This window comes from Lacerta agilis, chromosome 2, assembly GCF_009819535.1.
Source record: "Lacerta agilis isolate rLacAgi1 chromosome 2, rLacAgi1.pri, whole genome shotgun sequence".
NCBI lineage: Eukaryota > Metazoa > Chordata > Lepidosauria > Squamata > Lacertidae > Lacerta > Lacerta agilis.
The window spans coordinates 102,041,790-102,107,456 of NC_046313.1; the positions used below are offsets into that span (position 1 = coordinate 102,041,790).

Genomic DNA, 65,667 nt, shown 5'->3' on the forward strand with positions numbered 1-65,667 from the left:
GAGTCTTCCAAGCCGCTGGCCCACAGGAGGCTGCCTTATATGCCGTTTAGCTCAGGATGGCTATAACATTACGCTGACTTGGCCGTAAACGGCGCGCCAAGATTCCGGCCTCCAGCTCCACAGAACACGTGCCCGCAACCCGGCTCCGGGTTCCAATCCCCCGGCGCATGCGTAGAAATGGAAGCTGTCCGTTCAGCTCCTCCCTTGACCTGCTTGCCTGGGCGCATGTGCGCTGCGATCCCTTTTCCTCCTCCTCCTCCTCTCCCTCCTCACCCCCCCCCCTTTTAGGAAGCTGCCTGGGCGCTTCCTTCTCTCTACCTGATTTCCTCCCGCTCTGCCCTCCCCTCTCCTTCCCTTGCGCTCGCGCCACCAGGCTCGTGCGCGCGCACGCGAGCAAGCTCCGGCCAGGCAAGTAAGCAAGCAGGCGGGCGGGCAGGGAGGCAGGCAGGCAGGCGAGGAGGGAGGGAGGGAGGGAGGGAGGCGAGCAGGCAGGCGGGCAGGCAACCGAGCAGGAGCAACGATCCAGCCGGCGCCGCCGCAGCAGCCAAGATGGAGTCGCGGCTGGCGCGGCTGGCGCTGCAGGGAGCGAGCGGGCGCGCCTAGGGCTCCCTCCCTGCCTGCCTGCCGCAGCCTCGCGAGCCCTTCCTGCCGCCCCATGGCCTGGCCTCTCGCCGGCGCCCCCTCGGGTCTACCCTCGGCGGGGCTCCCGGGGCCACTCCGCCTCGGCCAGTGAGGGAGGAGGTGCTGCTGGTGCGCGCGCGCCGGTGCGCCCCTCTCCTCCTCTTCCACCACCACCACCACCTCCTCTTCGTCGCCGTCCCCGCGTGTCGCCTCCGCCGCCGGGGCCCCGCGCTCTGAGCCTCCCGGCCGCAGGATGCTGCCGTCGCAGGAGGCCTCGAAGCTGTACCATGACAACTACATGCGGAACTCGCGGGCCATCGGCGTGCTGTGGGCCATCTTCACCATCTGCTTCGCCATCATCAACGTGGTGGTTTTCATCCAGCCCTACTGGATCGGCGACAGCGTCAGCACGCCCAAGCCGGGCTACTTCGGCCTTTTCCACTACTGCGTGGGCAACGAGGGCAACAACCGCGAGCTCACCTGCCACGGCTCCTTCGCCGACTTCCGCAGCATCCCCTCGCGCGCCTTCAAGGCGGCCTCCTTCTTCGTGCTGCTCTCCATGGTGCTGATCTTGGGCTGCATCACCTGCTTCTCGCTCTTCTTCTTCTGCAACACGGCCACGGTCTACAAGATCTGCGCCTGGATGCAGCTGCTGGCAGGTAAGGGAAGCGGGGCCTCGGGGACCCCCCTCCCCTCCCCACCGCACCCCCCCATACACAACTCTCTCTGCCCCCGCTGCATCCCCCTCCCCAAAGGACCTTCCTCGCCCCACACACAAGCCAACCCAAATTCCAAAGGAGGGAGGGGAAAGTGTCCAGATGGGGAAGTGTGGGGTGCTTGCCCCCCAACTAGGATGGAACTTAGCCACATACAGTGGGCGGAATTGGGATAACCAGAAGTTTGTGTTACCGGGTTGTTTTGCTAAATGGGGAAGAACCTGGTTTTAAGTGGGCATGGGGCTGCATGGGAGGAAGACACACAGCGAGTTAGGCTATTTTGGAACATTTAGTTGTTTCAGCCTTGTGCCATAAAGGGATACCCATTTTTCCGGGGCAGGGGGAGGCCAACAGAACCAGGCTTCAAAGCTCCTTTACACTGGGATCAACATAACAGATGCCTCTCTGAAGGTTTGATGAGACCCACATTAAGCCAATGTGGTGACCTCCAGACATTTTGGGACCCCCATCTAGCCCCAGTCAGCATGGCCATTGGGTCTGGCATGAGTGAGAGTTGTAGTCCAACAACACATGCAGGGTGCCATATTGGAATGGAAACTCTAGGGCCTAGAAAGACTTCCTAGCCTACATAGGCCCCAGAGTGCCCTGGTAAGTACTGGAACACAAGTGTTTCACTAAGCTTGTGGAATGTCTCTTGCTCTTGTGAGGTTGTGTGTGTGTATACACACCACAGTATGTATAGTAATCTGCCTGTTGGTGCTTCTCAACAAAGTGTGATATGTGAATTTTGATGTAATTTCCTCTGGCGTTAGGCTGAAATAAAGGACAATGCTCTGACATGCCTTTCCCTTTTCTCAGCTTTCAGATAAATTACTGGGAGCTCTTTTAAAGCTTAAACAGGAAATTCCTTCATCTTTAATTTTAAACGTATCCAAAGATGTATTGATTTAAAATGAGCTCAGGGACTAAATCCTCACCACAGGGATCTGGAGAAATAATCCTGAGGATTGGTCAAGCATCTTGCTGCCTCTGTGGCTCTGTCCAGGGTGCTGAAGGCACCACGGGAGGAACTGACTGCACGGTGCAAAATGTTGTTTGTTTGGTTGCAATAGCCAGGAAGGCAAGGAGACCATGATAATAACCAAAAGGCATGAGCCCAGATTTCTGCAGTCTAGGTCAGATAATGCAGACCTGGAGACAGGTGTAAATGAACATGTAAGGGCTGATTGAGTAGGATCTGAAAGTCACTATCCTGAATTAAGGGGGGGATCTCGGCAGGTGTATAACAACAAGGGGTCAAGAAGGGTGGACATCTCTTTTACAAATAGGTGAAAGAAGGCTGTCCCCTCCATTGTAAAAGCATTTTAAAGTTTAAGCTCTGGACTAAGTTGCAGGGGCCAGCCTAAGGATGGAAGACCTGAATTTTAAATGAGCCAAGATGCCTAGCTCATCACTGAAGGAAGAGGTGATGATTGAATGTCTGATTAGCAGGAAGGAGGTCTGTCTAAAAAAGTGCAACTAGGCCTGGTTGGGTCAGTAATAAGGGTTTTTGTGTGTGTTAAGGATGGGAGTGGGGGGCAAAGGTGGTCAGGGTGCCTCTTCCTTGTAATGGACCACATTTTAAATGATGGGGGTTGGGATATGCTGTAGCCTCCCCAACACAGCACAGAGAACCCATCAAAGTTTCATTTGCACTGCAGTTCTGCCATGCTATGAAGGAGGTGTGGGTCGGCAGAGAAGCAAAGGTGGTTATGGGTCAATCAGGTGGGCTACTAGAGATCCACAGAGGTCTATACAACCCACCCTCTGCTCTGCTTCAGTCTTTTCCAACCCAATGCCGCCCCCCCCAGTGCTGCTGGACTTCAACTCCCATCATCCATGACCACTTGCCTTTCTGGCTGGGGCTGATGGGAGGTGTAGTGCACAACATCAGGAGGGCACCAGGTTGGAGAAGACTCCTCAATTTTTACACAAGCGGGGAAGCAATTGACCAGCTGTCTTTCCCTCTGCACTAGATATGGGGTGTGTGTGTGGACGGGACGTTTGAAGGTATGGCATTATTATGTTTAGATGTTTTTAATGTATCTATCTTGATATTTTATTTAATGAGCTGGTAGTTCATGAATATTCTTATAAATATAAATAAATAAAAGCATCTAAGGGTATTGATGGAACAAATCCACCACTTCCATGGACAGCAAAGACTCTAGAACAATGTCCCTCCCTGTTTCCTCCCTTGGCTGCTGTTTTGTATAGCTTAGATATGGGGAAGCTCTGTGGCCCTCCAGATGTTTTCGGACTACAACTCCCATCAAGCCTGACCACTGGCTGTGCTGTCTGGGGTTAACAGGTGATTGGAAGTCAGCAGCATCTGGAGGGCTGTCCACATTCTCCATCCCTGGTGTAGCAGAAAGCCCACACTGCAGTTCCTGCAAACCCTTCTTAAGGCAATATCACCATTGTCCTGCACTGCTGGGGGTTGGACTAGATGACCCTTGGGGGTACCTTCCAACTCTGCTATTCTGTGATCATGCAATGAGACTGGAGGCCCTGAGAAGAGAGGTGACCCCAGGTTGGTACTCTCAACATGGCAAACCTAGATGCCTTGTCCTTGGTGGGCAGGAATGGGTTACAGCACGGCCAGGTTTCCAGATGAGGGCATTCCACTCCCAAGCAGCACTTGGCATAGCAGATAGTATGTAATCCTTCCCCACCTCCATGGATCCTTGCCAGATTCCTTCAGTAGATTCTACCCACAAACCAACAGCATCATTCCCTAGCCATTGTCGTGGAGAGTCAAGAATAAGGCACTGTAGTGCAGTGTTTTTCAACCTTTTTTGGGCAAAGGCACACTTGTTTCATGAAAAAAATCACGAGGCACACCACCATTAGAAAATGTTAAAAAAATTAACTCTGTGCCTATATTGACTATATATAAAGTAATTTTCCCACGGCACACCAGGCAACATCTCGCGGCACACTAGTGTGCCGCGGAACAGTGGTTGAAAAACACTGCTGTAGTGGAAACTGCTGCCAAAGAATCAGCAGAGCACAGAAGGAGCACAAGAGGCTGGAGCTTGGGAATGAGCCACTGAGAAGGTGTATGGATGGTGTGGCAGGAGTGGAATTTTCAGCAGATAAAAGCTGTTTTCAGCCCATTAACTGTCTTGTTCTAACTAATTAATGGATTAATGAGCCAGCGGCGGTTCATAAAACAGTTTTTACAACGGAGGCTTTATTTATCAAAGGTAGCATTTTATCTTGGCTAAGTAACACAGCCTATTTATTTATTTAAAGGTGGCAGTTGTGTTTCTCTTGAGCGCGTTACCTGACCCGAGTGCGCCTTAATCTGAACTGGGAAATGCTCGAGCCCAGATTGTTTGCAATAATGCCAGAGGCTCCAAACAACCGTTTCCACAAAGCCCTGTTCTGTTTACAATGAATTAGTCAACTAAACAGGGCTGATTCAATTGATTTATCAGTTCATCGTCTAGCTAAATCAGGAAGCAAGAACAGCCCAAGCATGTTGGTGGTTGAAAATTTGTGTAGCCCATTCAAGCAGATGCATAAATGGAGAAACGTCGGGGGCAGGGGTAACCTGGCTGTGGAAATGACCCCACGAAGCACAAACACCAGCGCACATTAGGTTAAGGAATGGGACAGATCTAGTTGGTGGACAGCAGGGACAAAATGTTGATCCTTTTCACATTCTGCACCAATTATATGCATTCCAATATAAGGCTGCCCGGGTGTCATAAGTAATATATGTGGGTGAAGCTGCAAGAATAACTGGTTTGTTTGTCAAAAAATAAAGTTTTCCCCAAAATAAAGTTAGCGATTCCCCACACACACACAACCGCCCCCTTGCCTCTGGTTACCCAGGGGGGAAATGGACAGATGGGGTTGAAGACTTCGCCTGCCCGACCGCTTGCTTTATTCCAAAATCAGACCTTCAAGAAACGTGGCTCATCAGAGAGTTGCGTTTATTTTTATTCCATTGTCAGAATTTGAGAAACTACAAAAACTGGAATGATTCCTCCCACCCACCCCATCCGACAAATAATAGGAGGAGAGGTATACAGGAAACTGCCCATTTACACATGTTCAATATGCGCACAACTTGTAAATGTTCATCACACCAGGCCCGGAAATGAATTTTAAAAATCACCAAAACATCCCTAGAAGAGCACAGAAAAGTCTGAAAAGGCACGGAAACAGCACCTAGCAATCCCATAAGCCTTTGCCATTGCAATCCCAAGAGCCTTTGCACTGACCGTTGAGGCCTGTGGCGTATTGGAGTTTGAGGAAGGAGGTTGTGCGAGAGAGTTGGGTGTCAGGTAAGTGCTGGTGGTTTTTTAAAGGTTTTCCAGAGGTTTAAAGGGTGTTTGCAGGATTTCCCAATGATACGCGATTCCACGTATGCACCTGGTGCCTTGGAACGTAAGCCCTGCATAAATGGGTAGCTGCCTGTATTAGTAGGGACGTGGGTGGCACTGTGGTCTAAACCACAGAGCCTAGGGCTTGCCGATCAGAAGGTCGGCGGTTCGAATCCCCGCGACGGCGTGAGCTCCTGTTGCTCGGTCCCAGCTCCTGCCAACCTAGCAGTTCAAAAGCACGCCAGTGCAAGTAGATAAATAGGTATCAGTGCAGCGGGAAGGTAAACGGCGCTTCTGTGCGCTGCTCTGGTTTTGCCAGAAGCGGCTTAGTCATGCTGGCCACATGACCTGGAAAAACCGTCTGCGGACAAACGCCGGCTCCCTCAGCCTGTAAAGCGAGATGAGCGCCGCAACCCCAGAGTCGTTCGCGACTGGACTTAATGATCAGGCCTGTATTAGTAAATGAGAATTAGCAGACAAATAATGGAACCAGTTTGGAGGCTGCAACTGAGGAACAACTAGCTAATCAGCTTACAGAGAAAACTCCAACTCTGCCGTTCCTCTCATAGCTAGTACCTTTCCTAGGTGTTTCCTAGATGTACCTTTTCTGAATGTTCCAGGTGTATCATGAGGCCTAGAAACTTCCCCCTGTTCAAAGGAAGTAAACTAGGAACCGTGGAAGGTGATGATCCCTGCCAATTGCATTTGCGCTATAGAGGGAAAGAAAGAGGGAATGGCTTGAGTCCAGTCAAGCTGGACTCTGCTCTGCCAGATTATTTATTTATTATATTTGCTATAGTTATACTCCCCTTGTCGTCCAACATTGGCTCCCAAAGCAGCTTACATTTAAAATCCCGTCACAAGATGCAATTTAAGGAAACATTTTCCTGCGTTCATAGTGAGGGAAGAGGAAGGGCGAGGTTTGCAGCTCACTGTTCTGGCTTTGTGTTCTTCTCTGTTCCATTGTTGTGTTGTTCTTGCCACAGCCACCCCTGGCTAGTTCCTTCCTGCGTTGCATTGTAACTAAATCCAACTGCTGAACCTTCACAACACAAAAGCTCTACAGTCCGTTTATTGAGAGAGGCAGAGAGATGGTCAGCTCTGTTTTATTCTCCACAATGAAAGGACTTCTACCATATAGCTCAGCATTAGTTGGGGCCTGAGGAAACTGAGGGTGTCGACTGCATGAGAGATGCTGGGGGCAGAGGGATTGTCTTAGATCAGGAGTAGGCAACCTAAGGCCCGTGGGCTGGATGCGGCCCAATCGCCTTCTCAGTCCGGCCCGCGGATAGTCCAGGAATCAGCATGTTTTTTACATGAGTATAATGTATCCTTTTATTTAAAATGCATCTCTGGGTTATTTGTGGGGCCTGCCTGGAGTTTTTACATGAGTGGAATGTGTGCTTTTACTTAAAATGCATCTCTGAGTTATTTATGGGGCATAGGAATTCGTTCATATTTCCCCCCCAAAAAATATAGTCTGGCCCACCACATGCTCTGATGGACGGTGGACCGGCCCATGGCTGAAAAAGGTTGCTGACCCCTGTCTTAGATGTTAAGTCTCCTTTTCTCACCTGCTCCCCGACTTCCCAGTCACTAGTGGCTGCTGGGCCCTGCAGTGTCCCAGCCTAGTGAGAAAGGCTGGATGTTGGAAAAGTCAAGACAGACAAAAGAAAGCACTTCTTCATGGGCAGAATCATAGAATTGTGGAGTTGGAAGGAACCACGAGGGTCATTTAGTCCAACTCCCTGCAATGCAGGAATCTTTTTTGTCCAACATGGGGCTCAAACCCACGACCCTGAGATCAAGAGTCTCATGCTCTACTGACTGAGCTATCACGCAGTGCATAGTTGAAGTATGGAATCTGCTCCCTGAAGATGTAGTGATGGCCACCAACTTGGATGGCTTAAAAAAAAAACACAGAGGACAAGGCTATCGGTGATTAGTAGCCACCTTGGCTAGCTATGTCCTTCCCCCGTTGCCAGAGGAGATATGATAGCCATCTTCAAATATCTAAAGGGCTATTGAACGGAAGGTGGAGCAAGCTTGTGTTCACCTGCTCTGGAGGGTAGGACCCGAACCAATGGATTCAAATTGAAGGCAGGAGATTCTGACTAAACACCAGGAAGGCCTTTCTGATGCTAAAAGCTGTTTGGCGGTGGAACGGACTCCCTCAGAAGGTGGTGGACTCTCCTTCATTTTTTAAACAGAGGTTGGATGGCCATCTGTCATGGATGCTTCAGTTGAGATTCCTGCCTTGCAGGGGGCTGAACTAGATGACGTTTGGGGTCCCATCCAATTCCACAATTCTGCGATTCCCCCAACAAAACAAACGGGCACCACTCCCTAGGAGAGATCTAGGCACTGTGAATATGGAGAGCGCAAAGAGTTGGAGTATTTAGGTCAGGCATAGGCAAACCCGGCCCTCCAGATGTTTTGGGACTACAGTTCCCATCATCCCTGACCACTGGTCCTGTTAGCTAGGGATCATGGGAGCTGTAGTCCCAAAACATCTGGAGGGCCGAGTTTGCCTATGCCTGATTTAGGTTAAAGCGAGGTTTGTCTTTCTCCCCTTCCTTTCCTAGGATAGGCAAGAGGGTTTGTGTTGTAAACAATGCCTGTCCTTAGATGGAAAAGAGAAATAAAGGAGTATGCTTCAGCTAGAAGCGGTTTCAAGAGAGTTCAAGGCCATTTCACACTGGAGCCGAAGAACGGGCACCCCAGGGTTGAGTGCAGTCTCAACCCGAGAAGACAACGTCTCTGTTTGGAAACACTTTAAGTCTTTGGTATCTAATTAGTGGCTAACAAATCAGTGAAGGCTCTAATTAGGGCTTCCCAGAAAACTCCAGCTTAAGAGGCACTGCCTCCCCCCCCCCAAGGAAGTGGGATCTAATTAGGAGAAAAAAGATGCTCCTGTTATTCCAAACAGAAAAAGACCAGCCATCTGCCCTCCTGGAAACCCCAGTAACTCAGAACCAGAGAGTGTGGGTTTCCCCTTTCTTCTTCTTCTTCTTCTTCTTCTTCTTCTTCTTCTTCTTCTTCTTCTCTAAATTCTCCCTATTCTAAAACCAGCCACTGTGACGTGTTCCAGGAAGAAGGAACAATAACCATAATAATCAGGTGGGTGGATGACTGTGCTCCAAGCTCACCCCAAATTTTTGAGTCCATTAGGGCAAGTGGGGCAATAAGCTCAGTCTGCCCCTGACTAGCCCTCCTTACAGATGACCAGCTTTGTGGGTGGCATGGACTTCCAACCTCCTCCTTGGTCTTGCCTTTGTAGAACTCAGCAAGGATGGAAATGGACTCAAAAGCAGGATTAGTTGAGAGCCAGTGTAGTGTAGTGGTTAAGAGTGGTAGAGTCGTAATCTGGTGAACCGGGTTCGTGTCCCCGCTCCTCCACATGCAGCTGCTGGGTGACCTTGGGCTAGTCACACTTCTCTGAAGTCTCTCAGCCCCACTCACCTCACAGAGTGTTTGTTGTGGGGGAAAACAAAATAATAATAATAATAATAATAATAATAATCCTTCCAGTAGCACCTTGGAGACTGGCTGGGTTTGTTCTTGGTATGAACTTTCGTGTGCATGCACACTTCTTCAGCTCATGCCAAGAACAAGCTTGGTTGGTCTCTGGGGTGCTACTGGAAGGAACTTTTTAAAAAAGCAGGATTAGTTGGCTCTGTTTGCCACTGGCTGTGGCTCCCCCTACTGTTGGCCTCCCAGCCTTCCGCCCTGCCAGCCCCAGGAGGAACCAGCCTCTGCTGCCTGAGTCTCCCCAGAGTAATCAGACGGGGAACCCAAGGCGAGAGTCTTCAAGAAGGCTGTGCACGCTTGAATGTTCCTTCCCCCCCTCCCAGCCTCTTCCTCCGCAGATGGTGCTTGTCATCTTTAATTGTGAGCTATTTGGGACAAATGCATCGACGTAGCAGGTGTTGGCAGAGGAAGCAGCCAGAGGAGCTGAAGGAGGAGCTGGGTGTAAACCGCAGGCAAATGCACACCGTCATGCACCTTGGCAGGGGAAAATGTGGCCGATGCATTTATCTCTAGATAGCTGGCAAGCTACTTAGGCGCTGGGGCTCCAGCTTGCTCAGAGCCAGTGCAGTGTATTGGTTAGAGTGTTGGACTAGGACGTGGGAGACCAGGGTTCAAATCCCCGCTCGGCCATGAAGCTCGCTGGGTGACCTGTTACTGCTCATTAGCTCTCTAGGTGACCTTGGGCCTGTCACTGCCTCTCAGCCTTACCTACCTCACAAGGTTGTTGTCCTCACTATATTTAAGGGTCTGGTGACTTCTGTTTCAGTGTATCTGAAGAAGTGTGCATGCACACGAAAGCTCATACCAAGAACAAACACAGTTGGTCTCTAAGGTGCTACTGGAAAGAATTTTTTTATTAAGGTTGTTGTAGGGGTTGAATGAGGAGGGAGAGAACCATGTATGGCACCTTGAGCTCCTTGGAAGAAAAGGGGGTATATAAATGCAATAAATATACAACACCCCTGTCATTTGGGAAGCCTTTTGCCTCCCCCTCCTCCTCCCCCTCCTCTTCTTCTGCGATCACTCGTAGCCGAGTAAGATTGTCTTCCATGAACACGGTCTTAACAGTCAGTCTGTAAGTGACTATGCAGGCCAATTCTGGATCCACACGACCTTCCACAGTGGGGACATACCGGTAGGTTTCCAGGCAGGAGTTGATCACGGTGAGGGTTTGCCAAGCGTGCCTTCCTCTTAGCACATTTCTCCCTTTCGTCCTAAGTCTGAGCGTCTTCAAAGTCCATAACACCTTTGGTAAAGGTTGTTCTCCAGTTGGAGTGCGCACAGGCCAGTGTTTCCCAGTTGTCGGTGTTTATACTACATTTTTTTAAGATTTGCCTTAAGAGAGTCTTTGAACCTCTTTTGTTGTCCACCGGTATTTCGCTTTCCATTCTTGAGTTGGGAATAGAGTACAGTGGTATCTCGACTTATGACATGAATGCGTTCCGAAGGCGCCCTCGTGGGTCGAAATTTTCGTAACTCGAAGGGCGCTATCTTTGGAGGGGGGGGGAAATTTCGTACGTTGAGAAAACCGCATTAAAAACCTCGTAGGTCGAGGTATCGTGCTGCCGCTTCCCCTCCGTAGGTCGAAAAATTCGGAAGCAGCGGCCATTTTTTTTCTCCCGGAAGTCATTTGCAAGTCGAAAACGACGTACGTCAAGGAGCTCGTAAGTCGAGGTCCCACTGTAGTTGCTTTGGAAGACGATAATCAGGCATCTGAACAACATGACCAGATGTTGAAGAACCATTGCTTCAACACTGGTGATCTTTGCTTCTTCCAGTACACTGATATTAGTTCGCCTGCCTTCCCAAGTGATGTGTAACATTTTCCGGAGACACTGTTGATGGAATCTTTCGAGGAGCTGGAGATGGTGTTTATAAGTAGTCCATGTTTCACAAACGTAGAGTAAAGTTGGTAGTACGATAGCCTTGTAAACAAGCATTTTGGTTCCCCTTCAAATGTCCCAGTTCTCAAACACTCTTCACTTCAGCCGGGAGAAAGCTACACTTGCAGAGCTCAGGTGATGCTGGATGTTGGCCCTTGTGGAAAGGTAACTGCCCAGGTAGGAAAAGTGATCAACACTTTCCAGTCGAAACAAAATAGAAAATTCTTTCCAGTAGCACCTTAGAGACAAACTGAGTTTGTTCTTGGTATGAGCTTTCGTGTGCATGCACACTTCTTCAGAACCAGTGTTCTTTCTTCTTTCCAGTGTTACACCATTAAGTTGGACTTGTGGTGCCGCAGAGGGGTTGTTTTGTGCTTGTTGGTGCAGCACTTTGGTTTTTTTTGGATATTGAGCGATAGGCCAAGTTTTCCGTAAGCTTCTGTGAAGATTGTCGAAGGGAAACTCCCCACCGGGGTAGAAATCATATATCGAACAGATGGGAAGCTCTTTAATCTGAGTAGACTGAAAGCAAAGAGTTTCAGACATGGACCTTTCCCTGGAAATGCTAGGGCTCAAAGTAGGGGCCAAGCACCTGCTCTGTCTCCACCTCAGTCCCTTGTTCCCAGCACTTGGTAATCAAAGGGGTGTGCTGCTTCAGAGCAGGTTAGGAGCAGCCGGTGAGTCATATCAGCAAAGGGGTTTCCTTTGTTGCATTCCCCCCCCCCAAGAGGACTGCTTCATTGCAGGTATGTAGGGAGGTCAGGCAGCCTTCTCTGCAGCAGCAGAAGCCTGAAAGACTTAGATGAACACAGGCGGCAAGTGGACCTCAGAGGATGGGTGGAAGAGAGGGATGAGAGCCTGAGCAAAGCTCTTTTAGCATAGCTTTCTGGTGACTGGCTTTGGTTTTGCAACGCTGTGCTCAGGCGGGCAGCATTTCACTGGCCCCTGTGTCAGAGCGCTGCATGCCCAGTTTCAGGCAGGCAGACAAGTCGATCGTACCCTCCGGAGATGGGATCTGGGAAGGGGGATCAGCAGCTTACAGGAAATGGCACCACAGCCCAACGCAGGAACACTGGCTCAGCAAAATAAAAATAAAAAAAGCCTCCAGGAGCCCCTTGCCTGTGTTTTCTTCTCAGTAGCAGGCCTGACAAGAAGGTTGGTGGTGGATGTGGGAAAGGGGGAGGGGGAGGCGATAGATGTAGATGCTCTCTGGGGATCCAGCAGGGAAGCTGGCAGAGCAGGGGAGCTGCAGCAAGAACAGGAGGGGAGAGAGAAGGAGGAAGGAGGAGGAGTGGGGTTTTTTTTGGGGGGGGGAGATTATTGCCTGGAATTGCTGTGTTGCAGATTCCGCGGTCCCAACCCCTCCACCTGCCCTGAGTTAAAAACCTATACTTTTTTCCAGGAAGGTGCCTCAACCAACAAAGAGAGCTCTAATTCCCCCCGTAAAGCAAGGAGTGCCAGATTTCTGTTCAGAGCCCAGCTCAGGCTTTCTCGACAGTGAGTGGCTTCCTGGTGGCCGTCATAGCAGTATTGCTGCTAACAATAATTTATATTTATCTGCCGCCCATCTTGACTGGGTTGCCTCAGCCACTCTGGGCCACTTCCAACAAATTAAAACATCAAACAGAGTAAAAAAAATCAACTGTTAAAAACTTCCCTAAACAGGGCTGCCTTTAGATGTCTTCTAAAAGTCAAGTAATTGTTTATTTCTTTGACACCTGATGGGAGGGCGTTCCACAGGGCGGGTGCCACTACCGAGAAGGCCCTCTGCCTAGTTGTTTATTTCTTTGACATCTGATGGTAGGGCGTTCCACAGGGCGGGCGCCACTACCGAGAAGGCCCTCTGCCTAGTTGCCTTGTAAACTCACTTCTCACAATGAGGGAACCACCACAAAGACCTCAGAGGTGGACTTCCGTGTCTGGGCTGAATGATGGGAATGGAGATGCTCCATATACAGGGCTGGTATACAGGGCTGGTATACAGAAAAATTGCACTGATAATAGCTGCTTTTTTAGATAGCATTTTAGATCGTCTCCCCCCGCCACACACCCACACCCACACCCAAAGTGCTTTGCAATGTGCATTGTGCTTTATCCTTGTTGACAGCCGAGCTCACGTAATGGGCCTGTGGCAGAAGATGGTATAAAAACTCTTCCAGACGACAAGACCCCCCCCCCCCAATCTCTCAGCCTTGGCGATGTGGACCAAAGGAAAGCAGAGCAGTATGTCTGGCAGCAGCTTGGTTGCTGGAGTTGCCAGAAGGAAGCATACACAGGGGCGGAGGAAGCCTCTTGGCCGCCCCGGGTGACAAACGCCGGCTGGAGGCACCCCCCTGGGGGCGGGGCATCCTGACGCGTGCGCCGTGATGTCACGACGCACGTCGGGATGGACTGCGCATGTGCGGAAATGCCGTGCATGCGCAGTCCATCCGGGCCGGTGCTGCTGCTCCTGCGGCGACCGAGGGAGCCGCCGACCGAGCGGCGGCTCGTGGGGCTGCCCCAGCCGTCTGTAAAGCAGCACGGACAGGGTGCTGGGCGGCAGGGATCGGCTTGGGGAGTGGCGGGAGGGGCTGCCGAGTGTCACCCCCCTCCCCTGGAACCCGGGGCGCCCCTCCCTTGCTACGCCACTGAGCATACATGGTGCCATTCAACTGTCTTAGGGACTCCACTCCATTTGTGTGGCGTTTACTCCTTAGCCTTTTCTGCTCCCAAAGATGTCCCACATGGTACCAGGTACGGATTGTTCCTTGCGGTTTACTCCCGAAGCCTTTCTCCCAAAAGAGTATAGCTGCAAGGCAGCAGAAAGTAACAGACCCAGCTTGGCGTCGTGGTTAAGAGTGCTGGATTAGGACCCGGGAGACCAGAGTTTAAACCCCCCACTTAGCCACGAAGCTCGCTGGATGGCCAGTCGCTGTCTCTCAGCTTAATCCTGCCTCGCAGGGTTGTTTGTGAGGATAAAGTAAGGAGGGGGAGAACCATGGATGACACCTCGGGCTCCTTGCAGAAAAGGAGGTATGTGAATGTAGTATTGGTAATGTTACAACAGCAGCAGCAACAAACAAACAACAACAACCAGTTTCAGCGGGGTATCTGCACCAGGTGTTTATGGCATGGCGTGAAATGTTAGGGCCCCCCCCCACACACACACTCCCAAGTGCGCTCTCACTCTCTTTCTCTTTCTCCTCCCCCCTCCCCCTGTACTTTTGATCCAATATTCTTCACCATCCCTGGGCTTTTATTGAGTAAAAACAAAGCGAGAGCCAGTGTGGTGTAGTGGTTAAGAGCGGCAGACTTGTAATCTGGTGAACCGGGTTCGCGTCTCCGCTCCTCCACATGCAGCTGCTGGGTGACCTTGGGCTAGTCACACTTCTCTGAAGTCTTTCAGCCCCACTCACCTCACAGAGTGTTTGTTGTGGGGGAGAAAGGGAAAGGAGATTGTTAGCCGCTTTGAGAGTCCTTCGGGTAGTGATAAAGCGAGATATCAAATCCAAACTCTTCTTCTTCTAAAAACAAAATATGTTAAACCAAGGGTAGGGAATCTGAGGGACCAAATCGTCTGTAGCTAGACTTCAAACTCCCATCATCCCTGACTGGATCTGAGGGGTGGTGGTGTTCATCCAAGTTCCCCACCAATGAGACTCTTAAATGTCAGGGATCCCCATTGCTGGGCAAAAGATTCCTGCACTGCAGGGGGTTGGACTAGATGACTAGATTCTTAGAGGTTCTCTTTTTTCTTTTAGCCGTGAGCCACCCTGAGTCCCATTTGGGGAAAATGTGGTAAGTAAACAAAAAGCACCAGTCTCCTACTTTGGCCCCAAGGAAGGGCATATCTTCATAATAAATAAAAACAAAACAAAAAATAAAAAAATCCTTCCAGTAGCACCTTAGAGGCCAACTAAGTTTGTTCTTGGTATGAGCTTTCGTGTGCATGCACACTTCTTCAGAATCAGAATGGTGCATGCACACGAAAGCTCATACCAAGAACAAACTTAGTTGGTCTCTAAGGTGCTACTGGAAGGAATTTTGTTTGTTTTGTTTTGTTTTGACTATGGCAGACCAACACGGCTACCTACCTGTAACTGAAATAGAAGTCACCAGACCCTTATATATAGTGAGAGAGTGGGGAGGGGTATGACTCAGAAGGGTGGTGGGAATGGGTGATTGGCTGATGGGTGTGGAAAACCTGTTGGCGACTGTTAACGACTGCAGTTAGTCCTAAAGGAAAAAGCAAGGGGTGAGATGGCTAAAGATAATAAATAAATGTATTGTTGCTTTCAGTTCCACGTTTAACTTATCATGGCTTGCCCCCAAAGAATCCTGGGAATTGTTGTTTGGTGAGAGTCCTAAGTACAGTAGTACCTCGGGTTACAGATGCTTCAGGTTTCAGACTCTGCTAACCCAGAAATAATTCCTCGGGTCAAGAACTTTACCTCAGGATGAGAACAGAAATTGCGCGGCGGCAGCGGGAGGCCCCATTAGCTAAAGTGGTACCTCAGGTTAAGAACAGTTTCAGGTTAAGAAGAAGAAGAAGAAGAGTTTGGATTTGATATCCCGCTTTATCACGACCCGAAGGAGTCTCCAAGCGGCTAACTTTCTCCTTTCCCTTCCTCCCCCACAACAAACACTCTGTGAGGTGAGTGGGGCTGAGAGACTTCAGAGAAGTGTGACTAGCCGAAGGTCACCCAGCAGCTGCAGGTGGAGGATTGGAGACACGAACCCGGTTCCCCAGATAACGAGTCTACCGCTCTTAACCACTACACCACACAGACCTCTAGAACGAATTAAGTTCTTAACCCGAGGTACCACTGTATTAAAGGTTCCTAGCATGCATACACACTCACACATAGTCGTTGGTGCCTGTTGGTTATGGGGAAAGCTGGGCTGAACACAACCAGAGGAAGATTATCAGGTGTGCAGGATGGAGAGTCAGGAACTGATTTAGAGCAGCCTGGCTCTAAATTTTAGAGCATTCCCTTGCTTCTAGGTTACTATACCCTGGAGGGGCTCCAGATCATTACACATTGCTGCTGTATATACTGTGCTTGCCTGCCAGGTAGCTGGGTGAGTGGGTGGATCTACCGGTATATTCTGTATGCTGGGAAAAGCCAAGGTCTACGCTTGGAATACCTTAATCGCCGTTACTTATACTGCCCTACGGTATGTTATTTGGGGAGGTTTTACTTTCGGGAGGGAAGTGTCCTAGCAAGGACGGCTGGACTGGATGACCTGATGCAAAAGAGCGGTCAAAGCTCTTTTTCTTCGTAGTTGTTCAAAAGCAGCAATTTCAACAGGTGCAGCTCATCGTGTGTCTCTGGGGAACATTACAGGGCTGCCAGCTCTCCCGGCAGCCTCTGCAGCTGTGCCACCAATAGCCACCAGAGGTGTGTGCAGATTTTAGGAGGTAGTGGCATTTATCCCCATGTTGCGCTACTGCTGTCTGCGCAACAGGCCGAAGCCTCTGGGGGCAGGCTAGGCTGGTCATGCGCCCCCAAATCAGTTGGCACCTTTAGTGAGAAAAACTGTAACCTACGCTGTAGTCCCCTCTTCCCCAGGTCCTCTGTCTTCCTTTCCATCTGATCTCATCCTTTTAGTGGGGGAACATAAGACCTGGGGTGGTATTCAGCTAACTTTTTACTCAGGGCGGGCCCACTTAAAATGGCCAAGTTAGTCAGAGCCATTAATTTTAATAGGACTCCTCTAAGTAAAAGTTTTGACTGCAAGCCCTGGTTCCCACATGCAGCAGAAATGAGCTGGTATAGTCCTGAGGTGTCAGAGTGGACTGTACCACCATAGGATCTGCACAGGATTGTTGGGCTTAATGAGCACAGCAACTCATCTCCGGCAGATCTTGCCCCTGTGCTGAAACTGAAGGTCCCCTCCTTCCCACAGTTGCCTTTCCCCTCCAATCCAAGGTTTTCCCCAAGCAATCTGAGACTGCACCTGCATAATGTTAGCTTCTCCTCTGCCCTCTTCATGCCTCTCCTGGTTCTGGGAGATGAGGCGGGGAGGGGAGCTTGTTGTAGCAGGATGGAGAGACAGACACCTGTGACTCTTTACTAGCTAGACTCATCTCTTGCCTGTTGGCAATCTCCCTCCTCTCTGATTCTGCCCCCTCTGATTCTGGACTCCTGTCTGCCACAGTTTCCCTCTGCACACTAAGCCCTGTTAACTCTCATATTTTGACACCTCCTCCTCCCAGACTTCTCCCCCTGACCCCTGACCCCTCATCGCCATCCCCCAACCAGTCCCCACCATTCTCATTCTTCCCTTGGGGGTTCCCCAGCTGGACCATTCCTCTGCGTCCAACCAGTCCCTGTCATTACAGTGGCCAGCCAGAGGCCAATGGGAAGCCGCCAGAAGGACCAGGGTGCAGTAGCCACTCTCCCTAGAATCATAGAATCATATCATCATAGAGTTCGAAGAGACCACAAGGGCCATCCAGTCCAACCCCTGCCAAGCAGGAAACACCATCAAAGCATTCCTGATAGGTGGCTGTCAAGCCTCTGCTTAAAGACCTCCAAAGAAGGAGACTCCACCACACTCCTTGGCAGCAAATTCCACTGTCGAACAGCTCTTACTGTCAGGAAGTTCTTCCTAATGTTTAGGTGGAATCTTCTTTCTTGTAGTTTGAATCCATTGCCCCGTGTCCGCTTCTCTGGAGCAGCAGAAAACAACCTTTCACCCTCCTCTATATGACATCCTTTTATATATTTGAACATGGCTATCATATCACCCCTTAACCTTCTCTTCTCCAGGCTAAACATACCCAGCTCCCTAAGCCGTTCCTCATAAGGCATCGTTTCCAGGCCTCTGACCATTTTGGTTGCCCTCCTCTGGACACGTTCCAGCTTGTCAGTATCCTGTTTGTGATTCCCCTGGCAACTGGCGTTCAGAGCCTACTGCCTCCGACAGAGGAGGTGGAACATCCTAGGTGATGGGCACTGCTTGGCCTCCAAGGGAGCTCCTAATCAGGAAGGTTGAGGAAGCCTGAATGGCAATAACTGCTTTCCCCTCTTGGTATTGCACCGGGGCAGTAGAAGCCAGCCCTTACCTGCTGAACCTCATCCTGCCATGTGGCCGCTAAAGCCGCAGGAGCCTGTTTAGGGGTCAGCAGCCGGGAAAAGTAATCAGAAGGCCGCACACACCTGCCAGCAGCATGGCTGCCTGCCACGTTCTTGCATTCCTCCAGACTCCCCTGCTTTTGTGCTTCCCCTGCTCCCTGGCCCTTGTGGCTTATTGCTTGCTTATTCCTCATTTGTTCAGCATTGGCTTTGACGCTTCGTTCTATGACAGTGCCTCATCTTTAACACCGGAGGGGGAGAAGAGAAGCAGGGAGAGAAGGAAAACAAAAGCGCAGCATTTTGCTCCTGTGTCCTTGGTGGCTCAAGGCAAAGCAATCATTCTCCAAAGAAGTCTGCCTCTCCCCTTAATTGCTCCCTTCATGTCCTGGTGCTGCAGCTGACGCAAAGGTTCACTTCTAGGAAACGTGCCGCTTGCTTCTCTCTTTGCCTTTAAGCTGCCAGTCCCTGGGTTCAGTCACACTGTCTTTACTCATCCCCAGTGGGAAACGTGTGCCCCTCCAGATGTGGCTGGACTACAGCTCCCATAATCCCTCGCAGCTGGTAATGCATGCTGGGTCTGACTGGGTCACGCAGGACCCTGGTTTCTTAATCTCCAACATTTCTCCAAGCCAAGACTGTCGCATATCTCCCTCTTGTTCCATAAAAAAATGTGAAAGGGGTGTTTAAGTGCCCACCTGAGATTCTACCTGGCGCCCAGACCGTGGCTCTCATTGATCAGAAAGAGCCAGTGGTCTCTCGCTCTAGGCAAGAGGAGACAGCCTTTAAAAGGTGCAATTCTCTTGAAGCTTTAACTCTCTCTGTCATCATGAATGTTGTGATCTGCCCTGAGATCTATGGGTATAGGACAGTAAAGATAAAGGGACCCATGACCATTAGGTCCAGTCGCGGACGACTCTGGGATTGCGGCGCTCATCTCGCTTTATTGGACGAGGAAGCTGGCGTACAACTTCTGGGTCATGCGGCCAGCATGACTAAGCCGCTTCTGGCCAACCAGAGCAGCGCATGGAAACGCCATTTACTTTCCCGCCAGAGCGGTACCTATTTATCTACTTGCACCTTGACGTGCTTTCGGACTGCTAGGTTTGCAGGAGCCGGGACTGAGCAACGGGAGCTCACCCCGTCGCGGGGATTCGAACCGCCGACCTTCGGATCGGGCAAGCCCTAGGCTCTGTGGTTTAACCCACAGCGCCACCCACGTTCCATAGGATGGGTATACAAATTGAATAAATGAAAATCATTATCAGGGACCTGGGCCAGATCTTCTGTAGACCAACTGGATGGAGGCTGGCCACTTTTGCTGCCTACTCACAAGTAGACAGAGACCATTGTGTTGCTAGTAAGTAACCTAGAAGTAAGTAAGCTAGAGACTGAGAGGAGATACGGTAGCCATTGTCAAGTATCTAAGCGCTGTCACGTGGAGGATGGAGCAAGCTTGTTCTTTCCTCCAGAAACCCCAAACCAACGGCTTCAAGTTACAAGAAAGGAGGTTCACACTAACCGTCAGGAAGATGCTGGACATTAGAACAGACTCCCACTAGAGGTGGTGGATTATCCTTCTTTGGGAGGTTTATAGGCAGAGGTTGATTGGCCACCTGTCATGGATGATCTAGTTGAGATTCCTGCATTTCAAGGGGTTGGACCAGGTGACCCTCAGCGTCCCTTCCAACTCTACAATTTTATGATTCTAAGTAGTCGGGGTTTGGAGTCATTGGGCTCTTTTTCGCTTCGAACATTTCTGTTGGACCCAATTACCCTCTTCCTAACATATCCCTAGTAAAGTTTTACAATCAGACAAGTGGAGTCGGTGTGCGTGATTGCCACCCTTGGGATTCGAGAATCCCTAGGCGTCCACATCGCTTTTTAGTTTCATGCTATTGGGAGTCTTAAGACCAAGGCTACAGTGGGTCAAGCCAGGAATTAGCCCGTCCTTGGGGGGAGGAGCAGAGGGCTCTGTGTAAACTGCAAGAAGGAGGTGTGCTCATCCGGGATCCCAGGATTTACCAGTTCTTTGGATATTCCCAGTTTCCCCACTGCCACATAGTAAGACTCAGCTGGCAGCACTGCAGGGCTGCTGTACAGCAGTTGGGCAATAAAGGGGCGGTGAGAGACTCTTCTGAGTGGTCCCTCTTCTCCACAGATGGGGAGTTGGAGTCCAGTGATAAACATCTGGAGAGATTCTAGGCTCCTACATCCCTGCCGTTTGCCAGGGATTTGTTGCTAGCCCACATTTGTTATCTTATTAATTTCTGGGAAAGGGTCAAAAGTCAGTGCATGCCAAAGGTTTAATCCCTGGCATCTCTGGGACTCGTGGTCCCTTCCAACTCTATGATTATATAAAATGGATTGGTGGTTTGGCTCAGGATAAAGCAGCTTCCTATGTTCCGATCTTTCCTGTAAGGAATGCAAAGGGATGCCCATGGTTCTCACGCACCCTGCGCTTACCTTCACAACAACCCTGTGAGGTTGGGGCTGGCTGAAGGTTACCCAGTATACTTCATAGGAATCCTATGCCTCATTAGCTGGGTAGCTCAGTTGGTTAGAGTGTGGGGCTGATAACGCCAAGGTTGCAGGATCCATCCCTGTAAGGTACAGCTGCATACATTGGCTCCCAGTACGTTTCCGAGCACAATTCAAAGTGGTGGTACTGACCTTTAAAGCCCTAAACGGCCTCAGCCCTATATACCTGAAGGAGCATCTCCACCCCTATCGTTCAGCCCGGACACTGAGGTCCAGCTCCGAGGGCCTTCTGACGGTTCCATCACTGCGAGAAGCGAGGTTACAGGGAACCAGGCAGAGGGCCTTCTCAGTAGTGGCGCCCTCCCTGTGGAACACACTCCCATCAAATGTCAAGGAGATAAACAACTATCTGACTTTTAGAAGACATCTGAAGGCAGCCCTGTTTTTAATGTTTGATATTTTATTGTGTTTTTAATATTCTTTTGGGGAGTCACCCAGATGGGCAGGGTATAAATAATAAATTATCATCATCATCATCATCATCATCATTCCTGCATTGCAGACGGTTGGGCTAAATGAATCTCAGGGTCCCTTCCAACTGTATAATCCCGTGATTCTAAGATCAACAGCCTGCGCACAAATAAAAGGAAAAGGGGGGGGGGAAGAGAAGATACCAATGCTATTAAATAAGCACTGTTTTTGATGGAGTTCATAGAATTGTAGAGTTGGAAGGGACCCTGAGGATCATCTAGTCCAACCCCCCTGCAATGCAGGAATGTCCCACAGGGGGATCGAACCTGCGGCCTTGGCACAATCAGCACCACGCTCTACCCAGCTGAGCTGTGTCCTGCATGGCAGTGCTGGGCTCAAACTAGGCAAGAAAGACGCTGTGATTATTACTGAAGGAAGGTCACATCAGGGCACTCTCCGAACCAAGTAACACCCCCCCCCAAAGAGTCTTAGTGAGCTGGGCTCTTCCTCCCCATCACCTCCCATATTGTCCCGTCCCCCTCCTCCTTTCCTCTGCCCTTTCTACATACTGCCAAACTGGGCTTTTAATCCTCGCCCTATTAGGATGGGGTTAAAATGCGTCACACAGAAGCTTTAGTCCTTTTTAATGACACATCTGTTAATTCGGCAGCCTGGCAACATCTGGGACCTAAAGTCACTTTCTCCCACGGAATGTCATTTCCCTACAGCTTAGTCCTTCTCCCCAAGCCGCTCCTGTCGCCCACACACAGACCTCTCCTTTCCCTTCTTTTTACCTCAGGAGACGGCTGGCCCTTTTGCCAGGATTGTCATTCCAGTGAGAAAGAGATTTCTTGGACTGCGGGGGGGGGGGGGAGGGAGAGAGAAGATTGACAGTGCAGGTTCGAAAACCTCTTTGAAATAAATTTCGCCATTAAATGTAAAAAAAAAAACAGAGTATATTTTAAGCATACCGGGGTGGTTTTTTTTTTGGTTACGTTTCAGAATGCCTAACAGACAGAGACATGGGTTCCCCTGAGGTATAAGGGCATGTGGTCAGAACATACAGGGAAAGGCACATTTGTGCTGTGGGGGGGGGGTTGTCTCTCTCTCTCACCCCCCCCCCATGGCACTCGTGCCCCCAGGCAAAAAAACGGCTGCATCCGTTTGCTGTTTTGTGCTCTCTCAGGAAAGGTACATGGAGAGTTCAAGAGAAGGTTTCTTCAGAGAACAAATACCTGCAGTGTCGCCGTGATAATCTGCCCCTTCACAAACGTTCAGCTGGAGCAGAGATTATGGAGGTGCAGAAATAAGCACACATAGCATACTGGACCTTGCCTTCAACAACTTTGTGCTCTCTTCAGGTGTTTGTGGACTACAACTCCCATCATCCTTCGGCTGTCGCAACTGGGGGCCAGCCAGCTTGGGTTGATGGGACTTGTAGTACAAAACATTTGGGGAGAGCATGAAGCTTGCGAAAGCTGTACTGGGTTTACGGCACAATCCTTATCCAAAACAGTTCTGATCCCAAACAAATGCAGGCTACTATCGGGAAGTTTTTAACGTTCAACGTTTTATTACGTTTTTAGATTTTGTTGGAAGCCGCCCAGAGTGGCTGGGGAAACCCAGCCAGATGGATGGGGTATAAGTAATAAAATTATTAGTATTATTATTCGTAGGAGTTAGCTCTCCTTAGCTCTAGACTGAGGCTAGCAGTATGATTCTATGCATGCCTACTCAGAAGTAAATCCTGTCACTTTTTCATGGGACTTACTGCACTCCTGTGGTGAATGCGTAAACCGACTCCCATTTCAGTTTCAGGTACTTTGGCTCCATCTGTGCTAAATATTTTAAAGAGTATCACACCACTTTGAAAAGTTGTGGCTCTACCCCCCCCAAAAAATCCTGGGAACTGTAGTTTGTTAAGGGTGTTAAGAATTGTTAGGGGACCCCTAACACCTCAAGGTCTGCTTCTCCCCCTATGAACCGATCCAGACTCTGTGTTCATAATCTGTAGCCCTTCTTCGTGTGCCTCCTCCACAAGAGGTTTGGAGGGTGGCAACACGAGAACGGGGCCTTTTGTGTGGTGGCTCCCTGTTTGTGGAATCCTCTGCCCTGGGAGGTTCAGCTGGCATCTTGCTTTTTTATACATTCTTCTGATAAACATTCTATGGCCTTTTAAGTATGCTTGTGGGGGGGGAGCTATTGTTTGGTTGGTGTTTCTTTTAATTATTTATTTGCGTTTTTTATCTTGTATTTTGTATCTTAGGATTCGGAACAACTGCCCTGCAATCTTTTGACGAAATGGTGGTAGATAAATCTAATAAATAAAACAATTAATAAACATTGCCCTGACTGAGCTACAACTCCCAGGGCTAACTGGGAAGAGGGTTTGATTGTTAAACCACTCCAGGGAATTGTAGTTCTTTGAGGGGAATAGCGAGGTCTCTCAGCAAACCCATAACAAACTGCAGCTCCCTGGATTCTCTGGGTGAAGCCATGATTGTTTTAAAGAGCTATGGTACTGCTTTGATTGCAGATGGGGACTTTGAAGGCAGGTGTGTTACTCTGCGATGGTATCGTAGGATTTCAGGGGATCTTGTTTAGACCATCCTTAGCGCCACATTCAGAGAGGACCAGGCTATTGGGTCCTTGCTGTTAGCCATGATGTCGGGGGGTAGCATTCTCTGCCAGTGTGGTGTAGTGGTTAAGAGCGGTAGACTCGTAATCTGGTGAACCGGGTTCGCGTCTCCACTCCTCCACATGCAGCTGCTGGGTGACCTTGGGCTAGTCACACTTCTCTGAAGTCTCTCGGCCCCACTCACCTCACAGAGTGTTTGTTGTGGGGGAGGAAGGGAAAGGAGAATGTTAGCCGCTTGGAGACTCCTTCGGGTAGTGAAAAGCGGGATATCAAATCCAAACTCTGCTCCTCCTCCTCCTTCACACTAGTTGTCGGGAATCACAGGTGGGGAGAGTGGCTGTTGCACCCGGGTCCTCCTGCTTGCGGACTTCCCACACAGCCACCTCGTCGGCCGCTGTCAGAACAGGATGCTGGACTAGGTGGCACTTCGGCCTGATCCGGCAGGGCTTTCCTTATGCCCTTGTGTCCTCTGACTCAAGGCGGGGAATCTTCCTTCATTCCCTGCACTCTGTGCAGCTGCTCCTCCTCAGCTCTGGCCTCCTGCTGCGTTGCTCCCAACGCTTCTCAGATTCTCCAAATTAGCAAAGTGCCCCTTCCATCCTGGGGATTGGTGCCTTGTTGCTGAGAACCTCCCTGCTTCTAATTTGTGGTGCCCCATTGTTTGCGCCTGACTCATACGACTCCTATTGATTTGTTTTTGCAAGGAAAGGATAAGCCCTCGAGGGAGGTGTGCTGGTCTCCTTGCCAGGGAACTCTGAGAAGGTGGCGAGGGAAAGGCGGTGGGGTGGGGGGGGCAGGAAAGACAGCTGAGCTTCTTCCCACACCAAAGCAGCCTTGAGAGACTCCAGCAGGAAAAGCTGCAGCCCACAGGGGCTGACACAGATAATCCTGTCCCTGCCTTTGCCTCCCGGGCCTTAAAGCCCACTGCCTCCTTCAAAACCTTTCTGGGACAACCTTTGCTTTTTGGGAGCCCCCTCTCGGTTGCTTCGTGTGGGAGCTGGTGGGAAAACCTGCGTGGATGGGGCTACATGACTGCATGACAAGGACGGTAACCTTACGAAGCTGAGCTTGCTTTTTTCCTCCTCCCTCCCATTCCTTTCTTCCTCCTGCGTGGTTGTCAGCCGCGGAGCGGAGATGGTATTACCAGTGATTTCCGCAAGCTTGCTGGGGGAGAGCACCTTTCCGCTCAAGAGGGGTGTAGACTCGGGTTTCGGAGGTAGGGAAGCCAGGCTCAGATCCTGACTGTGCATTCCCAATATATGGAAGTCAGTGCTATAGGAGTGGCACGCTTGGTTTTCGCTTGCACCTAAAGGGGCTCGAAGCGGGGCAAGTGATCAGGGCTGGCGTCAGCACCCAGCATTCTTGGACAGCTCCAGCAACGACTGAGCAGGGCCCATCATGCATGTCTGCCTAGGAACCCCCCCTAATTTCTCACCCTGCCCCCCCCCCCAGTCCTCCAAGCAGTGCATGTGTTTTTTGCATGCATTGAACACATGACAAGCTGCACCTGCTGAAATTCTTTCTTCTATATACCTGTTTGAGTTGCAGAAGCCCCTTTCTCTTCCCCGCTACCTGTTACCTTCGTGGTGCCGGGTGAAGATCATTCATCTGCTCGGTCTTTTGAGCTGTCGTTACAACAGGTTCGTTTTTTAATTTCGCCGGCTTTGGGTGCCTGCTGTTTAAACACAAAAGTCTGCTTCTTCTTGTGCCTTCCTTTTCGAGGTTTCTTGTTATTGGCTGTTTTATGTGATTGTTAGCCACTATTGTTTGTTTGTCTAATTAATCTGTATACAAACACGCACACACCCCTTCATCCGCAGACCTCAGGGCGGTTCACAGCATAAACTATATGAGAATGTAAATGTCTGTTCATTTTGTATGTTTATGTTGTGAACAGGTGGCTGTGATCTTTGGATGAAGGGTGGTATACAAATTTAAATAGATCAATAAATAAATATCACACACACACACGAATAATAATTATTATTAATTAATGCCATTTATTGGTCGCTTTATACCACTGTTTGGGTCTCCAGCTGTTTTTGGACTACAACTCCCATCATCCCTGACCACTGGTCCTGCCAGCTAGGGGTGGTGGGAGTTGTAGTCCAAAAAAAACAGCTGGAGACCCATGTTTGGGAAACCCTGCTTTATACAAAAGGAAAAGTCTCAAAATGACTTGACAGTAAATAAAAATAATACATCCGGTTTGGGGGCTTCTTCTTTTTAAAAGGATTCTTGCTGCATGTTCCACACACTCCAGATCATTATTATTTGTTTATTTCAAAATGCACATCAAAGCAACATTTTTCTAAGGGCCAACTTGGGGGTGGGGGGAAGAGTTTGGATTTGATATCCCGCTTTATCAGTACCCGAAGGTGTCTCAAAGCGGCTCACATTCTCCTTTCCCTTCCTCCCCCACAACAAACACTCTGTGAGGTGAGTGGGGCTGAGAGACTTCGGAGAAGTGTGACTAGCCCAAGGTCACCCAGCAGGTGCATGTGGAGGAGCGGGGACGCGAACCCGGTTCCCCAGATTACGAGTCCACCGCTCTTAACCACTACACCACACTGGGAAGCATTGCCAAACCACGAGCAAGCTTTCTGGCTTAGCTAAGGCCCTCTTCGAATTTCACATGGCTGCTGTCTCTATTAGGTGGCCAGGTGAAGATGAGGACCCTGCGTTTTCCCAGCCATTGCCCACAGCTGCCCGAACCCAACTGCATGGTTAGCTCTGCGTTCATTAAGAGGCAGCTGCTGCCCTATGTCACAGAAGGGACATTGGAGAGATCCGATTGTGGACTGAGCAATGGTGCATCAAAGAAAAGAACCCTAAAGGGATGAAGGGGGGGGGGATTTCATGCTGCGAATTTTCACCCTGTCATGGCTCAGCTGGCTTTGCTCAATCCTTGGAACAGACACCTTGGGTTTGATCTCTCATCCCAGCACAGTTGGATTCTGGCCCCATCTGTATTCAAAGCAAAATTTTATCAGCCCCCCTGTGGCATGATGGATCAGTGCATCTGGATGTTAGCCAGAAGGTTGGTGGTTCAAGCACACCCAGGGATGGCTTTGGGCAGGATTCCTGCATTGCAGGGGGTTGGACTAGATGACCCTCAGGATCCTTTTCCAACTCTGCAATTCTATGATACAGTGGCACCTTGGTTCTCAGACTTAATCCGTCCCAGAAGTCCGTTCCGAAACCAAAGCGTTCCAAAACCAAGGCACGCTTTCCAGTAGAAAGTAATGCAAAATGGATTAATCCGTTCCAGACTTTTAAAAACAACTCCTAAAACGGCCATTCAACATGAATTTTACTATAACGAGACCATTGATCCATAAAATGAAAGCAATCAACAACGTACTGCAGTCACACAATCAATCAGTAGCTGAACAGGGCTCCACACAGTCACAAAAACCAAACAGCTGCGAAAACAAAAACGCAAAAAAAAATTAGCAAAAACAGGCAGACCTCAGTATCAGGGCCGTCTTAAGGAGATCGGCCGCCGTGGTGCAGCGATCCCTCTGGCGCCCCCGGTGTACCGCCTCTTTCGCTTTCCCTGAGCCTCTTTGGAACGCATCCTGAGCTCGGACTCTCGCGGCCATCTACTCGCTCGCCAGTGCAAGACGCGTGACCGCAGAGCCTCGTTAACTCTTGGTGCGAAGGCAGGGGCGGAGACACGCGGGAGGGGGGGGGAGAGCCAAGGCGACACTTCCGGCGCTTCCTCCCGGCGGCGGGGTGGGCTCGGCGGATGGTCCAGAGAGCCGTGTCGAGTGCAGACGAGGCGTCGGGTTTCGCTTTGGACGCTGCTGCTCCTGCTCAGCCATGGTGAAAATCAGCTTCCAGCAGCCGGCAGCCGGCTTGTGGGGGCGCCCAGCGCCCTGGCGCACCGCGCCACCCAGCCCCTATGACAAGACGGCCCTGCTCAGTATAACACTCAAAACTGAACTGCGGCACTCAGATCGGTAGCGTAACATTCTGTGGCACTCAAAATGGAAGCATGGCACTCAAAACGGAGCATATTTGGCTCCCGGAAAAAGTTCGCAAACCGGAACACTTGCCTCAGGGTTTGCAATGTTTGGGTTCAAAGTTGTTCGAGTACCAAGGTGTTTGAGAACCAAGGCACCACTGTACTGTGATTCCGTGACCACTTTAAACAGTCATGGCTTTCCCCCAAAGAATCCTGAGAACTGCAAGTGTGCTGTGAGCTGTTAGGAGGCCCCCCTATTACCAGGGGCAGACCTTTGTCATGTGCCCTGTGCAAGGCCAAAATTTGACGCTGCCCCCCTCCCTCCAGCCTTCCCAAAGCTGGGCAAATGCTAGCTAGGCTTTGGGATGCAAGAAGAGGGACTCTAGGACCCTGTCGGAGCCCTCACACCTCCTTCCCAAAGCCCAGCACTTACTAGCTAGGCACCCCATTGGCCCCTGCACCCCCCCCTCTGCTATTACAATTTCAGGAGCCACAATTCCCGGAGTTCCCTATGAAGATTGTTCCACTCTGGGAATTGTAACTCTGCAAGGGGAGCCGGGGGGGGGGTCTCATCACAACTCTCAGCACCCTTGGAAAGCCAGTTACCTTAGTTATCAGGGTTATTTGGCTGTTCAGTGTGGTGTAGTGGTTAAGAGTGGTAGGCTCGTAATCTGGTGAACTGGGTTCGCGTCTCCGCTCCTCCACATGCAGCTGCTGGGTGACCTTGGGCTAGTCACACTTCTTTGAAGTCTCTCAGCCCCACTCACCTCACAGAGTGTTTGTTGTGGGGGTGGAAGGGAAAGGAGAATGTTAACCGCTTTGAGACTCCTTCGGGTAGTGAAAAGCGGGATATCAAATCCAAACTCCTCCTCTTCTTCTTCTTCTTCTTCTTCAGAGTGGTACAATAGCGCCTTAAATGCATAATGTGGATGGGGCCCTTCTCTCAGAAGGAAACACCCGTTCATAGCCTCTCTCCCAGGTGTGGCCCGCCAAGTGCCACCGAACTACAGCTCCCCCCATCCCTGGTCATTGGCCATGCTTGCTGGGGCTGATGGGAGTTGTAGTTCAGCAACATCCGGAAGGCTAAAGGTTCCTGGTTTAGGTCTTCCTCCTCAAAGCAAGTTTCAACAGAGGCCAAAGAAGTTGTACGGAACTCCAGCCAAAGAGAAGGGCAGACAGGAACAGTCAAGGATTGTGATGTTCTATCTCCCCTGTAGGGTTGCCACATTCGTTCTGGCAAAACACAGGGGAGGGGGATTAGGAGCCCCCAAAATTTTTTTCACCTACTGCTGAAATGACTTCGAAGCAATCATTTACAATACATGGCAGCCTAACCAGATAGCCCCTCTGGAATTTGTCACACACACACACACACACACACACACACACACACACACACGTAAATCTGTCTGTACTTTGTTACCCAGAGCTCAAATGTATGACATTTCACACATATGCAATACATACAGGCCAGGGCAAACAAACAAACAAACAAACAAACAAACAAACAAACGGTCTTATTCCAATGAGGGGGCAAGCTTTATTCCACATTAGGCATAGGCAAACTCCAGCCCTTCAGATGTTTGAGACTACAATTCCCATCATCCCTAGCTAACAGGGCCAGTGGTCAGGGATGATGGGAATTGTAGTCCCAAACATCTGGAGGGCCGGAGTTTGCCTATGCCTGTTCCACATGTTAGATGTTTGAAAGACAGAGGAAACAATGGGGGTAGGGCAAGCCTTTCTGGGGAGCTACCTCTCCCCCACCATCAAATACCATGCAGGTATCTATGTTCAGAACTTCTAGGGGGCTTCTAGGGCCACACTGACACAAACCCCCTTGTTCCTAGAGCCCCGAAACCTGTTGCTCTCTGGGGGACAGAGCCTGGCCCTCTGACTCCTGTATTGAATCAATGCAGGATGTAGCATTCCACACTGAAATACGGGACGATCCCGTATTATACAGGACAGGTGGCAACCCTGCTTGTATACCTCTGGATATCTGTTACTGGGAGGGTGCCGTGGCATCTGTTTGTAAGCTTCCCACAGGCATCTGGTTGGCCACTGGTATTGGATTCTGGATTCTGAAGGCCCTTTAGCCTGATCCAGCGAGACTCTCCTTGTGTGGCATTGGTGATGAGCCTGTGGCCCTCCCAGATGTTTCCGGATTCGCATGCCAGCACTGACCCATGAGGCCAGGGGACCGGAGCGCGACTGCGGGCAGAAACACTTTTACGGGGGGGGGTGTGCTTCATGTGAAAGTGGCCGTGCTGCCTGCATGCTGTTGCCATGGAGAAGGGGATTAAGAGGCATTTTGCCTGTGACCCAAACTCACTCTCTTCTCCTTTGGGAACTGGGAAGGCAACACCACCTTTTGCACGGGGGAAGAGTACAGATTGTGGAGGAAGGTTACCTACATGGGTTCCCAGTATACGTTTCCGAGCACAATTCAAAAGTGTTGGTGCTATCCTTTAAAGCTCTAGACGGCCTCGACCCAGTATACCTGAAGGAGCGTCTCCACCCCCATCGTTCTACCCGTTCTGTTGCTCTTGCTTAAAGCAAGGTGAAAGAGCAATGCCGTCCATCTTCCGAGAGTTGCAAAATCACCTGCTAAGAACTATTTTTGAAATTTTGGGCATTTAGAACTCATGAATCAGAGAGTTCTGCAGAAGGAGGTTTGGCCAATGAGGAAAGATGGTCATTCTACACCTGGCATGTGAGAGGTTCATAGACCTTCACTGAAGAACCTGGATTATATTTCACTTCACTTTCTTCATGTTTATATACATGTTGTTGATACATAGCTATTATGACAATCTTTTAGTTCCAAGCCGAAGTTTCTGAATTGTGCTGGTTTTGTGCAAGGTTGTATCTTCTAAGTTTTAGATTTTTGTACCTAAGGGAGGAATTCAACATGTTGTCAGTGAAAACAGACCAATCTCCCCTCTCCTCCCCAGCGCATAGCTGTCAAGTTTTGGATTTGAAAATAAGGGATCAGCACCCTCACCTGTCCCGGGGACAGTCTACAGTTCTCAGGGACAGTCCACGCCGTGGTAATCCCCCCAGGCTACAACTTAATTTAACCCAGGAAAGAGCTCCCAGGAAAGAGAAATCAGGGCAGAGAAAAGAAAGCACTTATTCACGCAGCACACAGTTAACCTCTGGAACTCCCTGCCACAGGGAGCAGCGATGGCCACCAACTTGGATGGCTTTAGAAAAGGATTAGGCCAATTCATGCAGGAGGAGAGGACCACTGATGGCTTCTGGCCAGGTTGGCTCTGCTCTGCCTCCAGTTAGGGGCAGCAATGCTTAATCTGAGCACCTGTTGCTGAGAAACATTCGTCTATTTTATCTTTTTCTTTATATGTCTATCTGTCTGTCTGTTTGTTATTAGGTATTTATATTCCACCTTTTTCTCCAAGGAGCTCCCTGGTCCTAGTCCTCATTTAACCCCCACAACAGTCCTGTGAGGTAGGCAGGCAGGCAGGCAGGGCTGAGAAAGGCAGGGACCCAAGGAGTCTGCGGACTTCAACTCTCGTTCCCGGAAATAAGGGAAATTTAAGGTATATCAACAATAAGGGATAGCAGCGGGAAACGGCTTGGAATAAGGGAGTTTCCCCGCAAAAAGGGAGACCTGACAGCTATGCCCCAGCGGCGCAGCTTCATGCTCTGGCACGGGGGGGGGGGCGAAGAGCAGGCGGGGGGACTGGCTCGCATCCCAGGGGCGTGGCGCATGTCCTGGGGGCATGTCCTGGGGCGGGCGGGGAGTCAGCTGCGATGGCACCGCACCGGGATCGCGCTGCCAGGGGCGGTGCGCTCCCCCCCAACTCCTCCTCCTCCGCCACTGCTCCTCCCTTAATTATCGTTAAGAGTCAGGCAGGAGTATTATAAAACCAAGAACTTTATTTAGACAAGCTTTCTTCCACTCCTAACTCTCTCTGATCCTCCTGCTCTTTGATTATACAGTGGTACCTCGGGGGTTAAGTACTTAATTCGTTCCGGAGGTCCGTTCTTAACCTGAAACTGTTCTTAACCTGAAGCACCACTTTAGCTAATGGGACCTCCTGCTGCTGCTGTGCCGCCAGAGCACAATTTCTGTTCTTATCCTGAAGCAAAGTTCTTAACCTGAAGCGTTATTTCTGGGTTAGCGGAGTATGTAACCCGAAGCATATGTAACCTGAAGCGCATGTAACCTGAGGTACCACAGTATACTTTCTGGGCCGTATGACTTCTTGGTAGCTGCTCCCTTAACCTGTGTCTTCCCTCTCTGTGTCCTTAAATTGAAACTAGAGATAGACTCCAATACGGAGCTGGCCAGAACTCCCAAAAGAAGGGTACCAATAGCATGACAGAACCACTGGAGCTGGAGCTGGAACTGGCTAGTTTTCAAGCAAAAGGCATAATTGCCCCAAGTAGATAATACTACAGCATAGATCAGCAGCCTAGTGAAATAAATTAGTTATTCTCCTAACCCTCTTGCTTAGTTCCACATACATGGATGCGCTCCCCACCATGCACTGAACCCCCCTCCCCCAAGCCAATGTGGTGAGGGAGGAGGGAAAGCTCCATGGTGCTAGCAGAAATCCCCGTGTGGGCTTCTGCTTGCAGGACCCGTTCGTTGAATTTAGCCTCGTTTTTTAATTCTTGCATTTATGAGCAATTTAAATTCCGCTCTCGTCACATGCTTATATAAACATTGCAAATGCATTTCTTCTTCTTCTTCTTCTTCTTCTTCTTCTTCTTCTTCTTCTTCTTCTTCTTCTTCTTCTTTGCAATGCAGCGGTTTAAGTTGACTTTATAAGAGGGTGAAAAATGCAATATATTTTTCATCTAAGCAACCCCCCCCCCTTTTTTTTTTACCTTGACCTTTGTGGTCTGTGTTCTTTGTTTCTGGTGCACAGTCAATTATATTTTATCTCCGTTTTGGTTTGTTTTGGAGAAAGGAAATTGTGCCCATCTGCCTGTTGTGTGTCTGCCTGTGTGTGTGTGTGTGTGTGAGAGAGAGAGAGAGAGAGAGAGAGAGAGAGAGAGAGAATTGGGGAGACCTTTCATCTCATGTGTTCCGCTCTCCATATCATATCATTAACCATTCCAGACATTCCTGAGCAGAGAGGTCTCCACCTGCATCAGGGACGCCTCAACCTTGGTGTATCAGGCAATTTGAATGCAAATGAACTTGGTCTTTTGGTGGGGAGGGGCAGCTTCAAGAGCAGAACAGTATCCTGAGAGAGACTGATAAGGGGTGGAAGAAAGGTATGTGCCTTTGTAGGGGGTTAGGGATGAGTTAGGAATGACCAGGCAGTGGAGATTAACTAAAGAACAGGGTTGCATTGTGATGCTTCTCTGTTGCCCCCTTTGCTACAGATCTCTTCCTGAAGGCGATCCTGCATCTGTACACGGTGGGTGGGGGAGAGGAGTTTGACAATATGTTCCAGACTAAGAGCAGCCGTGCAGGGTATGCCTTTGCTCAGCATCTCTGCTTTATAGAGAGGATCAGGGGTGTTTTTTTTTTGGGGGGGGGGAATAATAGCTCAGTCATGGAGCATGTGATTTGCATGCATAAAACCTCAGCTGTACTTCCTGGCATTTCAGGTTGTAGCATAGGGCTCTGGAACCATTTCCAGCCTCCCTAAGTCCGAGTAGGGAAAGAGAGACTGCATGATGGTCACTAGCCATGATAGTTATGCTCTGACTCTACAGTTGGAGGTATCAGGAGCGTCCTACTCTCGTGTAGGACCCTGACAGAGACACATGCCCGGCTGGCATGTTCTCTCCCTCCTGGTCAATCGTTCAGGAGCTTCAAAAGCTTTCTTTCACCCTAACATCTCGGCGACTAATGCCAAAAAGCATCAGCCTTACTTAGGGATGCGCAGAGTCTTCTCAGCTTTCGTAACAGACCTCAGCAACTCAGCATTGTGGCTAATCTACTTTATTTACATATAAACACACACGGAGCACTGCAACATGGCTCCCTCTCTCTCTAGCATCAGACAGCAAGGAGAGAAATAACAAAGGAGAATAGTCCCACTTCACGGAACACAGTAACACAAACATCCTGTCTCCGCCACTTCCCACTCTATGGAATGAAAACATACACCGTCATGTGATAGATAACAATCCCATGACTGCAGACACGGGGAATGAATCTCCAAAAGGAGGTAGCAGTGCTTCTGAATAGGTAAAAGGTAAAGGACTTCTGGATGGTTAAGTCCAGTCAAAGGCGACTATGGGGTTGTGGCGCTCATCTTGCTTTGAGGCCGAGGGGGCCGGCGTTTGTCCACAGAGAGTTTTCCGGGTCATGTGGCCAGCAGGACTAAACTGCTTCTGGCACAACGGGACACCGTGACAGAAGCCAGAGCGCACGGAAACACTGTTTACCTTCCCGCCATGGTGGTACCTATTTATCTACTTGCACTGGTGTGCTTTCGAACTGCTAGGGTGGCAGGAGCTGGGACAGAGCAACGGGAGCTCACCCCGTTGTGGGGATTCGAACCGCCGACCTTCCTATCAGCAACCCCAAGAGGCTCAGTGGTTTAGACCACAGCGCCACCCACGTCCCTGCTTCTGAATACCAGTTGCTGGAGGCCACAGGAGGGGAGCGTGCTCTTGCAGCCGAGAATCCTGGGAGCTGTAGTTTGTTAAGGGTGCTGAGAGGTGAGACTCCCCCCCATTCCCCTCACAGAGGTACAGTTCTCACAGCAGCTTAACAGTCAACCCCAGGAGCTACAGGAATGATACCTCTAGGAGGGGGGGGGAATAAGGGGTCAGCCAGATGTCAGTTTCTTCCTCCTTAGTCTCAGTTTTGACCCTGCAGAATTCAGCATGGAGGAGAGGGGGGAACTAGAATTCATTGGCTCTGCCCATCATTGTCCGTCCCCCTCACTTCCACCCCACCAGCCCCAATGGGCGCCAATGTGCAGGAAAAGAATATATATCATGGGGGTGAACGGCATAAAATCAACAGCCAAATGACATTCCTAAAACAAGCACGAAACACAGCACGGATATGGCTAGATCACTCTTCAGGGAAAGCCTAGGTAAACCGAAGAGTTGTAAACAGGCCCAGCCTGAGACATTTTGGTGCCTGAGGTGACCCAAAATGGCGCTTCCCTCCCCACCAGGGAAGAAGGGGTGAGTGAAGATCTACATCAGGAACACGGGGAGCGGAAGGAATAAAAAACTGCATCAGGATCTGCTGCCCTTAGGAATCCTGCCACCCAAGGCCTTAATTGCCTCATGTACGGGCCGGCCTGGTTCTTTGCCAATAGTGCAGGGGTTTTCACTGCGGCTAATTCCAAAAGGCAGGGGCCACCATGCTGAAGGCCCCGACCCCTTGGTGGTCTTGAACACAGATACACCAAGTCTATCAACAGAGAATCCTGCCTCAAGGCCCACATTTTTCAGCAAGGAGCCTTTTCACTGGTTTAAATCAATCAGTAAATCACCCTTTCATACTATAATTCTAGATGGAAAAGCATGGGCCCTACCAGATGCCATTGGGCTCCCATCATCCCTGACCATTGGCAATTCTGGCTGGAGCTGATGGGAGTTTCAAAACACCTGGGGGGGCAGGGTTCCTATCTCCGTTCTACAGCACCTAAAATCTACTTGCTAGTGTACAAAAATAAAACAGAAGACAATTCCTGCCTGCAGGCATACACAACCTAACTAAGGCAGGCAGACAAGGAGAGTTACAGGAGGGCCAGTACGATTTTGAGCACAATTCAAAGTGTTAGCGCTGACCTTTAAAGCCCTAAATGACTTTGGCCCAGTATACCTGAAGGAGTGTCTCCATCATTCAGCCTGGACACTGAGGTCCAGCTCTGAGGGTCTTCTGGCGGTTCCCTCACTGCAAAAAGTTACAGGGAACCAGCCAGAGGGCCTTCTCGGTGGTGGCGCCTACCCTGTGGAACGTTCTCCCATCAGATGTCAAGGAAATAAACAACTATCTGACTTTTAGAAGACATCTGAAAGCAGACCTGTTTAGGGAAGTTTTTAATGTTTGATGTTTTATTGTGTTTTTAATATTCTGTTGGGAGCTGCCCAGGTGGGCAGGGTATAAACAATAATAATAATAATATATTATTATTATTATTATTATTATTATTATTATTATTACTACTACTACTACTACTACTACTACTATTACAGTCATGCCTCATGTTGCAAATGCTGCGGGTTATGGGTTCTCAGGCTGCGCTCTGTGCCGAACCCAGAAGTACCGGAACGGGTTACTTACAGGTTTTGGTGCTCGCGCATGTGCAGATGTGCTAAATCATGCTTCGCGCATGCGCAGATGTGCCGAATCGCGACCCACGCATGCGCAGATGTGGCGCTGTGGGTTGCTGACACTGCGGGTTGCGAAAGCGCCTCCTGCATGGATCACATTCACAACCCGAGCGTCCACTGTACTACTACTACTACTACTTCTACTGTGGTTTTATAATTTGTTCCAGACCGCCCAGAGTGGCTGGGGCAACCCAGTCATTATGGGTGGCATATAAATAAATTAGTAGTAGTAGGTGCTGTGGCTTAAACCACAGAGCCTAGGGCTTGCCAATCAGAAGGTCGGCGGTACGAATCCCTGCGATGGAGTGAGCTCCCTGGTCCCTGCTCCTGCTTACCTAGCAGTTTGAAAGCACGTCAAAGTGCAAGTAGATAAATAGGTACCGCTCCAGCGGGAAGGTAAACGGCGTTTCCGTGTGCTGCACTGGTTCTCCAGAAGCAGCTTGGTCATGCTGGACACATGACTCGGAAGCTGTATGCCGGCTCCCTCGGCCAGTAACGTGAGATGAGCGCCGCAACCCCAGAGTTGGACACGACTGGACCTAATGGTCAGGGGTCCTTTACCTTTAGTAGTAGTAGCAATGATGATGATGATGATAGGGCAGGGACGGAATAGCAGGATGGGACAGGAATAGCTTGTCATTTTACAGGTTGAACATTTTAAATGGCTGCTTAAAAGAAAAAGGGAGAGAGAGCTTTGCTCTTCTTATCCTGGCAACCTTTCTGCATTCGCATTCAAACCCCGGATCCTCAATTGGCGGGTGCTGGTTTGTGTCCATAGTGCCAGGCTCTGTGGATGCTGTTGGTGAATTTCTAGTCACCCATATGCTCATTGAAGGAGTGGAAGGAGGAGGTGGGGAGGGGAGAGCGTTGAGGCCTCAAGGCACAACATCCCTCCATCTCCTCCTTTGTGCCCAGCTGCTGCCTCCCTCTCTCTGCCACCCAGGCCAAGGCCGGGCAAGAGTTCCACATCACTTCTGCTCTGCGTTCGTGTAAATGTCACTCCTTCCTGCAGGGAGCTGGGAGAGTGTTTTCCAGGACACAGCAGCGCTGGCTACAGCCAACCAGAGACCTCAGCATTCAATCTCTCTCTCTCCCTCTCTCCCAGCACATCTCTCTCAACTCTCCCCAGTGAGAGAACCAAGCTTGAGAAAGAAGTGGGGGTGGGTGATGGGTGGAATAGAGAAAGAGGAGGGGGAGATCTATTTAGTCATTTGCGCGCAGCTCTCCTGCAAGCGGAATGTGCTGAATCATCAAGAAGTCGAGCCAAAGGTGTGCAGAGAGGAGGACTGGTGGAAGGACTCCTTTGACAGACAAACAGCCGGGTGCGGTATCTGCTCAGCCCCTTTCTCTTGAAGGGGAGGAGGAGGAGGAGGAGGAGCTTTGCCCGTGAAAAGAACTCACTTTTTTTGTTCTGCCCAGATGTTCTCGGTTTGCCCGCTTCGCTTGAAGAGATGCTGATAATATACGACGGGCACCCCTGGTAGCAGGAGAGCAGGAGAAGATCCCTGCCTGCAATATATAGCCATCAACGTCACCATAATTTTGTTATTTATACCCCTCCCATCTGGCTGGGTTTCCCCAGCGACTCTGGGCAGCTTACAACATATCTAAAAACATAATAAAAACACCAATCCTTAAAAACTTCCCTGCCTTCAGATGTCTTCTAAAAGTCAGATAGTTGTTTATTTCCTTGACATCTGAAGGGAAGGCGTTCCACAGGGAGGGCGCTTGGTTCCCTGTAACTTCACTTCTTGCAGTGAGGGAACCGCCAGAAGGCCCTCGGCGCTGGACCTCAGTGTCCGGGCCGAACGATGGGGGTGGAGACGCACCTTCAGGTATACTGGACCGAGGCCGTTTAGGGCTTTAAAGGTCAGCACCAACACTTTGAATTGTGCTCGGAAACATACTGGGAGCCAGTAAAGATCCTTTAGGACCGGTGTTATATGGTCCCAGTGGCCACTCCCAGTCACCAGTCTAGCTGCCACATTCTGGATTAATTAGAGTTTCTGAGTCACCTTCAAAGGTAGCCCCACGTAGAGCACATTGTAGTGGTCCAAGCGGGAGATAACTAGCGCATGCACCACTCTGGTGAGACAATCTGCGCGAGACAGTCTGTAGGGTCTCAGCCTGCGTACCAGATGGAGCCGGTAAACAGCTGCCTTGGACACAGAATTGACCTGCGCCTCTATGGACAGCTGTGAGTCCAAAATGACTCCCAGGGCTGTGCCCCTGGTCTTTTAGGGGCATGGTTACCCCATTCAGGACCAGGAAGTCCCCCACACCCACCCACCCCCTTGTTCCCCAGGATCAGTAATTCACCTGGTGAGCTTCTCCAATCACCACAGGTTACTGGCTGGGTTTCTACATGCCCCACAGATTTTAAAGGTGCAGGATGGGGGCCTGGAAAGGTGACAACAACCCTACACACATACGGTATAATGGCTGGTGATAAGCAGGTGGCTTGTTGTTTCCCTTTCCTTTGTTTGCTTCTTTTTATTTTCAGATCTTGAGCGTTCATAAATCTTGTTGATTTATAAGTCCTGGTGTCACCTCGAGGCCAGCATGTAAGGTTCAGCTGTAGCAGCACAGGCCTGGAACATACCGTCAGGACGGAAAAGGAGGACTCTAAGAGCCTCTCTCCGGATAAGCCCTGAGATTGATATTATGGCTCAGCTGAGCTGCACATAATACGATTAAGGAGATGAACTCGGGGCGGTTGGTCCCAACAACATCTCGGCACCTGCAGGGATGTGAGAAACGAGAAATGAAAGGGCAGAGGCTGGTTTTTCGTAAGGGGGTGGGTGGCAGTCTGGCTGAAGGTTGGGTTAGTTCGCTCTTAGCAGTTGGACTTAGGATAGGCGTGTAGTTGTAGCTGGAGTTCAGAGTCATCTTCATCTGTAAAATGTAGCAATCTGCTGGAGAACAGCTAAGTTAATAGAAGAGAAGTCTTAACAGTGAGTCCGTAAGTGACTGTGGAGGCCAATTCTGGATCCACATGTCCTTCAACAGTGGGGACATAGGTTTCCGGGCAGAAGTTTATCTTGGTGAGGGTTTGCCAAGTGTGGCTTCCTCTTAGCACGTTTCTCCCTTTCGTCCTGAGTTCGAGTGTCTTCAGAGCCCATGACACCTTTGGTAAAGGCAGTTCTCCAATTGGTGCACTCGCGGGCCAGCGTTTCCCAGTTGTCAGTGTTTATACTACATTTTTTAAGATTTGCCTTGAGAGAGTCTTCGAAACTCTTTTGTTGACCGCCAGCATTATGCTTAGCATTTTGAAGTTCGGAATAGAGTAGTTGTGTTTTTATATATGCTGTAAGCCGCCCAGAGTGGCTGGGGTCGACTTAATTATTTTAAAAGGTGGAAAATACAGTGTCTTCTTTAGTTATAAGTTTTTAAACCTCTCCCATGATCCTCTCCCACCCCAGCCTCCGCCCAAACCTCCTTAGCTTTTAAAAGAATTCCCCTCCTCCCCTTGCTCTGTGTTGTACGTGTGTGTGTGTGTGTGTGTGTGTGTAAGCATCTTGTCAAGGTATGAATAGCTGGAATGATGACTCACATTCCTGTCTGGTTCTAGCTAATGAACATCCTTCCCCTCACCCAGTGCAGGTTTCATATGTCTCCAACCAGGCTTGTTCCTCCCTCCACATTCAGCCCAGGCAGAGGTCCCACAACTTATGTTGTGCTGCAAAAGCAGGGGGTGGTCTACAGGGGAAGGTGTATACACAACACCTCACACTGTATCAGCAGCACACAATCTGGTAAACGAGGCCTGAGCCTCTGGCGGAGTGGGGTGGGGGGGTGGGGAACCCGCAGCCTCCTCTCTTCTTTATCCTCAACCCCACGACCGACTGCTGAAAATAAGAGTCAATCAAGCACCTTGATATGAATGAACAAAAAGGAACTCTTTGGCTGCTGTCATGCAGGGGGGGGGGAGGCCTCTGGCTGTAGGATCCCACTCAGCGGAAACAGGCAAAGCAGATTATGCAGACAAAAGCGTGGTCCGGGAGACAGAATATTCTATACAGTACCTGCAGCATCTCTTGACAGATGCCTATGCAAATCATCCCACCTTTTCTCCTGCGATCCACCAAGATCAGGGCCGCTGGTAGCAATCTGCAGATTGTAATTAAAAACGAAGTGCCCCTAAGCACACAGAGAGTGCATTTCCTTTGCAAATGAGTAACCGTGGTTCATCGCCATACAAGAGGGTTTCTATGGGGAAAGTGGGGTCTGCTTCGAGTGTAGGTCCAGCTTCATTTCGTTCTTCAGAAATGCAACAGCAATCCAAGGAAGGAGAACCTATCTTGTCACCAGCCACTTTCTCCTGGTGTTTACTCTAAACCTGCCTTCCTATAGTTAAAAAGGATTTTTCTCTTGGGCTGGTCTTGGTGGAGAGGGTCCAAGCCACACCTCCTTTCCGGAACCCTTTTAAATATTAGGAGACTATCGACCTATCCCCTTTCAATATATCCTGTTAAACAGTCTTTCATCATACATTTTTCCACGAACGCTAAGGCTTTTATGTATATCCTACAGCACAACGACATCCTGAGAAGCTTAGCCTCCGTCTTAAAAAAAAAAAAAAAAAACTTTCTAGACCTTATGGATGTAAGGATAGAACCTGAAAACATGTGAGCAATGCCTGAGCCCTTGGATAGCAGCTGAGTAAGGCTTTCAGTATGGGACCCGGTTGGCGCTGTGGGTTAAACCACAGAGTCTAGGGCTTGCTGATCAGAAGGTCGGTGGTTCGAATACCTGCCACGGGGTGAGCTCCCGTTGCTCGGTCCCAGCTCCTGCCCACCTAGCAGTTCGAAAGCACGTCAAAGTGCAAGTAGATAAATAGGGACCGCTCCAGCGGGAAGGTAAACAACGTTTCTGTGCGCTGCTGTGGTTCGCCAGAAGCGGCTTAGTCATGCTGGTCGCATGACCCGGAAGCTGGCTGCGGACAAACGCCGGCTCCCTCAGCCTATAGCGCCACAGCCCCAGAGTCGGACACAACTGGACCTGATGGTCAGGGGCAGAGCCGTCTCATCCATAGAGGCCGGTGGCGCGGCGCGCCAGGGCGCTGGGCACCCCAGGGGCGCCCCCGCGAGCCCGCCGGCATACCGGGCTCCCCCTCCCCAACCCGCCCCCGCCCCCACGGGCAGGCGGGCACTCACGCGCCGGTGGGCGGGCTGTAAGCCGCCGGCCCTCGCCTCCCGGAGCCCCAGCTGGAGCGCTGGAGCAGCGCGGGGCTTTGCGCGACCTTCCAGCACTCCAGCTGGGGCTCTGGGAGGCGAGGGCGGCCGACTTGCAGCCCGCCCGCCCGCCCGCCCACCGGTGTGCGAGCGCCCATCCGCCCGTCCCTCATCCTCCGCCCGCCGGCGCGCGAGCGCCTGCTCCAACGACACGCCCCTCATCCCCCGCTCGCCCACCCCCCCCTCCCGAGGGGCGGCCAGCTGGGGGCGGCGGATCCCTCTAAGACGGGCCTGGTCAGGGGTCCCTTTACCTTTACCTTAAGGCTTTCAGTGGTCAGAGGTCCTGGCACCGCTCTCCCACCGCCCCCTAGCATTAGGCAGAATGGATGCATACATGCATGACAAACTTAAAAGTGCATAATATAGCAGTGCAAGTTGCAGATACTATTTGGTCTCTGTTTGGTGCAGAATTTGGGTTATGTAAGAGAGCTTGAGAATTTATATAGAACAAAATATTGTTGTGGGAGTCGGAGCCTGAAAGGCTGGACAGGAGCCTGTCTTGGTAGTCCCTTGGCAAAGCTGCGAAATACCGTATCTCCTTTGTCATGAAAACAACAGGTAAATGGTCCAGGACGACTAGGAAAGGGCCTCTGTCTGTGCAACCCTTACAACTAAGGAGGATGCCTTCCTTGCACCTACATAACAAGGAATGATTCTGAGAAAGAGATGAGCAGAGAACTTCCTCTGGGCTCTGCCTCGCCCTCCTGCTAGAGATCTGATGTGGGAGCAGTGAACTGCGGTTGTCTGTTGGGAGTGTTTCAGCTGCATATGCGCAGCCTGTATATTTGCAAATAAACACAAATGTCGCAAAATGCTGAAAAAGCCTCTAGCGACCTCCTTGTAAGGAAGGGAACCAAACCTGGGTAAGCGCCGAACCCCATGGAACATAGTCTGCGGGGGAAGCCTACCAGTATATACCCATTATACGTCTTGCCGGCTCCTTCCCAGGCTGCAAAGCAGAGCAATTGATTTCAGCCCTGTTGTGTTAACCACATGCCTTCCCCCACCCCTGTTTATTTCTTTGTTCCATCCAGCTCTCTGCCTGGTGCTGGGCTGCATGATATTCCCAGATGGCTGGGATTCAGAGACCGTCAGGGACATGTGTGGGGAGAAGACGGGCAAGTACTCGCTGGGCGACTGCTCCGTGCGCTGGGCTTACATCCTAGCCATCATTGGCATCTTGAATGCCCTCATCCTCTCCTTCCTGGCCTTTGTCCTCGGCAACCGGCAGAACGACCTGCTTCACGAGGAGCTCAAAACAGAGAACAAAGGTGAGTGCCGTGCCCCTCTGTGATGCAGCAGAGCTTCTGCTTGTCTCCCTCAAGCCATGAAGCCATGAAGGTAGAGCTTTGGAAAGGAGGTGTGAGGGCTCTGAAAGGGTCCCAGAGTCCTCCTGCCTCCTTCCCAAAGCATAGTTAGTGCTTCCAGAGAGCCAGTGTGGTGTAGTGGTTAACAGCTGTAGACTCATAATCTGGTGAACCGGGTTCGCGCCTCCGCTCCTCCACATGCAGCTGCTGGGTGACCTTGGGCTAGTCACACTTCTCTGAAGTCATAGAATCATAGAGTTGGAAGAGACCACAAGGGCCATCCAGTCCAACCCCCTGCCAAGCAGGAAACACCATCAAAGCATTCCTGAAAGATGGCTGTCAAGCCTCCGCTTAAAGACCTCCAAAGAAGGAGACTCCACCACACTCCTTGGCAGCAAATTCCACAAGTCTCTCAGCCCCACTCACCTCACAAGATTCAGGTGGGTAGCCGTGTTGGTCTGCCATAGTCAAAACAAAATCGAAAATTCTTTCTAGTAGCACCTTAGAGACCAACTGAGTTTGTTCCTGGTATGAGCTTTCGTGTGTTATCTGAAGAAGTGTGCATGCACACGAAAGCTCATACCAGGAACAAACTCAGTTGGTCTCTAAGGTGCTACTAGAAAGAATTTTCGATTTTGTTTTCACCTCACAAGAGTGTTTGTTGTGGGGGAGGAAGGGAAAGGAGAATGTTAGCTGCTTTGAGACTCCTTCGGGTAGTGATAAAGCAGGATATCAAATCCAAGCTCCTCCTCCTCCTCCTGCTCCTCCTCCTCCTTCTTCTTCCCCAGGTTTTAGGAGGAGGGGGGGTGACAAGGCAGGGTGCGACCCACAAGTTGTGTGTAGAAGTACTCTTGCGGCCCACTTGCTATGAAATTTGGGCCGCCCTGAGCCGGAGAGAGCCTACCTCCCCTGAGAAATAACTTCTCTAGATTTGCCTTTATGCTCTGGTGAAGCACAGTCCAAAAAGGTGGGGAAGGGCACAAACCTTCTCCATCCCAGGTCCAAGAAGGGCATCTTCCTCACCCTGCCACAAGACCAATCTCGCGAAACCCAGTGCTCGCGAGGGTTCCCTAATCAGGTTGGGCAGAAGTTGTCGCGTGTCGTTTTCTGTGCAAGTTTGCAAATTGATATCTAGCACAGAATCATAGCTGTCAAGTTTCGGATTTGAAAATAAGGGATCAGCAGTCTCACCTATCCTGGGGACAGTCACATATCAGTGGTGGGTGGAGCCAGAAGGAAAAAGTGGGCGGAGCAGCAATGTAAACTCCAAGTGGGCTCGGGCTCGGAGCGGAGCAAATAGGAGGGCAGCCAGCAAAGAGGAGGGCAGCCATGTGCTCCGCGCGATGGAGCCCCATCGTCTTCTTGTCTGATCCCATCAATACAGGAAAGGAAGCAGCAGCTGCTCAAAGGCAGCCAGGCTCCGCCTGCCAGCTAACCCTATTGGCCGGCTGAGGGGCTCGGCGGCAACGGATAGGGGCTGGTGCAGGGGGAGGAATACACCCCCCCCCCGTAAGCACGGGAAATGGCTCCCACTTGCTTTGAGGGCTGAGGCTTTTCTCTCCAAGTAGGCGAGGTCTTCCCACCCAGTCCCTGGCCAGCAGGGGACGAGCTGCTTCCATTAAAAACGGGAAATTTAAGGGAAATAAAAAATAAGGGAGAGCAGCGGGAAACTGCTTGAAATAAGGGAGAATCCCGGGGGAAACGGGATACTTGACAGCACTGCACTGAATTCAGCATGCCGAGAATTTTACTAATTTTTTAAGTAACACCTTTCTGCCTCCCATGGCTGTAGATAATTCTGAAGACAGCCAGGGGTAGTTTGCGGAATCTCAAAAGCCAGCGGGGTGGTCTGAAGAGAACCCACCCAATACACACTAGCAAGGGGGTGGGCTTCAGGTGCTGCACCCCTCATTGCCCCTCCCCATAAGCAGAAGGAGACCTACAATGGAGGAAGCCAGAGGCATGTTTGTTTAGTATGCGCAATCTGTTCAGATCAGAGAACTGTGTTGCAGGTTTTTATTGGGTGCATATAGCAGATTAAAGCTGTGCCTTCAGTAAGTGAAATACTTCTTACACAAAACAGAAACAGTACATTATATATACCAGATTTTGGAAACCTTTGGCCCTCCAAATGATGCTGAGCCACTGCAAATATGGCCAGTGTTCAGGGATGGTGGGAGTTGTAGTTCAGCGACCTGTGGAGCATCAAAGGCTCCCCACACCTGATTATATACACCAGGTATAAGCAAACTCGGCCCTCCAGATGTTTTGGGACTACAACTCCCACCATCCCTGGCCACTGGTCCTGTTAGCTAGGGATGATGGGAGTTGTAGTCCCAAAACATCTGGAGGGCCAAGTTTGCCTATACCTGATATACACACACTCACACCTTCATGATGAAGGCCAGACTAACTTTCATTTTCATCCAATGTTGCTCCTACTTCCCAAGGGCTGGAATGGCAAGAGAAAGTGCAGCATTACGTTTACAAAAATGTCAAGCATGCATAAAATGCACATATTCCTGAAAACAACCTTTTAGATAAGCATTATGAGGCGAAAACGCTTTGCAAAAATGTGTGCACGTTTGTAAAATGGTATACAAACCTGTGTATTAGGAAAAACCCCTGATAAAATGCTTTTGAGCTTTCGTTACAGTCGTACCTCGGTTGCCGAACGGGATCCCTTCCGGAAGTCCGTTCCACTTCCAAAAACGGTTCGACAACCAAGGAGCGTGGCTTCCAATCGGCTGCAGGAGCTTCTTGCACTCAATCGGAAGCCGCGCGAGCAGAGCCAGATGTTTGGCTTCCAAAGAACGTTTGCAAACCGAACGACTCGGTTCCGGGTTTGCGGCATTTGGGAGCCAAAACGTTTGAGTCGCAAGGCGTTCGGGATCCAAGGTACGACTGTGTTTATATCAGTGCCAGATTTACGTATATGCTAAACAAGCTATAGCTTAGGGCCACACTCTCTTGGGGGGCCCCCAAAAAAAATTTAAAGGGGGAAAAAACTGGATGTACATTTCCAAAATATAAGATAAAAAACAAATAAAATAAAACCTACGTACAGCAATGGTGGCAAATGGCTTTAGATGCCTATTAGGTCCATAAATTACCATATCGCATATAGTCAACACAAAAAAACCAGTGACAATTTGTTGTTGACAAAGGACAGCTGGACATATAAAGGGCCCCGTTACCTTTAGTAGCTTAGGGCCTCATGAAACCTAAATCTGATTTATAGATATAACAAACTGATGTGGAAATGTGAGATCTGAATTAAGACAAGAGAAAATTGAGAAACGGAGAGAAACTGAAATTGTCTGACTTTCCCATCCCTATATACAGGCTTAGGATCTCTCTCTCACACAGAGAGAGACCATTTGTGCTCTTTAAATCAGCTTTCCAACCCTCCACTTTTGGACCAAGGTGCATTCAAACTCCATGGTTCTGCCACTGCCACTCTGTGTCCTTTAGGCCATGGAGGGAAAACAGCAGCCACCTTCTGCTTCCCCTGGCCTTGCCAAGGCTTGGGTGGGAGCCAGGGAAACCGAAGGTGCCTAATTGGAAATGTAATTAATCATAATAAATCTCCTGGCCTCCGGGCTTGGTCCATCTGTTCGAATCAAGACAAGGCAGTCTCGCCAGCCGGAACCCAAGTGCTTGAGCAGCAGTCAGTGATGCTGGGAGGGAACCGCGAGCCAAGCAAATCCTTGCTTTTTGTTGATGCACAGAGAGATAAAACAAAATATTCCTTGTGCACACTTGTCCTGAGGTCAGTAGATCCTGCAGCAACCCGCCACTCCTCTGCCCTGTCCTCTGTGGGCCCTACAGTGACAGGCTCCCCAAGAACAATTACCTTCCCCAGGTCTTTTTCAAACAAGGGATGAATAAGCCACATTATAGTCACATTAACCCTTTCCCAACTCAAATTTAGCAGCCTCGTATCCTTTCCTTCTTTGCTAGCTTTGCAGCTGACTTCTTATTCCCCAGGCGTTTATCAGCAATAAGTCAGCGATAATTTGCAGGGCTGCTTCTCCAGCAGATCAAGTGGCTTTTAAAGGCAGAGCTTGCAAGAGCTGGCAACCTTTGTCAGGTGATGTCCTTTCTGTTCTCTACCTGCACTTTTTTTTTTTTTTAAGGAATAGCTGCACACTTCCATGTTGGAGTTGTAGAGCAAAATAAAGGCTCTGCCAGAAAAGTATTCCCAAATGAAAAATGAAATTACAGTCATACCTCGGGTTGCGAACGTGATCCGTGCAGGAGGCACGTTCGCAGCCCGAAGCGCCGCGTCTGCGCACACCTGTGACACAATTCGGCGTTTCTGTGCTTGCCCGAGCGCCAAAACCCGGAAGTAACCCGTTCCGGTACTTCCGGGTTCGGCGCGGTCCGCAACCCGAAAACACGCAACCCGCAGCGTTCGTAACCCGAGCTATGACTGCAATCTTAATAATAAGTAATAAAACAAAAACAGAAAGCTGCAACACTAAAACACTAAATGCATAATTATTTAAAACAGAGTGGTGGTGGTAGTAGTAGTAGTAGTAGTAATAAAAATAATAAACTGAAAATCCCATTGAACTTAATGGTGCCTGTTTCTGAACACTTATAGTCCATGATTAGGCTGAAAGTCACAGAGCATCCAAGGGGTGCTTCTTGTGACATTTGCACCATCACACCCCACGAGGCAATCAGAGCAGCCAAGGAAGCTTTTGAGTGAGGAAATAAGTCTGCTAGGGAACCCCTGGAAGCCAGAGCTCAACCCTAACCTTCTCTTTTTATATTTTCAACAGATTTTGTTGGCACTGCGGTAAGTTCTTTGTGTCGGTGTGGCCTCGTGGCCTGGTCTGTGCTACACCTGTTAGTGGAGGCCTAGCCTAGTTCTGTCATGTCCCTGTCCACATATCTGTACTGTGTTAGGAGGAGACTACCTCACTTTTTGTCTTAAGAGAATGAGAGTGAGTGTGCGAGAGTTGAGTGTACGGACACACATTTATGTTCCATGCTGTCTCACCTGTCTACCCCTCTCCTCTGTCTGGGGAAATGGGAGTTACAAGTAGGCAGATTCGTGGGCTCTTTGTGTTGTTGCAAGCCCGTTCCCCTGACTATCTGCACACATACAGTGCTCAGGATGTGAACCAGCCCAGGAGGGTCATGGCGCTGCATCACTGCAGTTTATGGCTCCCAACACTTCAAACTCAGACATCTCCAGTCATTGTTGCCAGGCCAGGCCAGCCCCTGTGAGAATGGGGAACTGCTGTTTCCAAACTTCATCATGCAATGGGCCAAACGCAGCAGGCAAGTGCATTGTGCCTTTCTTACTTTCAGTCCACCTCTCATGTCACTTGGGGTAAGGACTACACCAGGCCTGATAGTTTGGACCACAGACCGTCTGAGACAACCCCATGGTTTTCACGGAGGCCGAGAAGTCCAGTTCTGGCCCAACGACAGCCGCTGGGGGAATGCTGAAGTTACCCAGAGCTTTAAAAAAATAAAATAAAAATTACTGAGTTTATTTACAACACATACAAACACACTTGTCAAACTGAACATGATAATAATACAGAATCAAAAGAGAAACAACAAGAAGACATACAGGTAAAACAAAACAAAAAAGTACAAATAAAACATGATAACGTATGAAAACTTATACCTAAGAGATAGTCATTCATATATATATATATATATATATAAATCACCCCATATTTCAATTCTTCTTTTTCAGTTGACTTCCTTTGTCCTCAACACGGTTCTTTTATCGTTTTTGGTAAACTGTCTCCTTTTTAGACTATATTTTTTTTGGGGGGGGGGGGAAATGAACGAATTCCTATGCCCCACAAACAACAATTTTAAATAAAAGCACACATTCTACTCATGTAAAAACACCAGGCAGGCCCCACAAATAACCCAGAGATGCATTTTAAATAAAAGAACACACTTTCTTCTCATGTAAAAACACGCTGATTCCCGGACCGTCCGTGGGCTGGATTGAGAAGGCGATTGGGCCGCATCCGGCCCCCGGTCCTTAGTTTGGGGACCCCTGTCCTAACCCCTCCCTGCAAATGGCAGGAAATCTAGCAGCTGTCAATTCACATAAGGTACTATCCACAGAATTCAGCATTCCTGGATGCAGGGTTTTGGCTTATGTTGGATGCAGAATTTTAGCTGTTCTCTCCACCGCTGCCACCACCGCCTGCCCCAAACAAGAGTACATACAGCGCTCCTAATGCCAGCTTTTGTGCAGTCTTGTTTATATTTGTGACACTCTTGTGTTTTCTCCTCCGCAGAGGATATAATGTAGAAGAGGCAGGAGGGCCCTTCTCTCATTGGTATCTGGATTGAACTCTCTCATCCTTCCTCCTCCCTCCCCACCTCCCTCACTGCCTTTCCTTCGCTGCTGCCAATGGGGGGGAAACGTCCAACTCGAAGCCTCAGAATCTGCAGACCTCACCTGCGTGCCACTTCCGGAGACACGTCCATCCCTCATGATTTGCCAGCTTTGGCCGCTGCCCCCTCTGCTGATTGGCTGCCGATGGAGGAGAGTGTGACACCGGTACCCCAACCCTTACCCCAAACCTACCACATTGGGGGACGAGGCGATGCACACACTCCGACCTGGTGTTTCAAAGAAGTGACGCCCTTGGGACTTTTTAACACGCTCTTTTCAAAGGGATCCCAGCCTTTCCAGGAAAAGCTTCCAGGGCGTTTCCCGCTACCCTCCTTCCCGAGAACCAAACAAGAACTGGTGCCAAGACGCTACCGCTGCAACAGACTCTGCCAGGGCCACCTCCTTGCCAAGTCTTTCTCCATTTTTAACCTTTCAGCAACTTTGCCCGCCCTCCGGCCCACACGCGGGGCCGCCCGGCGCCTGAGACTGGCCCATTTGATACTTTTACATGTAAATTTAAATTGTCTCTGAACAGGGTAAGGTGAGCCCGAATCCCCACCCCGTTCCCTTTGGGGATTTCAGCCACCAGAAAACTTTTGCATTCTCCACTCATCCTGCCCAGGTAATGCAGCCGTACCACGAAGGGGGGACTGGGGTGGAGTGGGGGGGGGAATAGGGTTTGGCTAGCTGGCTTCTCTCTCCGGCTGCCGCCGTGGGGTGCGACAACACCTGTAGGGTGACTCCTCTTAACACTGAATGTAACCCTTGGGCCTGGAGAGCGAGCGGCGGAAGGGGGTCGCAGCAAGAGGCAGCAACGGTGGGAAGCAAAACTTCCCTCTCGCTTGCCAGCAGGGTCGGCACCTTGCCAGTTGCGTTCCGAGGTTCGTGCCAAATAGCATTTTCCTCGAACATGGTGTCTGCTTGGGATGGGGAGGGGGGGGGCAATGCTTTACTTCCCTGGCTGGAACCAGTATTACAACTCGGGAGGCCGAGGCAAAGCAGGAAGTGGGTCAGAGCAGAATTCCAGCCCCACTAACTCGGGATATAACCCCATAGGCAGGAGGAATTTTCTGGCTCCGGGAATTAGTGCCCAAACCCCACCACCACCCCACCCCGCTCTGGTATGGTATTCTGCGTTGTAATCGCGAGAGGCAAATGTCGGCAAACAACCTCGCAACGCCCTCCCCACCAGAACTGTGATCCTCCATTCACATTCCCCCCCCCCCGCTCTCTGTGGCAGCTGAAGACTAGGAAAGAAATGGGTCTTCTTAGACGTTCGGACAAACTGTGCCCCCCACCATCCAGACAGCAGTGTAGCAGCTAACCCAGTCCCCGCGGTTTGAGCTGAATAGAGAGGTAGTTCCACCGGTGCAGCTATTTTTGCCCTGTCCGGCGCAGCCATTGAAGAACTATAAAACGCACCTCCATGCCTCTCGCTAGCTGTAGCGGAAGGGCAGGGCTAGGCCTCAAACCTACCAGGAAGAGGGACCTGCAGAGAGCAGGGCAAAGCCGAACCTTGCCTCGCGCCAAAGAGGGGTCCCTGGGTGGCGTCACAGAGGGACGCGCCATTTCAGCCTGTGCAAAAGCTCCCCCCCCCGGCCCTTCCTTTCACACAGCCCACCAGCATCAGCTATTGACGTTATAAGGAGCCTTTACGACCGTGAAGCGAGCTTAGAGCTTAGAGTGAGCCAGTTTGGTGTAGTGGTTAAGAGCGGCAGACTCGTAATCTGGGGAACCGGGTTCGTGTCTCCGCTCCTCCACCCATGCAGCTGCTGGGTGACCTTGGGCTAGTCACACTTCTCTGAAGTCTCTCAGCCCCACTCACCTCACAAGAGTGTTTGTTGTGGGGGAGGAAGGGAAAGGAGAATGTTAGCCGCTTGGAGACTCCTTCAGGTAGTGATAAAGCGGGATATCAAATCCAAACTCTTCTTCTTCTTCTCCTCACAAAGAACCAAGGGCCTGAAGAAGCAGAAAGAATCTGCACTGGGCAGAGCCAGAGAGGGCCAAGAAAAGAAGAAGGCGAGAAGAAAAGGAGGCTGGATTTTTAAAAAAACACCTAGAGGGAGGGCTTAAGAAAATCCAAATGGCATCCTGCACAGTAGTAGAAAAGATAAAACAATTGACTATTTGTCTGCCCTGTAATGGTGCTCCCAAGATCTGCTGCTTGGGGAAGGCCGCATCACCTTGCCTAATGGTAGGGCCGAATTAGTGGCATGAAGGACCCAGTTGGAAACAAGCGAAAAGAGCATGTGGGAAGGAGTGCATGGGCTCAAAAAGCTGGTGGGTCATGAAGGGCCAGGGCCTGGGGGTGAGGGTGAGGATGAGGATGAGGATGAGGAAAGGACAGCAGGAGGCCTGTGAATGGATCTCCAGCTATTTAATAGCAACCAGGATCGAAACCAGTTGGGACTGTGGCTCTAGTGGACGGCTAACTCTTTTCCCAATACTGTTTTCCTGGTGACAATTCCTCCCTCCAAAGGTGTTTTTTGTCCCGCTGGGGGAAATGCCTTTTACCCCCTTTCCTATAGGTAAATTGCAGCTTTCATGGGGGGGGGGTGTTGATGTTCATCAGAAAAATGACACCAGAGGAAAGGGTTAACCACTCCAGCACCCATGTGCTCAACTGGATGCGCCCCACCAAGCCGCTAAAAATTAAAACAAGAGTTTTAAACAAATCACTGTGGGAAACACAATAAGAAACCGAGGGAAGATTCACCAGTGTGGGAGATGTAGCGCACGACGTAGCATGGTCATGTCACTATGTTTGCCAAATAATTAACACTTAAGAGGCCACTCAAATATTGCCAACACGGGAACCGAAAGGGTTGTGCTGTTACATCCTGTTATGCTCAAGTGCACCGATAACCAGCCACCGAGTATTGCGGGTTATACAGAAGTGCCAAAGGAACTGGCTGGCTCACCCGAGGACAAGCCTCTGTGGAGAGCAAACCTCCCTTCCATCACCTCAAAAAAGCCGCAGCCAAATTATGAGGGGAGGAATGACACAAATATATATATGTGAGTTTAGCCCTTCAGAAGCCACTCTTTAAAGTGACGGGCCTCGATGTATTGGGCAGCAAACTTCACCGAGCTCTGTGGAACTAACTTCTGAGTATACACTGACACGATCGGCCTTTAAATCTCAGCTCCGCAACATAAGGGAATCTCAGCGAGAGAGAGGGACAGAGCCAAACTAGATTAAAGGCTTGCCCAGCCATGTACGCCCAGGCACATGCACCCTTAATATTCTCAGCCCAATTTACCCATCGGTCGTTCTAGGAAAGTCCAAAATATAATCGGTAAAGGTTATCTGGTAGCTTGGACTGAGGGAGCGGCGTCAGCCTGCAACTCCCCAAGCCACTAGGGTTCGTGAGCATACTGTCAGCCACCAGAGGAAGTTGACCCTACATTGGGGGGCGGCAGGGAGGGCGAGATGCGCCCTTGCGCCCGTTACGTGACATGCGCGGGAGGAATGGGATCGACGGAAATGGCAAGATTGGTGGAGAAGGGAATACAGTAGCTGTAATATATATCTGTATTTTAGTACAAAAAAAAGTTTGATACAGTGTTTCACAAAACCTTAACCGGAAAACATAAAAATTCAAGATGGATTGGATCAGATCAGCACCCTGTCGCATCACTGGGGAGCAACAGATTTATTCGTTTTTTGCCTTGGGATTTGGAGGTGGGGAGGAGGGGGATCTAACCACCCCCTGGCCTTTGCCAGTCGCAGACTACAGATTTGCAAGGAAACACTTAGGAGAATGTGTAAGAAATGGGTGATCAGAGCCAGTCGTGTAATGTCTTTGAAAGAGGCTAGCTGAGAAAATCTCACCATCATCAGTCGGACATTGTACAAGGGTGAAACAATTGGTGCATGGGCAGGTTATGTGAGCCTGTATAGCTCCCAGTTCACCATTTTTAATTTACATTTACCAGCTGTCGCTACTCAGCCAGATTTCAGCAGCAACACGCTCAATGGGAATCAATTAGCCATTTAATGAACTGGCTTCTTCACCATGCGCAGAATTCTGCATGGTTCCACTCAGCCTTTCTTGTCATGGCAGTTAGATTGCACGAATTGGCATTGAGGCAGGGACTGTAAGGGAAAGTATACCCAAGGGTTTTCTTTGCATCTGTAGATGTTAAGATCCTAACAAAATCATGATGAGTGAATAAGGGAAGGCTGTACACTGAAGGGAATCCTGGAGGTGCAGTACATCTGCCCACATGCTACACACTGTAGCTTTTAAAGATAAAATGATCAAGGATACTGTGGAAGAATAAGCCTTGCTTATGAAGAATAAGCATGGCTTCTGCAGAGGGAAGTTTCTGCATCGTTAACCTATTAGAATTATTTTAGATTGTCTATTGTTATATTGATTATAATAATTTGATTTATTTATTGCTAATACAGAACATCTCTAAGCTGCTTCCACAACTAAAAAACAGCCATCAAGTTTCACAGTAAAATAACACACACACACACACACACACACACACCCCTGACACAGCAATAAGCATGGTGATCACATTCCCTCAAATGCCCTAGGAGAAAAGGTATGTTTAATCTGGCACTAAAAGTGTGCTAGTGTGTCCAAACATCTGGGTCAAAGTTAACATTATATATTTGGACTCCCAAAAAGTTTTTGACAAAGGCCCTCAGCCAGTGGCGGAGAAAGGGGCTCGGTAACCCGGGGCGGCAAACCCGGGGCCCCTGCGGCATGCATGCGAAGCATCGCTGCGTACCACACATGCGCCATGTGTCATACACAGCAACGCATGCGTCAGGCGTACCATGCATAGCGCATGCACTGCTGTGTACAGTGCACGGTGCATGCGTGCTGCGCCGCTCCATAGCGGCACCAGTGGGCGGGCCCCGAGCAAGCCACGGAGCGAGGCCACTCCACCCTGGGCGCCGCTATAGAGCGATGTGGCATGCATGTGCAGCATGCGACGAGTGCGTCATACGCGGCAGCGCATGCACCATATGCAGCGGCGCATGTGTCGCTGCATGCCACTCCACTCCATAGCGGCACTGGCAGGCTGCGGGGTGGAGCAGCCTTGCTCTGCGGCTTGCTCGCAGGTCACCGAGCAGGCTGCAGACAAGGCTGCCTTGCTCCGCAGCTTGCTTGGGGCCCGCTGGCAGGGGTCAGCTTGGGCGGGGCAGAGCGGGCACGCCGAGTGTCACCCACCCTCCCCTGGAACCCAGGGCACCCCGTCCCCATCGCCCCTACCTCACTATACCACTGCCCTCAGCAAAGGTTCCTGGAGCACACTTTGTCAATCCTTTCAATCAAAGCAAGCCTTTCAATCAAAACCTCAGTCCATACTTTGTACATGCTCCCACTGTCAGCAGTTGCCCTGTCAATTTATAAGCAGTGATGAAGTCTTCTTTTCCAGTGCAGGCTTAGGCTCCAGAAGCCAGTCTGTAGTAAAAGAGTTGGGCTTGGCTCAGCTTCTGCTGGGAACTCCTCATCCAGCCCAGAGGAGTCAGCCCTGTGTATTGGGGCTGATAATTTATTTACATTGTTCATAAATGATCTGAAGTTACAGGCGAACAGAGAGGCAGTCAAGTTTGCTGGTACCGACAAATTATTCAGGATGGTGAAGGCAACTTGCTAAGAGCTCCTGGAAGATCTGGGTGAACGGGCGATAAAACGGCACAACACGGGTCAATATAAAGCTCACCCAGAAATTATAGAAACTCTTTTCGGGTTTAATTCTTGAATTTTTGAATTTATTTGGTAAATAAGTTAATCTGAATTAGTTTGTCCCAAGTGCTGAGTGTAAAACACACAGGCCTAGGCAAGGAGATAGGATATGCATGCCACTGATTCTCGGAGGAGAATGGTCTGGATGGGTACACCTGCTTAATAGGTTTTGATTTTCCTGAAGGAAGGTAGTAGATAGGTGCATGTGAGAGAGAAATGGCATGGGGAACACAGATCAGCATTGTAGAAGTGCCACTTCAGATATCACAATTCAGTGTATTTTGTCTCTTACCTTGCGTTGCCCCTTAACAACAACAACAACAAAAGGTTGAGCTGCAATTTGGAGAATTCTTGCCCTTGCGCCAAGTGTCACTGAGATTAGTCCTTGCTCAAGGGAGACATTACTTACGAGGTACTTTGCACATCTCCTCTCTCACTTGCTACACTTCCTTCCCCTTTGGTTGAAAATCTGAGGGAGAGATTTGTGCCCTGAAAAATGCATACTAAATTTCATTCCTATATCTCAGGCTTTAACCGAGGTGTCACAATGTGACAAAGAACGCCAAACAGGCATGGTAAACCAAAGGGCTCTCATTGCAATGAGCCTTTGACAGAAACTTCAGACCGAAAAATCAGATGAAGCCATAAATATTTGCTTCACTTGGCTTGGAGAATTAGAGCTACACACCTTCCACATCCAGGTAGGTTCTTGGTAAATGCCAGCGAATGACCAGTTATCTGCTGTCTTGGGAGGAAATCTGGAGAGCTCACCATTGTGCAGTTGCAATCGCTCAGGGATTTTTATTTCACGTTTATCAATCTGCCATTAAATTCACACAATTGCCATAATGGCATTCCAGTTCTGCTCTTGCAGTTAAATGCAGAAAAGCTAGTTGACTCTTTGGTTCAAATTGTGCCATCAACTGTGAACAAACTAGTTGGACTCAGGCAGACCTCAGGTCCTAACTGCAAAATGGGTATAATACATACCTTATGGAGTTGTCGCGAGAGTGACTGAGAAGGCGTTGCAAAGAAGCAAGGACAGACAGCATTGTCACTGAAACAGCACACATTTATTTATGCATCCTCACACCTGACATTTCTAGTCTCATTGACCTGGTTCCATACAACGCAAACCTATCCTAAGATTCCCCCATTTGGTGTTAAGTGAGCAAATGGAAAACGTAAATTTAGTTTTAAAAAAAAATACAACCATAAGCAAGCAGCACAAAGGTAAAGGGACCCTTGACCATTAGGTCCAGTCGCGGACGACTCTGGGGTTGTGGCGCTCATCTCACTTTATTGGCCGAGGGAGCCGGTGTACAGCTTCCGGGTCGTGGCCAGCATGACTAAGCCACTTCTGCCGAACCAGAGCAGCGCACAGAAACGCCCTTTACCTTCCCGCCGGAGCGGTACCTATTTATCTACTTGCACTTTGACGTGCTTTCGAACTGCTAGGTGGGCAGGAGCTGGGACTGAGCAACGGGAGCTCACCCCATCGCAGGGATTCGAACCGCCAACCTTCTGATCGGCAAGCCCTAGGTTCTGTGGTTTAACCCACAGCGCTACCTATGTCCCTTAAGCTGCACAACAGCAAACAGCAAATCCCTAGTATCCCAACCACACAATATAACAAACCAGGAAAAAAAGCTTTATTGAAAGCCCTCCAGTACTTTGGCCACCTCGTGAGAAGAGACGACTCCCTGGAAAAGACCCTGATGTTGGGAAAGCTGGAGGGCACAAGGAGAAGGGGACGACAGAGGATGAGATGGTTGGACAGTGTTCTCGAAACTACTAACATGAGTTTGGCCAAACTGCGAGAGGCACTGAAGGATAGGTGTGCCTGGCGTGCTCTGGTCCATGGGGTCACGAAGAGTCAGACATGACTGAACGACTGAACAACAACAACAACAAACTACAGAGACGAGTCTCTTTCAAGAACTCGGGGGCCTATCGCAACCTCAAGTGGTGTCGTCGTCTTTTTCAGTTACACAAATGGACAGAGCAAGGCCTCTTCTGATAAACTTTAGTGAGCACACATGGAGAGAACGGTTAACGTGAATAAGGGAAGAACGGGTAGGGGAAATGGAATCACTGCCACTGTATGCTTTAGTAGAGTCTGGGGGACTTTTGGCCCCCTCCCAGATTCCTGCATTGCTGCGGGTTGGACCTGATGCCCGTTGCGGGTCCCTTCCAGCCCTCTAATTCTAACTCCCATCATCCTTGGCACCCGGCCGTGCCTGCCGAGATCGATGGGAGGGACTTGGGAGCTCGGCAATGTCAGGGGAGCTAACAGTTCCCCAAACCTGCTTTAGTATAAAATAAGGGCAGAGCAAGGCAGCTGCTTAAAACGGCAAGTGCTGGGGAGTGGGGGGGGGGCAGGCCCAGCAAGCACCTTGTTGGGGGAAGAACAGAGCACTGCTCCCCTGCTGCCCTCAGGGATAGTTGAGGGTGCTGACCCATCACAACTGCCGATAGTTAAAACTATGGAACTCCCTCCCACAGGAGGCAGTGAGGGCAGCCGAGTTGGACAGCTTTAAAAGAGGATTAGAGAAATTCATGGAGGAGGAGGAGGGCAATCGAGGGCTACTAACTATAGCCATGATGGCTGTCATCTGTGCTCAGTTGGAGGCAGCAATGCTTCTGAATACCAGTCGCTGGAAACATCAACGAGAAGGGAGAGACCTCTTGTGTTCGAATCCTGCTTGCTGGTTTCCCACAGGCATCTGGTTGGCCGCTGTGAGAACAGGATGCTACTGGCCTGATCCAACACAGCTCTTCTTATGTTCTTAAGAGGGTCCTGGGGGGTGAAGAGTTCAGTGCGACAGCCAACACACACACACACACCCGTCTGAAGAGTTAGCCTCAAAGCCCGTTTAACTCATTCAACAGAGTTAGATGGGAGACTGACGGGAGAAAGAATTCTGGGCCACTTCAGGTTGCAGAGGGATGCATCATTTATTATTATTATTGTTTTAAAAATCCTGCTATTATTATTATTATTATTATTATTATTATTATTATTATTATTATTAATACCCCACCCATCTGGCTGGGTTTCCCCAGCCACTCTGAGCAGCTCCCAACAAAATATTAAAAACACGATAAAACATCAAACCTTAAAAACTTCCCTAAACAGGGCTGCCTTCAGATGTCTTCTAAAAGTTGTTTATTTCCTTGACATCTGCTGGGAGGGCGTTCCACAGGGTGGGTGCCACCACCGAGAAGGCCCTCTGCTTGGTTCCCTGTAACCTGGCTTCTCGCAGCGAGGGAACCGCCAGAAGGCCCTCGGCGCTGGACCTCAGTTTCCGGGCTGAACGATGGGGGGGGGACGCACCTTCAGGTATACTGGACCGAGGCCGTTTAGGGCTTTAAAGGTCAGCACCAACACTTTGAATTGTGCTTGGAAACGTACTGGGAGCCAATGTAGGTCTTTCGGGACCCGAAAACAAAAAAGCACACTCCCTACATGCAGTGAACTAGCACACCAAGGAGAAAGCTTAAACATAGTACTTGCTCATTGATGTGGTACTTTCCTAGGTGTAGAGAGGACTATTTCATAGATACATATCCAGTAGCGGCTGTTCTATTGGAGCAAATGGAGCGCTGTTCCACTATACATGGAATAAATGACCTCATCAAGCCCTCACCTGCTCTGCCTTCTTTCTTACAACCAGTCCAGGAGGGCTGTCACTGGCTGCCAGCTTCCTCCTCCCTGGTCTCAGCGTTGCCTCTTGTAGAACTCTGCAAGGCAGAGCGTGAAGACACTAGACTTAGTGGGTTCTGCCTGTCATTGGCTCTGGCTCCACCTACTGTTGGCCTCCTGCCTTAACGCCCTACCAGTCCCAATGGACATCAGCCTCTTGTTGTTGTTCAGTCGTGTCCGACTCTTCGTGACCCCATGGACCAGAGCACGCCAGGCACGCCTATCCTTCACTGCCTCCCGCAGTTTGGTCAAACTCATGTTAGTAGCTTCGAGAACACTGTCCAACCATCTCATCCTCTGTCGTCCCCTTCTCCTTGTGCCCTCCATCTTTCCCAACATCAGGGTCTTTTCCAGGGAGTCTTCTCTTCTCATTAGGTGGCCAAAGTACTGGAGCCTCAACTTCTGGATCTGTCCTTCCAGTGAGCACTCGGGGATGATTTCTTTGAGAATGGATAAGTTTGATCTTCTTGCAGTCCATGGGACTCTCAAGAGTCTCCTCCAGCACCATAATTCAAAAGCATCAATTCTTCGGCGATCAGCCTTCTTTATGGTCCAGCCTCTACTGGCCTTCAAAATAGCACACACACACCCTGCCGATTTCTCCAGCTGTAGTCTGAAGTGTTGCAGCTCAAAACTAATTTCTGGAAGGAAAAAAAATGTCACTATGCTTCTGGCTCTTGAACTGGGCCAGCACAGGCAAGCTGCCTTTTTAAAAAAATAAGTTTTATTTTTAATATCTGATGCACACAATTCAATAATACAGAAAAATACAAAATACAAAGATACAAAAGAGACACTTGACAAAAGAAAACCACAAAAAATGATATAGATAAAATTACATTCCCATCACCCACCCTTGGCTCCCCTCCATCACACTCTGATTTCTTACCTGAATTTCTTTCATATCTCATTTACACATCATTCTTCTTATATATTCTACAGTCTTAATCTATAAATATCAACATATTATTTCGTGAACAGTGTTTTATATAATCTTCAAAGCATTTCCATTGTAATCTTAACTTTTGATTTGACTGTGACCTTATGGCTGCTGTTAATTTTGCCAAATGTATATTAGTCACTCATTTTACATATCCACTCCTCTTTGGAGGGAATCAATTCACTTTTCCATTTGCTGGCTAGTACTGTTCTGGCCGCTGCTGTAGCATACAGGAAGATTACTTTCTTTTCTTGTGGAATATCTTTTCCCAAAAGACCCAATAGGTGGGCCTCGGGTTTCTTTTCTATGGGACTCCTTAACATCTTTTTTACAGGTGAAACTCGAAAAATTAGAATATTGTGGAAAAATCCATTTATGTAAGCAATTGTTTTCATTAGTTACTGGAGTTTAATATATGAGATAGACTCATGACATGCAAAGCGAGATATGTCAAACCTTTGCTTGTTATAATTGTGATGATTATGGTGCACATCTGATGAAAACCCCAAAGTTGAAATTGTTAATTTGGGGTTCTCATCAGCTGTACCCCATAATTATCACAATTATAACAAATAAAGGCTTGGCATATCTCGCTTTGCATGTCATGAGTCTATCTGATACATTAGTTTCACCTTTTAAGTTGAATTACTGAAAGAAATGAACCTTTCCACGATATTCTAATTTTTCGAGTTTCACCTGTATTTCTTCATGTATAGTATCCACAGGCAAGCTGCCTTGTCTGCAGTTCCTGGAAGGAAAAGGGCTATGGCAGAGAGAAAAGGCGAACCCACTTGATTACCAATAGCTCCCATGAGAGATTTCCCTCTGGTCCTATCCTTACAATGTGATCTGATCACAGAACGCAGTTCCTTGGATATGTCCCCTTCTGCTCTAAGAAGGTGAAGGGGGAAACCCTACGTTTATTTTAGTTTTTTCAAATCAGCATCAATAATTCTCCCGGTTCATCTACTGAACGCACGCCCTGTTCTCCTGCTCCCTCCTAAGGATCGCTCCTGCCTCTGCTCCCCACAGTGACTCATTGCAACACCTTGAGCTGGTGCCTACCTGCCTTTCTCCAGTCGTCTCCATGGCAACCCGGCCCGTGTAACTATGGAGACTGTTGATCACGATGCTGCCGGTGCCAAGGGCACACTCGTGGCAAGCGCTGGGGCAGCAGGTGTAGGTAGGAGAAGATTCCGGGCATGGCTCCCCATGTGCGATCAGGCTCTTTGCTCCCTCGCTGTGGGGCTAATGGGTAAAAATTAAGGTCTTTATGCACTCCCGAATCAAGGGAGAGGATCCACTTAAACAGTGGCGGCAGCAAGGACCAGAGGCTGCATGTAGACTAAGCACTGGCAGGTGCGCACGTCAAGACCGCAGCTCCAGGACTGAGCAAGCAGGCTACATACACCACAAAATGTTGCAGTGCACCGTCCCCTCCTAACAGGAGAGCTCCTGGTTTTGAGTTCCAGCCAGCAGTCCAGAGTATTCTTTAGGAATACCCCCATTCCGTTCCTCACCCAGGTTTTCTTCTGCAAACCTGAGGCTTACTCCCAAGGATGCCAATAGCTCCTTCCAGTTTCTCAGCGGCTCAGTTTTGGATCCAGTTCTGTTGGCGCCCGACCGCCTGAGTTCACTGTAAGAGGGAGTGGTGGTGGGCCTGTGGATTATGCAACTGCAGCAAAGGCACCCCATCTGAACAATAGCTGCAAGGTTGGAACACACTTCTGCAACAGAATGCTAACCATGCAACGATCACACGCAGCTAAGTTTTCTATTTATTTCAGGGTACGGTTGCCATGTTATTGTATTATGCATTTTGTTGTAAAGCACCCCGTGATCTCTTAATGAAGGGCAGCATATAACTTTTAATAATAATAATTCCGCTAGTCCTGCAAAAGACATGGGGAAAGGTCATAACTCAGCAGTAGAGCTTGGAGAGAAGTATGGGCTTATACCAACTTTTATTGTGCTTATATCAAGACTGCTGTATCAGTAGGTGCTGCACGCCCCTTCTGATGTGCTAAAAAAAAATACTTTCTAGCCCCAATGGTTTCTATACTGCGCAATGAAGCTTCTGTGCATTCAATACAACCCACCAGTAGACCCTGCCTAGAATTGATTCTTTCCCCCTCTTATCATCCTGGGGGGGGGGGGGAAGGAGTCCAAGATAGATGGGAGATTCTTAAAAGGGAAAAATATTGAAATCAGACAACTCCGACAAGAAAGAAAAGTGGGAGGCACCCGAAGAAACTGGTGTGGCTGCATAAGGAGCTTGCAGATGTGCTGAGATGTATAAGAAATGGGAAAATGGGGAATCACAAAGGAAGAGCAGCCAACAATTGCAGGGAGGCGGCCAGATGGCCCATATCTCAGAATGAGCTCAGGCTTGCAAGAGGTTAAAAATAATTTTTAAAGGTTTCTTCGGCTATGTTTAAAGCAAGAGGAAGGGCAAGCGAGTAGTAGGTCCCATGGGCGTACCCAGGGGGGGCAGGGGGGCAGCTGCCCCCCCAGAAGCAAAATAAAAATAAAAATTAAATGGTTATCGGCAGCCTAAAAGGAAAAAAAAAAGCTCAAGGCTTGTCTTTCTCCCCCTCCCAAAATCTCAATAACAATTGAGCTCTTCCGCTCTTGCCGAGGCAGTTGGCCACTCTCTCTCTCTCTCTGTGTGTGTGTGTGTGTGTGTGTTGCGCCGGCTGTTTCCCCCTCCCTCATGCCGACAAAGAGCTGGCGTGCCTATCAGAGACCGGATCCTAGCCTGCACCCTGCTTGGTCAAATGGGGATGCAGACTGAGACTTGGGCAGTGTCAGGGGGCGAATTCATCGTTGCTGGGATTCATTGTTGCAAGGGAGCTTGGCAAACTGAGTTCCCTTGCATGTTGAGTAGTTCCTTTGCGAGGACTGAGGATCCTGGGAAACTGAGTTTTTCAGCCATTTGGGGCTTTCTGTTTGGGGGGGGGAGGTTTTTCTGTTTTTTGAAGCTGTTTTTGTTTTTTGAAGCTGAACGACCATGGCTTGCCCCCCACCTAGTTTTGATCCTGGGTACGCCCCTGGTAGGTCCCTTGCGTGTAGAGGATGGAGAAATGCTATTGGGTGACAGAGAGAAGGCGGAAATACTCAACACCTAGTTTGCCTCTGGTTTCATCCAAAGGGAAAGCCCAATCTGGTGATAACAGAAATAAATGATGGAAGGAGGGAGCTGCAGTCCAACATGGCGAAAGAGGTGGCAAGGGAACACATAGCTACTTTTAAACGAACTCAAATCTCCATGGGCTGATGAGCTGCACCCAAGGTACCTACCGACCGGTGAGCTTGACATTGATACCAGGAAAGGTCCTAGAACAGTCAGTCTGTGAGCACTTAGAAAAGGATGCTGTGGTTACTAAGACCCAGTATGAATCAGGATTCAAGATGACCTTAACAGATTGTGCCCAAACTAACAAAATGAATTTCAACAGAGACAAATGTACGGTCCTGCACTTAGGCAGGAAGAACCAGCAGCACAAATATAAGATTGTTGGGGGGGGCACCTGACTTGCAAGTAGTCCGTAGGAAAAGGACCTAGGGGTCTCAGTAGACCCACAAGCTTAAGATGAGACAGCCGTGTGATGCAGCAGCAAAAAAAGGGTAGCCCGGGAAAAGTGATTCCCACCTCTGAGCCCTGAGCAAGGAGGCCAAGGGGAGGGCCAGATTCCAGGAGGCAACCAATTTTTAACTGGGTTACCCTGCAGCTGCAAAGAGGATGCCTGCCCATGTGTGGAGAGAATTAGAGCTTAGGTTATTGGGAATATAGCCCAGCCATCAACCACAGCACCTTATTGTTCAGGATAATACTTTATTTAAGACTGTGGATCTACCCATTCATATCATTAGTCCAATCAGCCATTGTCCTGGTGGAACATGTGAAAAGGGGGCCAGTGTGGTGTAGTGGTTAGAGTACTGCACAAGGACCTGGGGGATCAAATCCCCCACTCAGCCATGACACTCACTAGGTGCCCTTGGGCCAGCCACTCACTCTCTCACCCTAACCTACTTCATAGATCCAGTTACAGGTAGGTAGCCGTGTTGGTCTGCCATAGTCAAAACAAAATAAAATTATGAATGGAGGAAGAGGACCATATACCAGTACATAACACTGAGCTCATTGGAGGTAAAGTGGGACATATACCATTTCCTAGTGATGGATATTCAGTCTACTATATTCCACCACACTTGGTATTCCATCCCATTGCAAAGGTTATGTGAGACAAACAGCTTTGAAGTCCAATCTTTGGGACCATTAGGTAAAGGTAAAGGGACCCCGACAGTCCAGTCGCGGATGACTCTGGGGTTGCGGCGCTCATCTCGCTTTACTGGCTGAGGGAGCCGACGTTTGTCCACAGACAGCTTCCGGGTGATGTGGCCAGCATGACTAAGCCGCTTCTGGCGAACCAGAGCAGCACACGGAAACACGGTTTACCTTCCCACCGGAGTGGTACCTATTTATCTACTTATCTACTCTGACGTGCTTTCGAACTGCTAGGTTGGCAAGAACAGGGACCGAGCAACGGGAGCTCACCCCGTCGCGGGGATTCAAACCGCTGACCTTCCGATTGGCAAGCCCTAGGCTGTGGTTTAGACCACAGCGCCACCCGCGTCCCTTGGGACCATTAGGTGTGGTGAAATTGGCTTGACCAGAACAAAATGTTCAGTATAGCCCAGTATGTGTAAAGCATTTCAAGTTTTGTGTATTGAATCTGCAGTTTACTTTTATAAATTCAAGTGTCAACTCTGGGCATTTGAAAAACAAAAACTTACTGTTCTGGTATTGTTCTGAGTTCCAATCAAAGCAGCGGCAAACCTAATGTGAATTTTACAAACCCTCTGGCCACCTTCTCAGCACTCACAAAGTCCCAGAAAATGATGTCAGTTGTTTGTCAATACCACGAAATGTTTCCTGGCGAAATTTCGCAGGTTGCCACTCTGACTTCACACCTGTTCATCAGTAAGTTCCGATACACCCCCTTCTCATTTGGTTTCAGTAAAAAGCTAAATGTAAAGGACCCCTGGACAGTTAAGTCCAGTCAAAGGTGACTATGGAGTTGTGGCGCTCATCTCGCCTTCAGGCCGAGGGAGCCGGTGTTCGTCCACAGACAGCTTTCCGGGTTATGTGGCCAGCATGACTAAACCGCTTCTGGCGCAACGGAACAGAGTGATGGAAACCAGAGCACACGGAAACGCCATTTACCTTCCCACTGCAATGGTACCTATTTATCTACTTGCACTGGCATGCTTTCGAACTGCTAGGTTGGCAGAAGCTGGGACAGAGCAATGGGAGCTCACTCCATCACAGGGATTTGAACCACCAACCTTCTGATTGGAAAGCCCAAGAGGCTCAGTGGTTTAGACCACAGCACCACCATCATCATCATAGCAGTGTGTAAATCAGTGCTCTCCCTGTGTGTCTAAGCATGGTGGAGGCCATATTTATTTGGCTGCAAGTATTTTCATACCACACTTCAACCACAGCCCCAACAAAAAGAACAAAAATATGGAAAACATAATAAACTAAAAGCTAAACAATATAGTGTCTCTCAGAGGTGTTGAACACACAGCATGGCCCCAACCCCCCCCCTTTTTTCCTTTTGCAGGTTGGCTGCCGTTCTGATTTTTTCAAGTTTTCAATAGTTAGTTAGTTGGTGTTTCTTACTGTTTTCAAGCTTGATTTCCTTACACAAGTTCAGATTTGTATTAGCCTGTTCCTGCAGCTTGCCATTCAAGGTGACTGGGGTGATGGGGGCATGCCTGACATACAAAGACCACTCCACCTTTCTAGTCTTTGGCAGGAAGAGGGCAGGATAACTCACCATGACGTTGTGCAGCATCTTTGGAGAAGTTAACGATGTTAAGCAGTCTCTGGCTGTTCAGAGCCGGGATGGACAGGTTACACTAGGGATCTGGGGTGTGCTCTTCCAAGCTGTACTTGGGAGAGAAGGCTGTGCTTCTTTGTTAACAGCAACAGCAGCAGATACGGCAGCATTCATGCATTCAGAACGCTGAGCCTTGACTACAGTAATGCACTTCACGCAGGGCTGCCCTTGATAACAGTTCGGATGCTTTAAACTGGTACAAAATGCTGTAGCTTGTCTTGTGCAAGGTAATCAGGACCAAATTACACCAGTGCCAGAAATAGCTCCAGATTGCCTTCCAATCTCTGTTTAAGGTCCCGGTCCTACCAAACCTAAGAGCCTGCTTTTACTCATCATTTAAGATAGATAAGGAATACCATGTACAGCAGCAAACCAGGTCCACAAGGATGAGAAAAGGGGCACTCTCAGCAACTGCCCCTTAACTTTGGGGGTTCTCTTTCCCTGAACGATCTCCAGATCTTGAGGGCTGTATGTTGA

General features: G+C 49.6%; 1 protein-coding gene across 2 annotated transcripts; it reads left to right on the top strand.

The window, feature by feature from the left end:
* Positions 1 to 783: 783 nt before the first annotated feature.
* LHFPL4 (LHFPL tetraspan subfamily member 4) lies at positions 784 to 49,579 on the top strand. Of its 2 annotated transcripts, XM_033141424.1 has the most exons (4): positions 785 to 1,280; positions 42,264 to 42,500; positions 47,327 to 47,343; positions 48,821 to 49,579. In XM_033141424.1, the coding sequence occupies exons 1-4, from the start codon at positions 875 to 877 to the stop codon at positions 48,827 to 48,829; spliced, it is 669 nt and encodes a 222-aa protein (XP_032997315.1). In that variant the 5' UTR covers positions 785 to 874; the 3' UTR covers positions 48,830 to 49,579. The 2 variants fall into 2 exon arrangements, with proteins under 2 accessions (XP_032997316.1, XP_032997315.1); XM_033141425.1 differs by lacking the exon at positions 47,327 to 47,343 and having other exon boundaries at positions 784 to 1,280.
* The last annotated feature ends 16,088 nt before the right edge of the window (positions 49,580 to 65,667 follow it).

Coding starts and splice junctions, on each gene's coding strand:
- LHFPL4 (XM_033141424.1), top strand. CDS start 875: ATGCTGCCGTCGCAGGAGGCCTCGAAGCTGTACCATGACAACTACATG. Junction 1,281..42,263: donor CTGGATGCAGCTGCTGGCAG/GTAAGGGAAGCG, acceptor TGTTCCATCCAG/CTCTCTGCCTGGTGCTGGGC.